Source organism: Gobio gobio (genome assembly GCF_949357685.1).
Source record: "Gobio gobio genome assembly, chromosome: 21".
Taxonomy (NCBI): domain Eukaryota; kingdom Metazoa; phylum Chordata; class Actinopteri; order Cypriniformes; family Gobionidae; genus Gobio; species Gobio gobio.
Window position 1 is genome coordinate 15,224,725 of NC_137117.1, and position 72,089 is coordinate 15,296,813.

The following is a 72,089-nucleotide window of genomic DNA, read 5'->3' on the forward strand; positions in this document are numbered from 1 at the left end:
AATTTACACATTTACATTCATTGCATGCAATACGCTGTGACAAAAGGTTCAAGAATTGAGTTGCATTTTAATTTTTTAATTAATTAAATGGATTAAATGGCAAAAATCCATGTTTGAGTGTCCCTCCATCCGGCTCCAAGGATCTGACATGTCAGCCTGTGGGAGACATCCGACTAAAGTGACACTTGAAAGGTCAACAGATTTATTCAGAGGACACATGCAACAGCCACAGGAGGAAAGTTTGGCAACAGAAAAGAGATGTGACTATTTTATAACCTGGCTAATGAAGGATGAATGTAGCTGTGAGCGGTTCCAATGAGAATATTACATATTCCGGTGTCTTAATAAATTCAGTTGCATTATGAAACACCTCTCTGAGTAGAGCTGAAGGACAGAATATCATGAAATAATAAAAGGTTTTTACCGCCTCATTAACCCAATCAGCTCATCCGTATGGGAGAGAGCTCACTGTGCTGTTGAATCTGTAAAGGATAATTATTGAGTTTTTATCTGTTTATTTATGTGCCAAGAAAAACCTGAGCATTTTATCAGAGCGTGGAGGTTGAATAAAGATCGAGAGGTTACGTTTGATTTCATGTGAAATGGACTGTCACCTGTGAAAAAAAGCTTTGATGCAACCTGGTGACAACTGCATGAACTTGAAAGTCAGGCAAAGTTACAGCCTTAGTTAACAGGAAAAGTTGCCAAAGAGAATACATAGAGACAAGGCTAAACACCAGGGATGCACCGAATGTTCAGCAACCAAAATTATTCGGATGACAATAGCAAAAATTGCACTTTTGGCGTTTGGCCGTATAAGTGAAAGACCGAATACATTTTACAGAACAATAATGTTTTTGATGACGCGATCAAATATAGCAACCAGCACGTGTGAGAGAGAGGCGCGCACGCTTCTAAATGCAGCAAACATGTTGGAAGTGTGGAAGCATTAAAGTGTCTGAGATAGATGCAAAAATAGCCGTTTGCAGACACTGACACCCTCAAATGCAAGCAAGAGCACCCTCAGTTGATAGGCTACAGTAATAATATATTGGCAAATGCTCCAGTGCATATTTGTGTCTGTTGAACGTCAAATGTATCTATAAAAAAAAAAAAAAAGAATTTACTGTATAATGCGGATAATGCTGTATAATATCACGGAATTTGTCAAATTTTTGATTAGAGCAGGTCAGTATATTTAAATCAAATTTATATATACACACACACACACACACACACACACACACACACACACACACACACACACACACACACACACACACACACACACACTCACCTAAAGGATTATTAGGAACACCTGTTCAATTTCTCATTAATGCAATTATCTAATCAACCAATCACATGGCAGTTGCTTCAATGCATTTAGGGGTGTGGTCCTGGTCAAGACAATCTCCTGAACTCCAAACTGAATGTCAGAATGGGAAAGAAAGGTGATTTAAGCAATTTTGAGCGTGGCATGGTTGTTGGTGCCAGACGGGCCGGTCTGATTATTTCACAATCTGCTCAGTTACTGGGATTTTCACGCACAACAAAGAATGATGTGAAAAGGGAAAAACATCCAGTATGCGGCAGTCCTGCAGGCGAAAATGCCTTGTTGAGGCTAGAGGTCAGAGGAGAATGGGGCGACTGATTCAAGCTGATAGAAGAGCAACTTTGACTGAAATAACCACTCGTTACAACCGAGGTATGCAGCAAAGCATTTGTGAAGCCACAACACGCACAACCTTGAGGCGGATGGGCTACAACAGCAGAAGACCCCACCGGGTACCACTCATCTCCACTACAAATAGGAAAAAGAGGCTACAATTTACACGAGCTCACCAAAATTGGACAGTTGAAGACTGGGAAAATGTTGCCTGGTCTGATGAGTCTCGATTTCTGTTGAGACATTCAGATGGTAGAGTCAGAATTTGGCGTAAACAGAATGAGAACATGGATCCATCATGCCTTGTTACCACTGTGCAGGCTGGTGGTGGTGGTGTAATGGTGTGGGGGATGTTTTCTTGGCACACTTTAGGCCCCTTAGTGCCAATTGGGCATTGTTTAAATGCCACGGCCTACCTGAGCATTGTTTCTGACCATGTCCATCCCTTTATGACCACCATGTACCCATCCTCTGATGGCTTCTTCCAGCAGGATAATGCACCATGTCACAAAGCTCGAATAATTTCAAATTGGTTTCTTGAACATGACAATGAGTTCACTGGACTAAAATGGCCCCCACAGTCACCAGATCTCAACCCAATAGAGCATATTTGGGATGTGGTGGAATGGGAGCTTCGTGCCCTGGATGTGCATCCCACAAATCTCCATCAACTGCAAGATGCTATCCTATCAATATGGGCCAACATTTCTAAAGAATGCTTTCAGCACCTTGTTGAATCAATGCCACGTAGAATTAAGGCAGTTCTGAAGGCAAAAGGGGGTCAAACACAGTATTAGTATGGTGTTCCTATTAATCCTTTAGGTGAGTGTATATATATACTACACACACACACACACACACACACACACACACACACACACACGTGTCTGTGAATATTAAACCGCAAAAAGACTATTTAAATATGAATCCTGCATGTTCTGCGTGTCTCTGTGTGAATGAATGGTTTCATTTACCACACACACACACGCACACTGAAGCACGTGTAATACTCACAGAGTTTTCTGCCGCCTCACTATACGAGGACATGAATGCATGAACTTCATATCCAGAGCCGCTCTGAGAGTCACTTCACAAGCATTTTAACTTTTCATTTGAGATCATCATATCATAAACACAGAAACTCAAAAGGTCTTCACTGCAACCCGTTAAAATAAAAGTTTGGTTTAACTTTAAGAAATTGTGACAATAAATATAAAACTGTTGTATTGTAGATTTTAGCTACATCTTAATGTAATAATAATAAATGATGATTAAAACTTTATTTAATAATTAATCACAATTTTTCTCCCCCATTTTTAATTTTAACAGTAAAGCTCTGTTTTGCAGCACTTTGGCAAAAAAGTTTAATTTCATATGATTCAAAGATAAATTAAAATAATGTTTTATGCCTTTATTTGATTGCCAGAAATTTGAGAAAAAAATTTAACTTATTTCATAGAGCCCTAAACATGTCATTTTTTATAAACTTTTAATAAATTGTTGTTAAATTGTATAAGTTTCATGATTTCAATTAAGTAGAATGGAGTCTAACAAAAATAAAATGGAAAAAAACATCATCCAGAATAATTTAAAAGGAAAAAACGGAATTTGGGAAAAAATCTACTGGAATTTGGGAAAAAATAAAGCTGATTTCATAGGATCCTAAATTTGACAAATTTAGCTAGAGTAATAAAATAAATGCATCCCTTGTGAAATTAGACATTTGCATATGCATTACGGATTGGTCAGGAGGCTCTGCTAGTCATCCAACAACACATTAGTTGATAATTAGCATATCCAGATTTGCCTTTAACATTATATTAAATCACTTTAAATGAGATCCTTTACAGATGCAAAGTCCTGGGGAGAGTTTTAGCATGTTGACTGCATTAGCATGCTAAATGTAACTTACACCGTGTCATGCATGGAAAGTAAACAGCGCAGTGTGTCATGACTAATTTAAATAGTGTTCCTGCGCTTGTAGTATAGATAGGGTGTGAGACTCTCAGAATGCTAAAATGCTTTCAGAGAAGTTGTCACTAAATTTAACCATTTAAATCATAGAGCAGTGCTCAAATATTGCTATCATAAAGTCGTTCGAGACAACCCACTGACTTGAAAAGCAGTTTTGCACATGCCTAGTTTGGATAAGCATGCCTGTTTGTTAATTAGTGCCTGTATTAAATGAATATCCTCCTGACGTGTCATTTCTCCGCCTCTGAGGGGGATTGCAACCTTTTGGCTCTGGGTTTCATTGCTGCTTTGCTGCCAGTGAGATCAACCCAGAGGCAGCTTTTTGATAAAGGTTGTTTGCCTGCATTTCAAAGTCATCCCAATTGTTCTCTCAGAAACACATAAAGGGTTTAGGAGCTGCATGTCTCAAAGCAGCAATCAGAGAAATGTCTGAAAGCTATTGCCAGAGGTAGAAAATGTTCTGCAAAGATCTTATTGGAAAAGGACTGTGTGTTATTGCATCAGCAGAGGTACTGGTTTTCACCCAGAGGAGGGACATGTCATAAGGTCTAATCCAATATATTGTTTTTTTTTTTTTCACAGGAAAGTCATAAAAACAAACCCAGCAATGAGAGGGGGGATTGCATAATAATAAAATACACATAATTTACTATTTAGGATCTTTTCCTCAATGTTTATTGATGGATGCATGTCTGATGCATGATCCTGTTATTGTCTGCCAAGCAATCATACGTCTGAATAATAGCGCATTCACATCTCTTCAACAAACTGCATGAAAAAGTAAACAGATGCACTTACATTTAATACTTAGGATTAGGGATTTACACAAACTCCGTCCGCACCCAAAGTTTGAGCAATAGTATTAGTGATGTTTGCCTTAGCAAGTATCACTAATTATAAATCAATGTGGCGGGTTTGATTGGAGGATGGTTGTTGGTAGGGTCTGTGAGGTCATTATGACTCAGTGATGAATCATTTTTTGGCTCTTTGCTAGGAGTGCTGACATTTAAAAGGCGACATCAGTGTCACTAATGTTAGCAGGATAATTAAGGATATTAGCACAACAGGGGCTAGTTTAGAGTAGGCCCTCTGTTTCACACTACCAAGCTCATAATTATCTCTCTAATGCTGAAATTTACGTCAGTAGATTCACAGGCCAGCTGGCGATCATAGACTGTCACATTTTGAATGACCGCATTGGTGGAAAGTCTTGTCCAGAGATAGAGCATTGGCACCTGGGAATGCTTAACGAAAACACCCTAGATTAAACTATTACTATTATAAAATAAGTAATTGAAATACAGTCAAACCAAAAATTATTCAGACACCAGATATAATTGTTTTACTAGTGGGTGCAGGACACTATAGTTCATTTATGTAAGCGGGTATAGCAAAATAAAGTAAACCGTGACATTATACCCCAAAATTCTTCATGAACTACCAGTAAAATTGATTATTCAGACACTTTGATCTGACCATGTTTTGCTTAAGGGTTTTTTCTTTAACTGCTACATTTACATTTTGTAATTTAGTGGACGCTTTTATCCAAAGCGACTTACAAATGAGAGCAATAGAAGCAACTAAATATGCTAATGCGATCTTTTACACCCCAGACTGAAGAAAATTAAGCATTGCTTGATAATTGGTTGACCTAAATTGGTATTATCTAATTGAGTACTTAAATTTAAAGGGTTAGTTCACCCAAAAATGAAAATTCTGTCATTAATTCCTCACCCTCATGTCGTTCAACACTCGTAAGACCTCCGTTCATCTTCGGAACACAAATGAAGATATTATAGTTGAAATCCGATGGCTCAGAAAGGCCCCCATTGGCACAATGTACATTATAGGGATGCACCGATACCATTTTTTCAGAACCTATCCGATATTTAAAATTCGGAGTATCGGCCGATACCGATACCAATCGATACCAATGCAGTTTTGTTTAAAGGGTAACTAAACCCCTGCTCAGAGCTTAACTCCACCCACTGGCAATTTTTGAAAAATGCTGGAAAAGTGGGCAGAGCCCAGCGGAGACAGAGGGGACGAATCTAGGGCGGAGCTGAGCGGAGGGTGTGCACCTGAGACCAGCAGTGACGGATTGATTGACAGCTGTCTGACTCGCGGGTCGCAAGGATGGAGAATGACTGGAGTGACGCCAGCTTTGCAACAGAGCGGTCATTATCCTCCCTTCACATGAAGTGGAGGAGGGTGAAAGGTCTGTAGACACAAACCCGGAGCCTTATCAATGCGAGCCGCTGGCTCCAACTGCGTTAACTCCCGATGCAGACGATGCCAGTGAAGCAGCAGTGCAAGAGAACTGACCTAATCTATGAACAGTCAAATCCTTTCACTGAATGCCACTAAAAATAGATCAGATATCTGATATACATACGATGTATTTTCATTCAAATTAACTGAATCAATAAGTTCAGACCTAAAAGCCTATTATAGACGGATTTCCTCAAATAAGTTAGACTATATACGCCAGTACCGGTATTGTTGTTCGTTACCGAGGCAACCACTTGCGTGTCAGGGTTTGAAAGCACGTCTCATGTATGAAAATTATCTGTACATGACGGGCGGCAATAATATCGCAAGAAAAGCCTGACGTGTACTGACAACTGCATTATTTAACCGTATTTTCTTCATCACAATGTTAAAGCAAGTGTCAAGTGAGTTTCATTCATTATGTTTCTACTTCATGTAACATGACAGTTCATACTGGAGTGAAGCCGTTCTCATCATGTGATTGGGGAAAACATTTCTGAGGGCGTGGTGAGCTCGTGTTAGGGGCGCGGATAGTGAGCCGTTGGAAGTGCCATCCTACGTCACGATGTACCACAACGTCCAATAGGAAAATTCAACTGCAGTAGCCACCGTTCAACCTTAAGAGGGTTTTACACCATATTTTATAGAATTAAAACACTTTATAATCAAATGTCAACATTTACTTGAATCAATGAACAGCATTAATAAAGCCCCAGTAAAAGTAAAAGTTGGTTTAGGGTTTAGCTACCCTTTAAATCTATGTAGAATTTCTATACCTCAGTGTGTTGAACTGATAATCACTCTTTTGTGAGTTAAACACAAATCTACAACAAATCACAACTTCATTATAAAGAAAAACAACAAATTATAAAAATAAATCACAATCTATGACAAAAATACTACTATAAACTAGATGGTGGATAAACTAGATTAGTGAATAAAAAGCACAAAATGTTACTCTATAGAAAAATCACAAGTGCACAATAATTGTATAAAATCTAAACATTTAGTGGGGGGGGGGCATAAAAGTGAATAAGTGTAGCTCTATATCTGGTAAAATACATTCATGAAAAACAAGTAAATATATTTATAGATATAGGGCCTACACTAAGAAATTAAAAGACATTTATTTTAAATGTATAACGCAGCTTTTTAATGAGGCAGCAACATATTATAGATGGGGCAGAACAATAAAGACTATTACCGGTAATAATCTTTCATAGCGTAAAGGTATTATAATACCAACGGCTCCAATAGAGAGCGGCACATATCTGTTATATACAGATAAAGCGTAATAACAGGAACACTGAATCATCTTGGAGAGAGTTTCATCGTGTTGACAGTCGTAACCGAACGCGACACAGTTTAAAGCTGAATGGAGTCTGACAGACGCAGCGGAGGGAAGCATTCACGTGAACTTGAATTTAATGATTAAATATTAATCTGTAGGCCTACCTCACATTAAACTATGGAATGGCTTCAGAACACTTTATATGTTGCACGAAGAAGAGTTGATGATGCTTTATAATGTTTTTGTGTCTTTTGTGGGGCACTGGGGCTTAACAATAACACAGAATATTATACGCACAGTATCGGATTTGGATCGGTCCTGTCTGAATAATAATAATGTCAGAATCGGAGCCGATACCGATACTGAGTATCGGATCGGTGCATCCCTAGTACATTACACTCTCAAGACCCATAAAAGGTACTAAAGACGTCGTTACAAAATCCATCTCACTACATTGGTTCTACAATAACTTTATGAAGCGACGAGAATCGTTTTTGTGCGCATCATGAAGCTTCAAAGCGCTATGAATCAGTGAGTCGATTCAGCGGTTTGGATCGCCAAAGTCACGTGATTTCAGCAGTTTGGCGGTTTGACACACGATCTGAATCATGATTCGACTCGCTGATTCATAACGCTTGGAAGCTTCATGATGGTGTGTTTTGAAATCAGTCATCACTATATAAGTCGTTATTTAGTTTTTTTTTTTGTGCACAAAAACTATTCTCATAAAGTTATTGTAGAACCACTGTAGTGAGATGGACTTTGTAACGACGTCTTTAGTACCTTTTATGGGTCTTGAGAGTGTAAAGTGCATTGTGCCAATGGAGGCCTTTCTGAGCCATTGGATTTCAACTAAAATATCTTCATTTGTGTTCCGAAGATGAACGGACGTCTTATGGGTGTTGAACGACATGAGGGTGAGTAATTAATGACAGAATTTTTATTTTTGGGTGAACTAACCCTTTAACAGCTGATTGGTTGATTGTAATCCATACCTTTCAAACAAAGCCTTCTCATCCAACATCAGTGCCTGACCTCACAAATGCGCTTCTAGAAGAATGGTCAAAAATTCCCATAAACACACTCTTAAACCTTGTCGAAAGCCTTCCCAGAAGAGATGAGGCTGTTATAGCTGCAAAGGGTGGGCCAACTCCATATTAAACCCTACAGATTAAGAATTTTTACATTTATATAGCGCTTTTCTGGGTACTCAAAGCGCTTTACATATAGAAAAGGGAAATCTCCTCAACCACCACCAATGTGCGTCATACACCTGGATGATGTGACGGCAGCCATATTGCGCCAGAAAGCCCACCACACCCCAGTTTATTGGTGGAGAGGAGACAGTGATGAAGCCAATCGGTATATGGGGATGAATAGGAGGCCATGATGGACAGAGGCCAATGGGCAAATTTGGCCAGGACGCCAGGGTTACACCCCATTAAAGTTCATGTGCATGTAAAGGCAGGCGTCCCAAAACTTTTGGCAAGTTCAATTTACGTCATTACATCAGCAGGCAAGTCATTTATTAACTAATTAATAAATGTTCATTAATGAATGGGTCAATTTTAATTTCGACTTCATTTGTTTTCTTTAAAATGGTACTAGTCTCAAACATCTGATACTTAACAGGCAAATGAACCTGCCTTATACTCTTTATTTTTCTGCGAGTTAAATTTTGATGTTGATGCTAAAACAAGCGATGCATCAACATCAAAGCTCTTGCTTCTATCTTTGAAGTATCCTCTCCCCATTAAAGTTTCTCCTCATCTTGTTCTATGTGCAAAGAGTTGCAGAGAAATATGAGTCCAGAAAACACACAAGCAAAGAGAATATTTTGTGGGAAAACACTGAAATATTCAAGTCACAGTTTCTATAGCTATAGATAGCAGCTCGGTCTTAACAGGAGGACTGTCAGAGAATAATATCTTTTATCCACCATGAATATATATATGGGTCGTAACGGTGTGCAAGCACTGTTTTTGAATGGTCATGCAAAATTCAGTGTCAGTTCAGGTCCCAGGTCCTTTGTGGGTGGCTGGTGTTTGAAGTATAATGCTCGGTAGTGCTAATAACAGTTAAGCTGTTTTAGCTTGGACTCTATGGATCAGCGTGGACAAGTTTTTTGGCCTGATTTATGATAGCGTTGCATAACAGTTATCCTGCAGGCAATCTGATTTCATGCAGCCGTTTGTGTGTTAGAATTACATTGTGTTCCTATCTGTTATTAGCATTGATTAGCATAGAGGAGAACTGAGCCTGATTTCTCCCAAGGTTTTTTCTCCATTCTGTCTCCTGATGGAGTTTGGGTTCTTGCCACCGTCTCCTCTGACTTGCATAGTGTTGGGAACACTTAATATTCAACAATATTATTGATCTGACTGTACTGACGCTGTTGTATGAGTACTGAACTGCAGGGGTCCTGGGCCCTGTCCTGATGGGTTGTCTCAGTTCGTTTTTAGCAATAACGATCGCAGAGATATTCAAGCAGTTTAAAGAATTAGTTCACTTCAAAATAAAAATTTCCTGATAATTTAATCACCCCCTTCTAATCCAAGATGTCCATGTCTTTCTTTCTTCAGTCGAAAAGAAATACAAAATTTTGAGGAAAACATTCCAGGATTTTTCTCCACATAATAGATTTCAATGGTAACCAAGATGTTGAAGGTCCAAATCAATGCAGTTTCAAAGGAAGGGCTTCAGAGGCTCTGCACGATCCCAGATGAGGAATAGGGTCTTATCTAGCCAAACCATCTGCCATTTTCTACAAACATTTATATACTTTTTAACCTCAAATGTGCGACTTCTGTGTTGTTCTTCACTACGTATGACATCAAGGTCACGCAGTAGCTTACGTGGAAGTACCATCCCAATGTTTAAACGAACGTGCAAAGACTAAATAAAACGGCCTTTACAAAAATAAAGGTAAAACAATGATGTCGGGCAATTTTAAAGTTGGAAGAGAACATGAGATGGACGTGATGGCGTCATACGTCGTGAAGAAGAACAACACAGAAGTTGTGCATTTAAAATATTAAGTTGCAAAAACTGTTATAAACATTGATACTAATAATAATAATAATAATAATAATAATAATAATAGTTTCTTGAGCACCAATCAGAATATTATAATTATTTCTGTAGGGTGATTGTAGAAATTGTAATAATACTTCACATAATTACTATGTTTTTGATCAAATTATTGATGGACATATACTTCTATCAAAATTCAAAAACTTAAAAAACAATCTTGCCGACCCCAAACTTTTGAACGGTACAAGCCAACAATATCACACCATTTATTCATCTCACCCAAATTGTCATGAGTGTGAATTACTTGGAAGCTTTTCTTAGCAAATATTGATATGCAATTAACTAACCGTCACATGTAATTCAACTTATTTAATTTTCTTGATGACATTAAAATAATGCATACAAAACGGTTCCTACTAAACCACCTTCAGTTCTGCAGTCTCTTGGCAGATCTGTTCAGGAAATCAATCAGGTTTGTCTTATTCTGCCTTTTATTTGTTTTAGAGATTTAAATAAAACCATCTTTATTTAGAGGTTAAACACTGTCAAAACTTTGCTCAACTAAATTTGAATAGAGCATATTTGCTCAACAACTGCATCTGCAAATATTTCTCAAGGAATTAACTATTTATGATTGAGCCTTCAGGGAATTTGATCTGGCACAGTGTGTGTTTAGAAGTAATAATGCAGAATCCAGCGCTGTTGTTCAAGTAAAGAGAATACTTCTGCTGAGGAATACAAATGCAAGGCTCTCTTTATCTCTTGTTTTTAAACACACACACACACACACACACACACACCTGAAACAGGGCTGTCATCCTTTTTATCGCTCTCCCTCTCCCTGTATGCCTGAAAGATGGCTCATTGATCCTGTATGTCCCGGCCCAGCACACCTTGTTCCCCTCTGTGCCTCCAAAGGAGGCTATTCACACTTTCATTGAGGCTTACAGGAGAGAAATAACACCCTTCACTCCCATTATTCTGTCACTCACACACTCAAACTCGCACTCACATTTCTAACAGTTGGAGAGTTAGGAGGTGAGATTACACTTACAGAATCTCATCCCAGGGACAAAATGGTGTCCAACACAGTCGCTAAATGCAGGATGTCAATCGGTCATATACCTTTACACATAAATACTAATGTTCAACATTTTGAGGTCAGGATTTTTTCAATGTATTTGAACAAAGTGCCCTCTCTCTCATGCTCTCTCATGCCCAAGAAATATCATTAAGACATCAAATTTTTAAAATTGAAATCATACTGTCATGGTCCTTCAGAAATCACTCTAATATGCTGATTTGCTGCTCAAGAAACATTTATTATGTATCAATGTTGAAAACAGTTGTGCTGCTTAATACTTTTGTGGAAACTGAGATACATTTTTTTTAGGTTTCTTTGATGAATAGAAAGTTCAAAAGAACAGAACTTATTTGAAATAGAAGTATTTAATAACAGTAATAATAGTACTCGATAAAGCGTAAATATCAACGTTATAAAATTAAGTCAAATCTACTCAACTGTCTGATACTGGTGTTCCCATCATGCACTGGGGCTTGAATAATTAATAAGGATGATCTTTTGCTGTTTTCCAGCTGTATTTACACTGCTTTATCAATGCTTTTGTTGTTAGGTTTAGTAACTTTATCTTTTGTGACATCTGGAGTTAATTTTCTACTCAAAATTATGCTCAAATATTATAATGCATTATACCTACAATCGTTTATGAAAAGATATAACATACATTATGAATAATGCATTATACATAAGGGCTTTAAGTAAAGTGTTAGCGTTTTTTTTCTCTCTTCTTTTTCTGTGGTACACAACATTTTGAAGAATTTTTACACAGCAGTTTTTTTATCCAACAACACATTTTTACATAACAACAGTTAATAATGGCCACGTTTGTCGAGCTCTAAAATGCTTATAAAAGCAGTCAGTATGAGTTGTGTGCACTAAGGCCTGGTTTCACAGAGAGGGTTTAGATTAAACCAGGATTAGGCCTTATAATTCAATTAGGGCATTTCAGTAGCTTTAATAAACGTGCCTTAGAAAAAAACATTACTGCATCTTGAGACAAAACAATGGCACCGACATAATTTAAGATATTCCAGTGCAAGTTGCTTTCAGCTAAAATAGCTTAACATGCATTTTAGTCTGGGACTGCCTTAAGCCTTGTCTGTGAAACCGGGGGTTTAAGTCATATATTAACTCCCTTTGTGTTAAAAAAACCCCCAAAGGATTAAAGCACGAAACGCATTTCACAACATCAGGGAAAGCAAAAGACAGAATTTAATTTTGGGTAAATAAATCTTTTAGACAGAAAGCCAATTCAAAACGGTTTGCATTTGGAGCAATCCAGATGTAGTTTACAGTATGGACATTGTGAAAACACGTGCTTCACAACAATGTAAAATGTGTTCCTCTCATAATGCACCTTTCTGCTACCATCTGGACGTCATTTGCTGACTGTATTTGTTGTTCGACTCTCTCTCTCTCTCTCTCTCCCTCGTTAATGCCGTTAACAAAAAAATAAATAAATAAATAAAAAAATTCACATATTTCCGTCAGAACGGAACACAAGACCTCTACAAAATTTGAGACCAAAAATGGATTACCATTTGTATTGATTTATTTACTTCTGTCCACTCAGTCATATTCATATTGTAAACAAAATATAGGTTATTAAACCACAAAACAAACTCCATTTGTACATTTAAGTAGGAAGTGGCGCCATAATAGGTTTTGTATATGATTTCCAGGTTTTGCTATGCCGTTTTTTAAGGTGTTCTGGTTGGTTACTACCAGGTGGTTTCTTATTCAAGAATCCACCTCGTGACCCTCAAGTCTCTAGATATGGCTTGGGTCCCTCTTTCAACATAACTCTGTTGGACTTTGAAAATTACAGGTATAATCACTTACAAAAATATAAAAACCAAGAGCACAAATCTCCTCATAAGTCACAAGATTTGAGGAATAAATCATCCCCATGTCACATTTGTGTGGGATGAGTTTATCAATTGCCTAACCCAAGTATGAGCAATTGCCCTCAAATGCACTTCAGAAAGCAAATCTTGTTATGGTGAATTTGATGCAGATCTTACGGAATTGTGTGTATTTATGTGCTTGTCTTTTTGTCTGCTGTAATCAACTATGCGCTGAGAGGCTGTTGAGGCTCTTCTGGCTGATTTCATGTCAAGCTGAAAGCTCTGCACTGCCTGCCCAGGTGTTTTATGCTCAGATTCTGTACATTTCAATCGGCTGATTAATTGCCTTGCATTGAGGGAAAAGCGAAATGCCCCTCAGCAACAGACGAATTCAGTTCCTTCCACTGCCCACTCACAGGATGTCAATGGACATTTTTTTTCCTTTTCTTTGAATTAAATATTTATTTAAGCTGGAAGTCATCTTTTAAAACACAGCCAGAAAATCAGCAGTTTGCATTTCAAATCCTTCAAATAAACTCAATCCCATCATCCCGAGATGAAATAAATGGAAAGCTGGGGCTCTAAAAATTCTTAATTAATATAAGTAAACATTTTATAATGCAACATTTGGCAATTTTTCACACTGACAGTGTCCCATTGTGCAGAAAAAGATGGGAGTGGTAGAAAAATGTTCACTGTTTTCCCCAATCAGTTTCCAGATGATTAATACGATGCACTGAAATAACGAAACACATGCCAGCATTGACAGATGGAAGCTACGACCTTCATGTGAACGGCATAAAAATGAGTTTTTATGACTACCACATTACACCAACACAAATTCAGCATAAATTACAATTGCTCATTTGTATAAACACAAGATATGGTGCTGCCATTGGTCCCAGACAAATCACAGTGTAAAATTGATACAGCTGGAAAGCATTTTAAAAGGCCCATCTCGAACATCACAGGTGATGCCTCCACTTGTTATGCATCACTGATTAGCAGAGCTATGACGAATGGTAGCAGTAAACATGTCAAGTCAAAGGCTCGATTCCTAAGTTATGGTTTAATTCATTAGTGCTGCTCCCAGTGCCAATAAACCAGCTTTAACCGCATCCCATTGAAGCTGAGCCTGTTGAGAGAGGTCACCAGGGGACAGTTACGATCATCAAAAGACGGACTGACCGTACACAAAGAGTCACATTTTAAGGTTCCTTCTTATAGTCCATCAGTCTAAAGCATTTGGCATGTACTCAAAAAAAAAAATACTCACTGGCGTGAGTACGAGATGAATGCTTTATTGTCTTTGGGTGTACAGTTTAAACATGATGTCGGGGGTAGATAAAGGCTTTTTCGGTGTAAGCTCTCGACCAACTCCGAGGGATTGGTGTACCTGTGGTCCTCCTTGTTTTGTGCTTGTACTGGCTCTCCCTCCATGCATCTCGTGGAACGCTTCCTCTGCAGGCAACATCGTGGGTGCCAAAGGTCCTTACCCCGAGTTTCGGACGGGCTGTTTCACGGTGCATCAACGGACGTACCAGATAGAGTGGGTTGGCAGGAAAGGCGACAGGACAGAGGCTCAGTGGTGAGGATGCTAAACTGTATCCATGTGACCTCAAACCAGAGTGCTGATAGTCATCTGTGCTTCATCCCAGCTGGTAATCGAAACCTCGTCCAGTCTATTTACGATCTTCCTCAGATCTTTCTCCGGCGGGGGACTGGAACTGCCGGCGTTGGTGGTGGTTTGCTCATCCTCCTGTCGGTCCTCCTCCTCCTCTTCCTCAGTAATCGAAGAAAGCCGTTTGGCACTTCCAGGCTTTTCTGTAGGTGGCTGGTAGTGACATTGGCCATTTAGGAGTCTCCGAAGAGGCATAAGAGGCACAATGTCTTCGCCCAACAGCTGCTGCTGGCAATGGCGGAAGTCAGATTGGCGCTTCAGCCGCTTGAACTCCGTGAATGCGGACATTGAGTTTTGGTACAGGCTGAGCGCTAACGCTCTGGCCTTTTCCGCCTTCGGCAACAGGACGGCATGGCAGCGTAGCACCACAGCTTTATTCTTCACTTGATGTCTGTAAATCCAAGCAAAAATCTTGGGCCGAAAGGGGTCAGCTGTGCAGTATGTGATCCGGTTGAGGGAATAGAGGTGGACGGGCTTCTTTTTGCCACCTCTATCCGCCCCCATGCGGATGCCATGGGGCCCGACGGTGAGCTTCATCTTGGCGCACTGTTCGCCATAGTTGCTGCGAGTCCAAATCTTGGCCACCGCCTCCTGCGTGCAGTCCTCACCTTTAGCCATGATGGTGACCGCGCTGCCCAGGTAACGCACTTTGTAGGTGGGTTCCTCTTTATTGAGCTCCACTTTCTGCCTTTTGCTGTGGAAGACGCTCCCCAGCCATTGGAACGGGTAGTCAGGAACGAGGTCCGGACAGGAGTGGAGCAAAGTCGACAGCAGGGAATGATAGGTCAGCCCGGCTCCAAGACTTTTCGGCTTGCTTTTGGACTCATTCTCCACTAGCACAAACTTACTCCTTTTCCAGGGCAGCATGATCCAGGCGGAGAGAGAAAAAGATTCAGCACTCTCCCCCAAAAAGCAATGAAGAGCGCTCTGGTGTGTGTGTGTTTCTCAGAGAAGCACAGCAAAGGAAACCGCTCTGGCACACGCTGACGAGAGACTGAAAGCAGAAAGGCTCAGCTGCTCTGTTCGCTCCTCCTTCCTCTTCCTCCTCCTCCTGCATCACTGAGTGCTGATCAGCGCTGGGCTTGAAGCCTCAACGATCCTCGTTTAACTCCTTCAAACCCCTTACCGTCTTCTCACCTGGCGGTTTCTGTGCAGAATCTGCCCACCGACTCCGAGGCAGAAGGAGAGAGTTCATCCTTGTGTCAGAGTGTCCTACAGGAATACTTTGACCTGATGGGAGTCATTTCTACCATCGGTATATAACATCACACCGCCCAGCCCTAATTTAATTATTTCGGCTTCTGGAAAAATCCAGGAAATGACTTGACGTAATGACTGCAAAAGAAAAAGGTGCTTGAACAAACACGTTAACGTGGTTATTAAATGCCCAGTGGATCAACTGCGTAGGCTGCAGAACCTGAAACAACTGGAGAGACATATACTTATTGACATTTGAACATGTTCACAATTTTGCCTGAAAGGATGAATCACTTTCTTTTCAACTATAATTTCACTGCAATTCAAGCAGAAGAATAAGAGCTATTTGTCACAATTCTGCTCTAGGCTTCACATTTTTCATCACTATTCAAGTTAATTTTATATATACTTTCACATTTTTGCATTTAGCAGACACTTTTATACAAAGCAACTTACAAAAGAGGAACAAAAGCAATTCATTCAGGAGCCAACAATATTTGTAATATACAATGCCAGGTTTATTGAACAACACGATTAGGAAAATTCATCTTTGATTAAACATTAAGACTTTTAATAATAGCTTTAACAATTTTCTTAAATGATTAGTTCATCCAAAAATGAAAATGGTTTTTACTCACAACAATCATGTTGTTTCCCCAAACCTACAGTATATGACTTTCTTCTATTGGGAACAAAAAAAGGAATTTTCTCCTTTTTTCATGCACAATGAACTGGAGCTTCAAAAAGGATGTAAAACAACTTAAAAGTAATATAAAAGTAGTAAATGTAACATTGTGCACCAGTTCTTTGATGCCATGTGAAAATTTAAGATGTGATTCACTGAAAATATGCTTTTGTTCTCTTTGGCATGCTGATGAGAGTTGAGCCATGAATTGATCCACATTACAAAAACTCTGAATGGTTCGTTCACAAAATAAGTCTTTTCGAGTCCTTTCTTACTCAATTGCCTGGTCACGGTGGTTAAGAGCTCAGTGGAAGGAAAGATTATCAGTGAACAGCAAATTTCCCACAGTTTCTCACACAAAGCTAATATGGCTTTGGAAGACTTGAAATATGGCATACAAATTGTATGGACCGCTTTCCTTTCTAAAGCTTGAAAGTACCAGTCCTTATTCGTTTATAATTGCATGGAAAAGCGCAACCAGTATTTATTAATCTCTCCTTTTGTGTTCCATGGAAGAAGAAGAAAAAAACATACGGATTTGGAACGACATGATTAATTCAATAATGACACAACTGTAATTTTTGGGTGAACTAATCCTATAACAAATGTGCTTTAAAAGAAATGTATGTTCCTTTCCCACTGAAACCAGATTACAATGTCGCTTTTATGCAATTATGTGTTCGACGGTTTGCAGCTGATGATCCTTTTCAATGTTCCCCCACAGTGTCTTAGTCTCAGGATCTCATTGGGCTGAAGTGTATTGGACGAGCCGTTCTGCCGGGGCAGGTCAGCAGTTATGCATTACATCGAGAAGCATTTCCATCAATCCGATAGACTGCGCAGAGGAGTGGAACTGCTCCTGTCACTCTGAGATTACTTCTCCGTTTGATGGATTGGTCCCTATTCCCAATCAGTCATTTCAGAACTGTTATAACACGCAGGGGAATTTTTGTGTTGATTTTTGTGTTAGTCATTCACAGAACAAAGGGTGGAACATATAAAGAGCATGTTGAAGCGGTTAACTGCTTAGCTGCTAACTATTTTTAAGTATTAAACCACTCGTGCTTCACCACAGAATGTTTAATCCTGGGTCAAGCCTATTTTAGCCCTTAAAGGAATAGTACGTTTTTTTATGTCGTTCAAAACCTGTATGAAATGTCAATGTATGAGTTTTGTTTTATCCATACATTACATCTAAAGTCAATGTTGGCTCCAATGTTGTTTGGTTTGGTTGTTTGGTTCCCAGAGTTCCAAAATATCTTCTTTTGGGTTTTGTGTGCATGCAGTTTTGCAACAACATGAGGGTAAATGACAATTTTCATTTTTGGCTGAACTATCCTTTTAAGCAATGTTTCACACTTGTAATTTTATCATTTTATAATCTCATGAAAAGTATATAGAACATATTCAGGACATTTCAAAAATGAAGACCATAAATTAAGACCAGTACAACAAATACTGCCATTATGTATAAATGCTCAAATACTTAAATATATATAGCATTTCAAGTAATATTATTTTTTTTGCATTATGGAAATGTGAATTTTGGGGGACAATGTAACAATTTAAAAAACGTAATGGTCCTAAAAATCAAGCTTAATTTTCTTTAAATTAAATTAAATGTATTTCTTACCTTTGATTTTGTAGTGAAATTCAATCTGGCCATTTAGTGAGATTCACCACAGTGCTGGAATGTAACAGACAACCAATCAAACTGCCTTAGTGCTAGCCTCATTAAATATCAATGTGCTTTGTACAGTTGCAGAAACTTTTAGGTGTTGTTTTGAGTTTAATTCAGAGAAATATCAGAAGACTTAAGATTTACATGGGAACATTCACACAGATAGACAAAATGAAAACTGGCCCTAATGCTCAAAATAATTAACTGGTACACCTAAATTAAAGTTCGATCAAATTAACTTTTATGAGTATTTTAGAACTTTATTTTTTCTTTTGAGTTCACAAAACTAGGGCTGCAACTAACAATTATTTTAATAATCGATTAATCTGTCGATTATTTCTTCGATTAATCGAATAATCGGGTAAACAAATAATTTCCCATCCTTTATTCAAGAAAAGAACTGATTGTGCAAATTCACAGTGCAAAAAATCTTCAGAAAGTGCACAGGTTGCTACAATAAATCTATAAATCTTTTTTTTTTTTATAAAGAAAAATACTAATCAGAAAACTTAACTGGATGTTAGAACTTGTTTTCTACACTACACTCAGACGCACACACTCACAAACAAAATTAATGGGTTTAGTTAAATTGTAATGCATTAAGAATTTCTCTAAAATGTCCAAACCCATTATATACACCTGGAGAATACATCTACTGTATTAACCTATTAATATGAATGATATTAAATCCAGACACAGATTTAACTGCTGTGACATATTAAAAAATATTATGTGACAATAAAATAAAACTACTCCTCCTAAAGAAGAACACAATGTCTTATTTTCAATGAATGATATTGTAACACTCCAGCCCAGGAACAGTTCATCCCTCCACCAGAGGGAGCCATCACCTGAGTTTTAGTGACACTTCCTGTTTGTAGACTCACTTCCTGTTTGTAGCTTTATAAGCCATGTGCCTCTATGAACACATTGCAAAGTATTGCCAGTTTTCTGCCTTACCAAGCGTTTACTATTGCTATTGTCTTTGTTATGTTCTGACCCTCTTGCCTGTTTACCGGATCTTCTCTCTGCTTATCGTTAGGAATTTGTTTGCTGTCTGCCTGCCCAGTATTGTTGCTGAACCTTGCCTGGATTTTGACTACGCCTTTTGCCTGTTGTCTTGCACTGTTTGATCATTTGATTGTTCCTTCCCAATAAATTACCTCTGCAACATGGATTCTGATCCGACTCCAGCTATGGCTTCATTACAGAATACTTCGCCAGACCTGAATCCAGCAGAGGTTACCCAGCTCAGAGCCAGGATTGTTTATCAAGGTGATGTACTGCATGAGTTTCAAGAACAACTTGTGAATCTTCAAGCCACTAATGAACATCTGACACGTTATATCCAGTCCATGCCTTCTCCACGCCCTGACACGGTAAGACTGGCACTGCCAGAAAAGTTTGATGGATCTGCAGACAAATGCAAAGGGTTTCTGAGGCAGTGTTCCATATATTTCACTCACCAATCCGACTCCTTTAACCAAGAAACAACTAAATGTGCCTTCATGATGAGTTTACTGACTGGCAAGGCGTTGGAGTGGGCCACAGCAGTTTGGGATAATGATGAACAACTTCGCAATTCCTTCACGTATTTCTCCCAACAGATTAGGGAAGTTTTTGAATACCCTGCAGGGGGTAGAGACATTTCTGTGTAGTTGTTACATTTACGCCAGGGGAAATTATGTGCAGCTGATTATGCAGTACAATTTCGCACCTTAGCTGCACAAAGCGGGTGGAATGATGTTGCTCTCAAGTCAGTTTTCCGTGAAGGTTTGAATTCCACACTACAAGCTGAGCTGGCATGCAAGGATGACTCGTTAACCTTGTCTGAGTACATTACACTGACCATAAAAATAGACAATCTCATGCGCAATCGGCCTCGGCCCAGTGCGTTCATGCATTTCTCTACTACTGCCTCATCTCCTGTTACTTCATTAGCTGAACCGGTAGAACCCATGCAAATCGGACGTGCAAGGGTGCCTGAGGAGGAACGCCAACGCAGACGAGATGAGGGGTTATGTTTCTATTGTGGCCAACCCGGACATCTTTGTAACGCATGCCCAAGTAGGACCAGAGTCCCGGCGGGATCCTCTCAAGGGGTGAGCATCACTTTTGATTCAGTTTCTAGTAAAAATTTTGCTCTTCCAGTGACAATTTTTACGAAAGATAACCAATCATGTGTTCCAGCGTTAGTGGATTCAGGAGCGGCATTGAACCTCATTCATCATCAGACAGTCACCAGATTTAATATCCCTACAATACCATGCAATCCACCCATCCGTATCACAGCAGTAGATAATGCACCCATAGGCACCGGGCAGATTACCCATAAAACAATTCCTATCCAGATCCAAGTAGGACTTTTCCATGTTGAAACCATAACCCTCTATGTCATCATGTCTCCTCGTCACCCCATTATAGGGCTCGGGCGCTGCGTTGCATTCTGGGACGTGGCGGCCATGTTGATGGCCTCGCGAATGTAAACATACAGCAAATCAAACGAGGAGAAGCAGAGTTGGGAGAAAGAAAAACTATGTTAAAATCCCGAAAAGGATGTGGAATTTACCGGGATACGTTAAATAGGGAAGGCAGGGACCGGTATATGGACAAAATTGGAACTATTAACGGTTTGGATTCATATGAAATTTGCAGTTCACAAATGGATGGGTTCAGGAGCTGCAGATCATGAAGCCTATGTAACGTTAACCTTTTACCTTGAAGCATTCCAACTGCACTGCACCGTTCTGTGTTCTCGGGTTGCACTACTTGCAAATAAACACTGAAAAATATCTGATTGTGTGACACTTCTTGCTTTTGCACATTATATTGATTTAAGTATATTTATTTTGAAGATTGTGGGTATGGATGCAACAGACACTTATGGCTGTATTTAATGCACATTTATTTTATTTCAACGCTAGGGCTCATGTTTGTCAGAGCACAACATGCATACACAATCTTATAGAGGAATGTCATGTATTCGTCCTTGCTTGGCAACACCATGTGAATCGGTACTTTATCTGACAAAATAGTGTACTTGTTGCGGACGGTTACAATCACCCTTTCCACGTGAATTCGGAGGTGGGCATTTTTTTCTTGTGCTCCCCACATCTCTTGCATCCAGCTGACAGCGTTCTTTTGTGAAAGCGGGGATCTTTACCTCGGCACACATAAGTCCCACACTGTCCTTTATGTCAAAGCCGCGATCAGCCAACACCATATCCCCAGGTAACAGTTTGTCTTACAAGCGCGATCCAAGCGAGCTGACGACTCTTTGTTACCTCGGATGGTTGCGTCTCCAAGCAGGAAAGAGGTGGAAAGTTAATCCATTTTCGAACTTTTTCCCATGGCGATTGTGATCTAGTGTTACACCCCACAATGCAGCAACGGTTTACCATGGTTTCCAATAATAACGCCAAATTAAGACACACGACTGAGAGGGAGCACGTCTATAAACAGTGCGCAGTAGTCCGAGTAGCAGCAAATGAGGCCATCAACATGGCCGCCACGCAAAGTAATGACGTCATACGCCCGAGCCCTATACTAGGTTACCCATGGTTGGTACTCCATGACCCACTGATCTCGTGGAAAGAAGGGGAATTGCTACGGTGGTCACCATTCTGTCAAGAGCATTGTCTATCCACCAGGTCCGTAGTACCATGCCTGACCACAAGTGTGGAGAGCCCCCAGACTAACATTCATACTCACATCCCCAGGGAGTATTCTGAACTCATGGAGGTATTTAGTAAAGAAAAGGCCACCCAATTACCACCCCACCGACCGTGGGACTGTGCCATAGACCTGCTACCAAATTCATCCCCCCCCAGAAGCAAGGCTTACCCTCTATCTCTTCCTGAGACACAGGCTATGGAGGATTACATCGAGGAGGCACTAGCATCGGGTTTCATCCGCCCCTCTACATCACCTGCTGCAGCTGGATTTTTCTTTGTTGAAAAGAAAGATGGTGGACTCCGGCCATGTATAGACTACAGGGGTCTGAATGCAGTCACAGTTAAGTACCGGTATCCCCTGCCATTAGTCCCATCTGCCTTAGAACAACTACGAGAAGCCAAGATTTTTACTAAGTTAGATCTCAGAAGTGCCTACAACCTGGTCCGTATCAAGGAAGGGGATGAGTGGAAGACTGCATTTATCACCACTAGGGGGCACTATGAGTACTTGGTCATGCCCTATGGCCTGGCCAACTCTTTTTCAGTCACTTGTCAATTAAATTTTCAGAGACCTTCTCAACAGCTGTGTGATCGTCTACATTGATGATATCCTTATTTACTCGAAGACCAGGGATGAACACATTCAACAAGTCAAGACAGTGCTCAAACGTCTCCTCCACCATCAACTATATGTGAAGGCGGAAAAGTGTGAGTTTCATACCACCACAATAACCTTCTTAGGCTATAACATCAGCCCCAAGGGAGTAGAGATGGATGAGTCCAAGATCAAGGCAGTCACTGAGTGGCCAGCTCCTACAACCATCAAGGAGCTACAAAGATTTCTTGGGTTTGCAAACTTTTATAGACTATTTATAAGGAACTACAGCACTGTTGCAGCCCCTCTCACTACATTACTCAGAGGAAGACCTAAGAAGTTGACATGGCCAGAGAATGCACAGAATGCTTTTAACAAACTCAAGTCCTGCTTCACCACTGCTCCCATCTTAAAACTTCCAGATCCAGGCCTCCCCTTCATAGTAGAAGTGGATGCTTCTGACAGCGGCATCGGAGCTGTACTTTCCAAGCGTCATGGTTCTCCAGGTAAACTCCACCCATGTGCCTTTTTCTCTAGAAAGCTCACCCCTGCAGAAATTAATTACGATGTGGGAAACAAGGAATTGCTGTCCATCAAGTCTGCTCTAGAGGTGTGGAGACACTGGTTGGAGGGATCCAGGTACCCATTTCAAGTCATCACGGACCACAAGAACTTGGAATATATCAAGAATGCCAAGAGAATGAATCCACGACAGGCCAGGTGGGCGCTTTTCTTTACCAGATTCAATTTCACAGTTACTTATCGTCCAGGCAGCAAGAATAGCAAAGCAGATGCCCTTTCTCGAAGACATGACACAGCGCGTTCAACAACTCACCCCGAGTCCATTCTGCCACAGTCTGTCATCCTTGCACCCATTCGTTGGGACCTTATGGAAGAGATCCATCGTGGACAACAAGATGAACCATCACCATCAGAATGTCCCTCTAATAGGCAGTATGTACCCCAAAATCTTAGACAGAGGGTCTTGCAGTGGGTGCACACTTCTCTAGGTTCTGGTCACCCAGGAATTCAAAGAACTACAACGCTGGTACGTAACTCTTTCTGGTGGCCCACTCTTCACCATGATGTGACTGAATATGTCAATGCCTGCCATGTCTGTGCACAAGTTAGAACTCCGCGGCAACTCCCTGCAGGGCTGTTGGAACCTCTGCCTATCCCTCAACGACCATGGTCCAACTTGGCAGTAGACTTCATCACTGATCTCCCCAATTCCAATGGTTTCACTACCATCTGTGTCATAGTTGATCGTTTTTCCAAGTCATGTCGTTTGATCCCCAGGAAAGGTCTACCCACAGCCATGGAAATGGCAGAGGCTCTGTTCAACCAGGTTTTCAGGGTGTATGGACTCCCTGATGACATTGTCACTGACCGGGGACCACAGTTCACCTCACGGGTATGGAAGGCCTTTTGTCGTCAGTTAAATATCAATGTCAGTTTAACCTCTGGCTATCACCCTCAGGCCAATGGTCAAGTGGAAAGAGTGAACCAGGAGATTGGACGCTACTTGCGCACCTACTGTAGTCGTGAACAGCATCAGTGGAGCACTTTCCTGCCATGGGTTGAGTCTGCCCAAAACTCCCTCACACATTCATCCACAGGACTAACCCCCTTTCAGTGTGTTCTGGGTTATCAACCGCCACTGTTCCCTTGGTCGGGAGAACCGTCAGAGGTGCCGGCGGTGGATGACTGGATTAGGAGGAGTGAAGGGGTGTGGGACAGCGCACATGTCCGGCTTCAACTAGCTATCAGGAGACAGAAAATTACGGCCGACCGTAGGAGGCGTCCCCACCCCGATTACCAGCCTGGCCAGATGGTATGGCTTTCTACGAGGGATCTGCGGCTACCTAGCAGGAAGCTCAGTCCAAGGTACGTGGGTCCCTTTAAGATACTAAGACAAATCAACCCCGTTACCTATAGACTAGAGCTTCCTGCTGATTATCGCATCTCCCCTTCCTTCCATGTGTCCCTCCTGAAACCTGCACCTTCTGAAACTATAACTACTGAATCTACACCCCCCCCACCATTGGAGATCGAGGGATCCCCTGCCTATCTCGTCCGGGAGATCCTAGATTCCAGAAGGAGGGCTAATCGGTTACATTACCTTGTGGACTGGGAGGGATATGGCCCTGAGGAGAGATCCTGGGTAACAGCCTCAGACATTCTGGATCCCTCACTCGTCAGTGACTTCCATCGTAATCACCCAGACCGACCAGCACCCAGACCTAGGGGACGGCCCAGGAAAAGAACACCGGGAGGTGTTCCTAGAGGGGGGAAATCTGTAACACTCCAGCCCAGGAACAGTTCATCCCTCCACCAGAGGGAGCCATCACCTGAGTTTTAGTGACACTTCCTGTTTGTAGCTTTATAAGCCATGTGCCTCTATGAACACATTGCGAAGTATTGCCAGTTTTCTGCCTTACCAAGCGTTTACTATTGCTATTGTCTTTATGTTCTGACCCTCTTGCCTGTTTACCGGATCTTCTCTCTGCTTATCGTTAGGAATTTGTTTGCTGTCTGCCTGCCCAGTATTGTTGCTGAACCTTGCCTGGATTTTGACTACGCCTTTTGCCTGTTGTCTTGCACTGTTTGATCATTTGATTGTTCCTTCCCAATAAATTACCTCTGCAACATGGATTCTGATCCGACTCCAGCTATGGCTTCATTACAGATATGCATTCTTTATAACAACTTGCATACAACATTCCTTATAGATTAAAATATGGATTAAATAATTAATGTATAATAAATATAATAAATCCCTATTAAAACTAAAGAGGTGATTTTCTCTGTCTTTTGTTGTTTGATTAATATTAAGAGCACAAATGGAAGCAGGTTAATGGACTGCTGTCACTTTAAGACCGAATGCTGACCGAAAATGACTATAGATATTAGTCATAGTTTTTGTCATTCAAAGCTGGTTTTGATTTTAGTCTCGTTTTTGTCTGTGAAAAATGTTGTTGATTAAAATACTGACAAATTATTTGTCAACGAAATTAACATAGCTATAACATAGGGCCAAAAAAGGCAAGTGAATAAAATGTGTCTTTAGTCTTGCAAACTATACCACCCCTGCTTTACTGCTGTTATTAACAAGCTAACGCTAACCTGTCATGCTGGATAACGAGTAAACAAGCAGCAGAAGAGCTACTGGAGGGACGTCACGCTCCTCACTTCCAAACGGAACAAAAGTGGGATTTTGTAGTGACTTAACGTTCCCCTGCTGTTGAACTCGCTTCCTCCTCATCAAGGACTCAGATGTTTTGGTTTTAAGTGCTGAATCTCCACCGTGGTGCTCCCATGCCATGTCGCGTCGCTTTTGCTGCAATTAACATGCTTTTTTCGATTTATTAAATGGTGCTTTTCGACTGGTACGCTCGGCGCTTCCACTATGCTTTGCGCTCATCCGTGCTTTTTTTATACTCAAACATCTCCGCGTCTTATTGACGGGCATAACAGTCGCGTGACACAACGAATCGATAATGAAATTCGTTGCCAACTCTTTTAATAATCGATTTTTATCGATTTTATCGATTGTTGCAGCCCTACACAAAACTGACATTAAGTAATCTGAATTGTTTCATTGTTTTGAATTTTATGAACTTTTCATTTAGACAAACTTAAAATTAACTGAAACTGGGCTGGGATTTCTATTTCCCAGCATGCTTTGCCATGACACTCGAAATGGAGAGTAAATGCTCAAATTAAGTGTTATTTAATGATTTTTGTGTAATGTTAAGTGGGAGATTTAGTAGTATTTAATGTTTTGCTATGCTAATTTAGAAGAGTTTCGGTTATGTGGGTTTTTGTAGGGTTACCATCATGATGACAAGTGGAGCATGAGCTTGGTTTGAGAACAGATGTAGATATAGATATATAGATAGAGATATATATTTTATGCTCACTCAAATATTTCAAGTTTCAAGTATAAAATAAAAATCTTAAACTTAGAATTTCTTAACTTAAAAATGTTGATGTAACTGATTACCAAATTTTTTGTTTTTGTTTTGCCAACTTATTCAGGTTTACAGCAATGTTATTGAACTTCTAATATGCAAATAATGGTGTGGCAGTCTCTGCAAACAAATGAACAGAAGACACTGGAAAAGTTAATTGAGACACATCCTAGGATAACAATAACATTGAGTTATAAATGACACTTGGTTAACAATTAATTAAACCCCGATTAAGTAATGCCCGAGCCCTCACATGCACTTGCCACAAATGGCAAAGTTTCCCCTCCTCACGTTTTCCCCCCAAAGTCTGACCCTGAAACCACACAGCTCCATAATACAACGGTGAAACTGCACAAGCAACAACCAACTTTTATCTATTTTTATCCTTTGAAGGGAGATTTTTTTCAGTGTTAGGGTAGTTTTTGTTTTACCCAGATCCTGGGTCAGACGTAACAACCCAGTGTTTGGGTAGTTTTTGTGTTACCAGATCCTGGGTAAAACGCAACAACCCAGTGTTTGGGTAGTTTTTGTGTTACCCAGATCCTGGGTCAGACGCAACAACCCAGTGTTAGGGTAGTTTTTGTGTTACCAGATCCTGGGTAAAACGCAACAACCCAGTGTTAGGGTAGTTTTTGTTTTACCCAGATCCTGGGTCAGACGTAACAACCCAGTGTTTGGGTAGTTTTTGTGTTATCAGATCCTGGGTAAAACGCAACAACCCAGTGTTTGGGTAGTTTTTGTGTTACCCAGATCCTGGGTCAGACGCAACAACCCAGTGTTAGGGTAGTTTTTGTGTTACCAGATCCTGGGTAAAACGCAACAACCCAGTGTTAGGGTAGTTTTTGTTTTACCCAGATCCTGGGTCAGACGTAACAACCCAGTGTTTGGGTAGTTTTTGTGTTACCAGATCCTGGGTAAGACGCAACAACCCAGTGTTTGGGTAGTTTTTGTATAACCCAGATCCTGGGTCAGACGTAACAACCCAGTGTTTGGGTAGTTGTGTAAACCAGATCCTGGGTCAGATGCAACAACCCAGTGTTTAGGTAGTTGTTTAAATCAGATCCTGGGTCAGATACAACAACCCAGTGTTTGGGTAGTTTTTGTGTAAACCAGATCCTGGGTCAGATACAACAACCCAGTGTTTGGGTAGTTTTTGTTACCCAGATCCTGAGCCAGACGTAACAACCCAGTGTTTGGGTAGTTTTTGTGTTACCAGATCCTGAGCCAGATGTAACAACCCAGTGTTTGGATTGTTTTTGTGTTACCCAGATCCTGGGTCAAACATAATAACCCAGGGTTGAGTTATTTATCGCAGGCTTTTTGCAACCTCTTCAGGAGAGAGCAGCGCAGCGCCATTAAATTGGTGCATGCCACCTGATGCCTTGCATAAAATTATGATTTTATTCAAAAACATACCGAATATAAATTCTTCATGTTGAAAATGTTCTCAGAACTGTACACTGATTGTTTATGGACATGTTTTGGAGCCAGTCACCGCATATTTCGGCTACGAGTGAAATGCAGAACGGCGGTCTGAAGTTCCCCCGCTGATGTTTAATTCTAAATGTTTCATTTTTACTTCTAATATTTGTTAAAACAAGCTTAAATGTAGGCCATATGTATTAAAAAAACGATATAAATATAAAATACGATGGAAAATAAAGGAATTATCATGCAAACCAGTGATTGTGAGGAGTATTTTAAAAAAGTTTAGAGGATTTAAGTTAATCCGAAAATATTAATTAATATATGAAGTAAAAAAAAAAAAAAAAAAGAATCAGCTAGTATTATAGTAAAACTTTAATCAACACATTATGCTAGGTTAAATAAACAAACCAATTTGCTGGGTAAAATTACCCCAACATGTCCGTCCTATATTTACCCAGCCCTTGGGTTGAAAACAACTCAAATTGGGTTGTTTTTAATCCAGTGTTTTTTAGAGTGCATCTGCCATGGGCATTGGCACTGTGCAAGCACCCAACTGATGAATAAAAAAACATCTGCAGAAGAATCGACTAAATTCAATATTAGTCACAAATTTAGCCGATTCGCAAATAGTTTTCTGTTCAGAGTTTAGGAAAGGAAGAGCATTTGTGCAAGCTGTCACGGATCGCACATTCTGTCCAGTAACAGAAAATGGGACACCAGCTCCCCAATCCAAGTGAATTAAAGCCTTCTGTGTGGCAGAATAGCATCTCATCTGCATATGAAAGACGAGGGGGTGTGTGAATTAATTAACTGTGACTTTTACTAACGAGGAAAGAGGAGATCTGGATGAAATTAAGACTTTGGCCGTGATTTACAACAGAGGGCTGTAATTTAACATGCTTATGTAACTCGAAGACTTCTGGACAGACAGACTTGTGTGTGTTCAGAAACAAATTTCAACTTTGAAAAAAGTCAAGACTACGTGCAGTAGAGCTGTGAGAATATTTGTTATAAGATCACAATCTCGATTCAAACACCCACACAATCTTATTCCTAAATGACAACAATTCGGCTATGAAAACCTTTTGACAAGTACAACCACAGCGAACATTCAAATCTGCGTTGGCGCTGAGCCAGAGAGAGCAGTCGTCATGTATAGGTATGTCTGTTTCAATAATTCAAATTATCTCAGAAGTACTGGGATAAAAAGGTATAGATCGGATTTAAACACTGATGCCTACGGTAGTGATCAAAATAGAGCAAATCACATTTTGAAAGCAACGATGCTTTAAATAAAGATTGTATCAATTACACTGTTGAACCAGTAGGTGGCGACAAGTAGGATTGGGTACCGAACTCGGTACTTTTAAGGGCACCGACCGAATTACGTCGGCACTACAGAGTACCGATTCACATTAAATCAATCGGTATCAAATGTCGGTACCTGAGAACGCATCTGGTGATATAGACTAGTGTCTGTGAATATTAAAGCGCAAAAAGACTATTTATTTTAATCATGTGTGTCTCTGTGCGAATGAATGCGTAGATGCACGGTTTACAGTCTATGGGTTTACCTCACACACTCACTCAGAATTGCACTGTGACAGTCGCATGTTTCCATCTCTGCCTCTCATATGAGGACATGAACGCACAAACGTCATCTCCAGAGCTACTGAGAGTCACTTTATGAGCATTTTACCATTTAATTTGAGAAAAACTACCGTCATATCAGAAACACAGAAACTCAAAGCTCTTCACGGCAACCCGTCAAAATAAAAGTTCGGCTAACTTGACAAATAAATTACTGTTGTACAGTAGAATTTAGATACTCTCAATGTAATAATAATACTAATATTAAATCAATTATCAAAATGTTATTTTTTTAAGTAATTTTTTGTCATGTTTGAATTTGAACCATATAAAGCTCAGTTGTGCAGCACTTTGTTTGACAAAAAAAGTTTAATTAAATCAAAAGGTAAATTACATTAATGTCTTATGTCTTCATTTGATTACCAGAAAATCCATAACACAATTTGTGGGAAATTTTTCATAGAAATGAAATTAAAAAGAAAAAAAAAAAAGAAAAATCCTACTATTTACTAGTAAATATTACAGTATACAAACATCACAGACAATGGCAGACAGCGACCAGGGCAGCTCTGGCATAATGTCAATAACACTTCTATTAATGACTTACAGGTTCTTTACAGTTATTTATGTAAACATCCCTAAAGTACAGAAAAAAGGTACCGGTACCAAATTTCAGGTACCGGTACCGATACCGATATCGGTTAAAATGTGAACAGTACCCAACCCTAGCGACAAGTGACTGTTTAAAAATGTATTTGTTATTGAATCATTCATTCAAGAGATTCGTTCAAAAAAATCTGCTTTAGACATAAATAGACTTGTTTTATTACTAAGCAAGTCATTGAATCATTCATTCATTCATTAAAAAAAAAAAAATATATATATATATATATATATATATATATATATATATATATATATATATATATATATATATATATATAAAACAACATATTTATAAAATAGATTATAAGTTAACAATTAGTCAGAACTTCTAGTAAATTACATGTTGTTATTTATAGTTGCCTAATTGTGGGAGAATCATGATCTATATTTGAAACAAAACAAAAAAATCTTGATTCTAAATGTATCCAGAATCGTGCATCTCTAATGTGCAGGGTCATATTTCACCTCAAAAATCAAAAGAAAGAAATTATTAAATTATTTATTATTAAAAACTTATTTAGATGTTATATTTTGCATATTAAAAATACAATACATTTTAAATTGTGAAGCCTAATTCCCAAGATGAATGACTCTCATGAGCTGGTTATTGGACATTTCAAACATACAAGTTACTGGTTTAAATCAGTCTGAAACACTGTATTCAAATCATGTACATTATTAGCAAAGAGATAATTTCTTATATGTAAAAAAATTTACATAAGTGAAATATGCCCAAATGAAGGGGGGGGGGGGTGTAAAAATTATCAGACCCATAAATTATTCACCAATAAATAAAAGAGCAGAGCAATAATATTTTCAGAGTGATAAACCATTGCAGGTTTCCTTCAAAGTACAGTAGGGTTAAACACAACTTATCTTGTTTAATTTCATTGGAGAATTGGGACTGCTTGTACTGTGCCTGACAATTAACAGTTATACAGGCATCCATTTCGCAGAGAAATGAGGAGGAACATTTGTCTCCTGTGCTCATTATTAGACTTCTTCATCAGAGCCAACAGAGGAAAATCGCACACAGGCATTATTGCGCCGTTGCCCTCGTGATTGGAGCCGAGAGAAAAGCTGCTCACAGTGCTGAATGCACCACCGTATTATTCTGTGAGCACTGAAAATCTAACTTCTTTTTGGCTCCTTTGCAGGACATCGTTTATCAAGACCCATTTCCTCACAGGTCCTCTCCACACAGTGTTACAGAACAAGAAAAAAAGAAAAAATCAATCCAGTCATCTTTGTTTTAATAGTGCTTTCTAAGGCAAGCATCATTTTCACCATTGCTCATATATGGTTTGGGGATTGTTCAAATTTCTAACCACAAGTATTAAACGTGTAACTCATCCAACAATGATCATGGTGCGCACGTGAATGATACCTCAAACCATGCAACCGGTTTTTGCTTGCATACTTAAAAAAACATTCACCTCCGCAATAGGGATTGCAGTGAAATTAATATTCTAACCAATATGATAATTTTCATGCTATAACTGATAACTCCAATATTTAGATTTCACAAGCTAACATGCTAAAAGTGAAAAGAAATGGTCTTAGCAATAGAGCTGCACTAATATTAAAATTCTGGCATTTAAAATTAATTCGTTTAGCAATTAGAAAGTCTTTAGCAATTATGAAATACCAATAATTTAAATTGTATTAATTTTAAATTTCATTCGAACGAATGAATATATTCATTAAATTAATTCTATGTGAGCGTTAGATCAAAATTAGAATGCAATATAGACTGATACTGAAATTAAAACCATCTTTACTATCAGTTGATAACTAATATGGCACCAATATTTTGTGCATCCCTACTCATAAACACCCTAGCAAGCACTCAGAACACCTTAGCAGCTGCATAGCAATGCCCTGCAAGACCATTGCTGTGTCCCAAATCGCATAGGCCTACTATCTGTATAGTATTCAAAATGAGAAATGTGTCCCAAATCATAGTATGTTGACATGAGTATTCCAAAGATGCACTATATTGCCAAAAGTATTGGGACACCCCTCCAAATCATTGAATTCAGGTGTTCAGATCACTTCCATGGCCACAGGTGTATAAAATCAAGCACAGAGGCATGCAGACGCTTCTACAAACATTTGTGAAAGAATGGGTCGCTCTCAGGAGCTCAGTGAACTCAAGCGTGGTACCGTGATAGGTTACCACCTGCAATAAGTCCATTCGTGAAATTTCCTCACTATTAAATATTCAACGGTCAACTGTCAGTGGTATTATAACAAAGTGGAAGCAATTGGGAACAACAGCAACTCAGCCACGAAGTGGTAGGCCACGTAAAATCACAGAGCGGGGTCAGCGCATTCTGAGGGACACAGTGTGCAGCAGTCGCCAACTTTCAGCAAAGTCAATAGCTACAGGTTGCCAGGAGAACGGTACTTGCCTGACTGCATTGTGTCAAGTGTAAAGTGTGGTGGAGGGGGGATTATGGGCATCCCAAAATGTTTGGCAAAGTACCTGGATGGTCTTCTTTATCTGGTTAGAATCTGAAGTGCATATCCGTGCACACTGTAACGGCTAATATTTAGGATTAGATTAGAACTACAACCATAAATAAAAAGTGTTTTTTAAAAAAAAACATGGCAGATGTGCAAGTCCAACGGTTATGTAGAGAGTAATTATTGGTCATTAACTTTTAAATGCATAATTATATTTAAATTGCAAACACATGAGGAGAATCTCCGCATGAAAGACCCACTACTTGCATATCGGCGTGCTACTACATTTCTCTCTGTTAAGGTCCTTTCACACTTGACGCGATTTTGACGTGCAAATAATTCGCGCAATGGATTTATTTTTTGATCAGCTGTTTGTGTAATGAGTGCTTCCACACCGAACTCGAATGTGCTGTGGCAAAAAAACGATGTTTATTTTTTTGTTTTGATGCCGATTTTTTTTTTTAACACTCGCAATGACAGAAAAGGCTTAAACCAATCACATACAAGGAAACAAAGGTCACGAAATGTCCAGTTGATGTCATTAGCTATTCAATCAACATTAACCTTTGCCAGGCATCGCATTCTCATGAGATTACAGCTGTAGTTGTAGTTACAGCTGTGTTTGCCCTCTGTAGACTACAGACAACGATATCATAACCTTTTGAGTTAAGTGTCCGTAACTATGGAAATGAATGTGTTTCCGTCAGTACGACTGTGGCACTTAAAGGGTTAGTTCACCCAAAAATGAAAATTCTGTCATAAATTACTCACCCTCATGTCGTTCGACACCCGTAAGACCTCCGTTCATCTTCGGAACACAAATGAAGATATTTTAGTTGAAATCCGATGGCTCAGAAAGGCCTCCATTGGCACAATGCACTTTACACTCTCAAGACCCTTAAAAGGTACTAAAGACATCGTTACAAAGTCCATCTCACTACAGTGGTTCTACAATAACTTTATGAAGCGACGAGAATAGTTTTCGTGTGCAAAAAAAAAAACCTAAATAACAACTTATATAGTGATGACCGATTTCAAAACACAGCATCATGAAGCTTCGAAGCGTTATGAATCAGTGAGTCGATTCAGCGGTTTGGATCGCCAAAGTCACGTGATTTCAGCAGTTTGACACGCGATCCGAATCATGATTTGACTCGCTGATTCATAACGCTTCGAAGCTTCATGATGCTGTGTTTTGAAATCGGTCATCACTATACAAGTCGTTATTTAGGTTTTTTTTTTGCAACTGTCACCGCAAATGTTTTGGAATGTTGGAGCTCTGAAACGTCACAGACATCGCAAATTCGCGTCGCGGCTGATGTGAAGGGTTTTGACGCAAACGATTCACTCATGAAATATTCGCTTTTCCGATTCGCTTTTTCGTTACGCGTCCGGCGTGAAAGGGCCTTTACGGTAGGAAATTTAATTTAATTGAATGTGGAAGATTTTAAAATGTGACATGTGGATGCACGTAATTAAGCGGCAGCGCCATCTGTTAAAGACGTAGTTATGACGAAGTAGTTTGTCCCAAAGCTTGCCTACTTTAGGGCCCTATGATTTCCGCAAAGCGTAAAACAGACAGAAACGCGGAATCCAGTCATAAAAACAGAATTTACTGTATGATGTGGAATTTGTCAAATCTTGGAAGAATAAATCAAAAGTAGGTCAGTACACTTGAATCAAATCGCGATTTAGTATAGTGTCTGTGAATATGAAACTGCAAAACGACTATTTAAATATGAATCTAAGGTCTTCACAGCAACCTGTCAAAATAAAAGTTTGGTTTAACCTGAAGAAATTATGACAGCTAATTTATTATTATTTATGTCTCAATGTAATAATAATATTAACACTAATAATAATAATATTATTAATTAATGACCAAAAAAATTAATATGATTAAAAGATAAATTAAATTAATGGTTTGTGTCTTCATTTGATTGCCATACATTTAAATACACAGAATTTATGAAAAAGATTTTATTTTATAGAATTAATTCTTAAATCATTGATTGAATAAAATGTAATAAAACTGTTGAATAAAATGGAATTGGAATCAAATGTATTTCATAGGGTCCTAAATTGTGCAAGTGTCATGATTTCAAATAATTAGACATGCTTTTTGATTACTACTTCATTTATTTAATTCTAATTTAATTTAATCAATAAATGGGAGTCCCAAAAAACGTGTCCAAAATCGCATACAGTACATTTGAATTCACTTCGCAAACTTTAAAAAAGTACAGACATACTACATCCACCATGTTGTTACTGTCACGTGACCTACCAGCGTCAGTTGCGTCACTTCACTTCTATTCATAAATCTGCCATTAGATAGTAAAGTGTCTATTGAATACGCACTTAAGGATCTTGGCAGAAGTAGCCGGTCATCCGGAAACTTTTCGCACACCGTTTTACCAGTACTATATTCTGACACACGAATACAAACATACTACTGGAATATAGTGGGAAGTATTAAATTTAGGACGGAGCACATATCATCATGGCTGCATGAACAAACACGCCTTTGTTTCTACAGAACACTAAACTGTCAGGCTGTTTTTGTTATATTGCTCCCCACAGACAGCAGCCTTCTAATCAAATCAGCGTCTGCTGTCCTTAATAAGCCAATACAGCGTCATGTACCAAAGGGTTTAAGCAGAACGAAAGGAAGAGGGTCGATCTCATAGATGTGTAATTTATGGCCAAACGCAAGGTCTGTGGACTGCTCGCTGTAAAGAATGAGCTGGCCTGAACACTCTCCTCTAGAAGCTGGAGTCAGTGCCAAGAGCAGAGCAATACCTGCTACTAAACACAGACGTAAACAACGAATATAAAGCAGCCGCAGAGGGTTGTATCATTTACTTTTAAAAGAGATGATTCACTTGTTCTTTTCTCCTCTAGGTATTGCCCTTGCATTATGAAAAGTCTAAGAGGTGTTATGTAAGAGATATTATATATACTTATTACATGGCTACTTTGTGAATAAATACAAATATAAATGCACATGCGTTTTTTATGATAAAATAGACTTGGTTGAGCAGCCCAAACTAAGTGGCCTTAGTTTTAATTCATTATTTTTTTTTACTGCTATGTTCTAATGGAGACCTTAGGCTTTATCAATGCAATGTTTGACAATTCAGCTGTTTTTTGTTGTTGATGATGCATAATTTCTGTCCCCATACTTCCTCTCTATCTGCAGAACATTGGAAATTAAATGAAAAACAAACATTAGCATCGCGTATTATGACACAAAATGTCCAAGTAGCTGGCCTGATTCATCCTTTTTTGCATATTCATAATGTAAGGCTACGAATGCAAATGAGGCTCTCTGCTGAAGTTTGTGGAAAGCGGAAATTAGCATCACTGTGATGCAGGCCGGTGCCAAAACGAATCATTATTTTTCCTTTGAGGAGCCTCTCCAATCGCATTATGGCTCACGATGAATGGCAAAACTTTAAGTACAGATTATGGATATTGGTCATCCATCAGTTTCTGGGTGGAAATGCAAGACAAAGAATGCATAAAGCATAAAATGCATAAAGAACACACTAACATTCTCTCTTGTGTATACTACTCACTATCTAAGTTAATTATGTCCGATTTCTAAGAAACTTGGTCATGATGCATTACAGTCCTGAAGTTTTTCATTCTTTAGTGTGGGATTTTGCAACAAAGGGCAAAATGGTATTATGATAAATAGCACAAAATCTATACTCTACTAATAATTGGCTTTGGTTTTTTGTAATGCACCTCAGTCTGAAATCTGCACTTCTCTTCAAAAGTTTGGGGTTGGTAAGATGCTTTTTAAATAAGTATCTTATACTAACCAAGGCTGCATTTATGTGATGAAAAATACAGTAAAACAGTAATGTTGTGAAAATATTATCACTATTTAAAAAAAAACTGTTTTATATTTCTTGAATATATTTTAAAATGTAAATTAATTTCATATTTTTGTGGAAACCGTGATATATTTTTTCAGGATTTTTTCAAAAGAGCATCATTTATTTGAAATCCGAATAATTATCTGAATAAAATTATTAATTTCTTTCAAAGAAAGTCTTATTTCTTTAAAAAAAATTATGAAAAAACACAATGGTAATGTAAAAAATATATAAGAAGGGAAAAAAATTAAATGCGTTCTCTCGCATATGTTTTGCAAAGCATAGAAATTTAGTTTTTTCCTCCCACCTCCCATATTTTTCCCATCACCATGTCCCTTTAGGGGCTGCGCACAAACGTCCTGTTTAGACTGCATCATGTAAATACAATCCATCTGGAAACATGCCGTAATTTTAGTTTAAAGCACGTGTGTGTGAGGCGTACGGTACATCAGCATCCCCGCACACCTTCATCGATGCGCTGTGCAGCACTAATGCAGACACATCTGGTATCCAGCACTTCCTGTTTGTTGCCCGCCCACCCATCTGTCTACACCTTTTTTTCCAATCCATGCTTGACTGGGCACTGTGTTTCTTGTCTGAGTCTCTTCAGGGGTAAGGAACAGCGCACTACACACACAGTTTGCTCGTTCCTTCAACAAGGTGAGTAATGTTAAAGCTGAGGCCTGAGGCGGGAGCTCTGGTGAGTCAGCTGTTGATGTGGAAAGGACATTTCTCACATGTTTCTGCTTGATGTTCGCATTAGTCAGCCATAATTGAGCAACACATCACTTTCTGTCAGGTGAACAACCCATCTTGATTAATTGATGGAGTTTTTGAGGAACTTATTAAAGGTCTCTAAATGGCCTGACAAACTCACTGCACTGTATTCTAGACCTCTACTCTCACATGCTATATTTATAATTTATAATTTCTTGCACAACTTATATCCCTTAGACATTCTTTGTTGTTTGTTCAAAACCCATCAAACTACTGCAATAATTCAAATCAAACCATTTAACATACAGACTCCATTCACACTGTGTTGAAGATAATTGACTGTAAATTAGAGATTGACTTATACTGCTTTTTTGACACAATAACTAAATGATTATTTGACTACAACAATAATAACAATCTGCATTATATTATTTATTATTATTATTAATACTACTGTTATTTGGTATGTTATTATCATTTTGTATATATACAGATTGTGAAAAAGAGTCAGGATAGGGCTCGGGCAGAAATCGTGTTATGGATGCGATTATTAACATTACTGTAGAATGAAGCAGAGCAGGACCGAGTGTTGTGGAGCTGAGCAAGGCCGCTGGAGCGATTGTTAATAAGATGAACGGAACACACGCCTCGCAAGCAGCGGGACTTTTATAGTGCCACAGACTTTTATTATTCGCCAGCACCATTTACGCTTTTCCGGTCATGAGTATGAGGTAACGCAGCTCTGTTTATCATATTAGATACATCTGAGTGTGTTGAAAATGATGTTATGACGTTACTCTGTGCGTTCGCTTGGCGGCTGCTATGACACTTGTTGCACACTGCAGTCAGAGTAAAGCGTTTCTGCAGAATAAAACCGGAAACTGAGGGGAAAGCAGATATGATGCAATCGACAGGCGACGCCCTCACATGTCCCGGTTCCCTGGTTAAAATAGCAATTTTCTCACGATTTACAAATAGTTGGAAACATTTGTGATATTGTAAGTACTTAACTGAACACAATATATAACACTGGCCTAGTGGTTTTGGGACATTTTACTGCAAAAATGTTACATAGGGCACCTTTAATAATAACAATAGTAGTAAAATAATAAACTTTACATGCAATCTAAATGATCAAAAAAAAATTACTTTCATCTTTGTTTTGGGCTGTGTCTAACAGTTATGCTACACATTTAGCACTTCAAAATGAATGGCCATTATTTGTGTAAACATCCAAACAACATGTTAAAAAAATTAATTTACCTGTAATATTAGAGTTGGGTGCTTTTCCCTAAAGCCTCATTAGAGTTGGATGCTTTTCCCTAAAGCCTCTCCAAATGGTGCCAATGGTTCAACTGATATTCAATCACCAGCAGCGGATTGAGATGAAAAGTGTAGATATCTGAAAAATAAATAAAATATTAGTAAATCTCTAATGTAAATCTTATACTTGCAAATTTATGACAAGATGAGATAACTTCCCCTCCTTCAAATAATTCAATTAAACTAATCATTATATATATATAATGTGACGAGTCTCTCTGGGCATATCAGTGTCGCCCTGGCAACCAACGCACGGCACCTGCACGACCTCATCACGGGCTGATCGGTCACAGCTGCACCCGATCAGCGAGAGGGTGTAAAAGCCGCTGCCGCTCTCACTTGAGCAGACACCCGTCTCATGCTGAACGTGCTGGAACTAACCCTTTCTCTCTTACCTCACAGAAGGCAGCGAGTGACCGACAGCCCGACTGAGCACGCCTGGACACCCACCTTCACGAGCACGAGGACTTCACAGGGACACCAGCCACGACGACAGCACGCACCTTTGTTTCACCGTTTGCACCTATTCCCCAAAGTGTTCACATTAAATCCACCCTCCGGGGTTCACTTTCACGAGCTACCTTGTTGTGTGATTTCTCACCCGTGACATCTGGTGGAGAATACGGGCAACTGCATGAGAAATCACACACAAGTGTTTGCAGTTTTCACCGCACTCAAATATATTTTTTGTTCTCTTTCTGTTCACCACCCCAGCACTGATCGGCGCTCTCTCTTCCGTTGGAGATGGAGGAAATACTGAAGCGCCTCACCGAAGTCAGCATCCGCCAGCAGCAGATCGTGGAACATCTGGCCACTCGGCAGGGCCAAGCTGAAGAAGATATCGCCGCCCTTCATGCCCAGGCGGCCCAGCCAGTTCCACTACCTGACCCCCGCATACGAGCGACTCGGCTGCTGCCTAAAATGACGGATCACGACGATGTTGAAGCATATCTCCAAATTTTTGAAACAACGGCCAATCGGGAAAGATGGCCCATCGAAGACTGGGCTTCCGCGCTGGCTCCCCTCCTAACCGGTGAAGCCCAGCGAGCTTATTTTTCCCTTCCTCCCGCGATCACGAACGACTACAGGGAAGTGAAACGAGAGGTCCTCGCCCGGTTGGGGCTTTCTCCCGTCTGCGCAGCGCAACAGTTCCATGAGTGGGAGTTTAAAGGTCGGATGCCAGCGCGGGCCCAGGCCGCTGATCTCGTCCGGTTGGCTCAACATTGGCTACTGGACGGGGAGCCCACCGCCGGTCAGGTAGTGGAACGAGTGGTCATCGATCGCCTCCTCCGCGCCCTGCCTCGGTCCCATCGTCAGGCGGTGGGTATGAGGAACCCCGCCACTGTCCTCGATCTGGTGGAGGCGATCGAGCTGGCGGATGCAGTCCACCAGCGGGAGGCCGGAGAGAGAGCGCAGCCATTTCCCCGGAGGGTGGTCCAGGAGCGACGCACGCCGGAGGGCACCTCTCGCGCAGTTGGCAGACCGGCAGTTCCGTTTCCGGTGGACGAGCCCATGCCCACCGCAGAACCAACGACGCCCCCGCGGGCTTGGCTGGCGGGCTGCATCGTACATCAGCACGTCCCACCTGCGGCTCCAGAGGCGGACGTCCAGCTGAACGGTAAGCCCATCCGGGCGCTTCTGGACTCGGGCAGCGCAGTCACCCTCATCCGGGCTCGTCTGTGTCCGCCTCACCCTGGCCAAAAGAGTTACCTCCCGATCACGTGTGTGCATGGAGACACCCAACAAGTACCCGCTCGCCGTGTGAACATCGCTGCCGCCCATGGCACCTGGTCCGTCGAAGCAGGATTGGTAAAGAAACTACCGGTCCCACTGGTGCTTGGAAGAGATTGGCCAGGGTTTGGCCACCTGCTCACCGCCGTTGCTCAGCCCGCCAGCTCGGAACGGAACTGCCGCCGTCGTCGCCGGCCACGAAGATGCCGTCGCCGGCCGGCGCTGCTAGCTTCGGACAGCAGGAGAGATGGTGAGTCCCCCTCGTTAAACTCTAACCTATTCTATGATGTGTTCCAGCAGGCCAGCGAGGGGGGCTCTTTTGCCAAGGAACAGCGGGAGGACGATCGCCTAAAGCACTGCTGGGGTCAAGTTAGGACTGTGGATGGAAAAGACGTCCTCCCACGGCCCCATCCTCTCCCGCACTTTGTGGTCCGAAGCGGTCTGCTATAATGCGTGGCTCAGCGTCGGGGGGAAGGGGAAGGAGCTTCTGGTCGTTCCACGAACGAAGATGGAAGCCATCCTCGAACTGGCCCATTCCCATCCGATGGCAGGTCACCTAGGAGCGGCTAACACCATCCAGCGGATCCGGGACCGCTTTCACTGGCCGGGTCTGGACGCGGAGGTGAAGGGGTTCTGTAAGGCCTGTCCGACCTGCCAACGCACGGCGCCCAGGACTCCTCCCCCCAGCCCGCTGATTCCCTTACCCATCATCGAGGTGCCCTTTGAGCGCATCGGGATGGATCTGGTGGGGCCGTTGCCTAAGTCTGCCCGAGGGCATGAACACATCCTCGTCATCGTGGACTACGCCACCCGGTATCCAGAAGCAGTCCCCCTGCGGAAAGCCACAGCGAAAGCCATCGCCCAGGAGCTGTTTCTGTTGGCCAGCCGGGTCGGCCTCCCGACCGAGATACTGTCTGACCAGGGAACACCGCTCATGTCCCGGCTAATGGCAGACCTCTGCAGGCTGCTGGGGGTGAAACAGTTGAGGACCACTGTGTACCACCCGCAAACCGACGGACTCGTGGAACGCTTCAATCAGACTCTCAAACAGATGCTTCGAAGGGTAGCGGCGGAGGACAAGCGGGACTGGGACCTGATGATCCCCTACGTCCTCTTCGGCATCCGTGAGGTCCCACAAGCCTCAACTGGTTTCACCCCCTTCGAGCTCCTGTTCGGCCGCCAGCCTCGGGGCCTGCTGGATGTCGCTCGGGAGGCCTGGGAACAGCAGCCTGCCCCTCATCGCACGGTCATCGAACACGTCACCCAGATGAGGGAGAGGATCGACCGTGTCATGCCATTAGTCCGGGAGCATCTCAGCAAGGCACAACAGGCCCAACAACGCCATTACAACCGGGCAGCCCAACCACGGGAGTTCCAGCCGGGAGACAGAGTAATGGTCTTGGTCCCTACGTCCGCCTGCAAGTTCCTGGCGTCGTGGCAAGGGCCGTACACCGTGGTGGAGAAGGTTGGTCCCGTGACGTACCGGGTACGCCAACCAGGAAGAAGGCGAACGGAGCAGTTATACCACGTCAACCTACTGAAGAAGTGGCAAGGGACCCGAGACCAGCTCGCCGCCCTGAGTCTCACCGATCCCGTGGTTGTGGACATGGACCCCCACCTGTCGGCTGCCCAGAAGACCGAGCTGCAGAACCTGGTCAGACATTTCACGGATGTGTTCTCCTCTAGGCCCGGGCAGACCAACGTCATCCACCATGACATCAGGACCGCCCCTGGAGTCATCGTCAGGCAACGGCCCTACCGAGTCCCAGAAGCTCGTCGGCAGGCTATTGAGGAGGAAATCCAGGAAATGCTGAAGTTGGGGGTGATAGAACCATCTCGCAGCCCATGGTCCAGCCCCATTGTGATGGTACCCAAGCCGGATGGCACCCTCCGCTTCTGCAATGACTTCCGCCGGCTCAACGAAGTCTCCGAGTTCGACGGCTATCCCATGCCTCGGGTTGACGAGCTGCTAGACCGCCTGGGGAGGGCCCGGTACATCACGACCCTGGACCTCACCAAGGGATACTGGCAGGTACCACTCACTCCCTCCGCTAAATCAAAGACTGCTTTTTCTACCCCTAGTGGACACTGGCAGTACCGGACCCTCCCCTTCGGCCTGCACGGGGCCCCTGCGACGTTCCAACGAATGATGGACATCATCCTACGGCCCCACCAAGCGTACGCGGCCGCGTATTTGGATGACGTTGTGGTGCACTCCGAGGCATGGGAGGAACACCTGGAACGTCTGCGGAGGGTGCTCTCGGAGCTCCGGCGGGCTGGACTGACCGCCAACCCCCGCAAATGCCACCTCGCGCTCTCGGAGGCGAAGTACCTGGGGTTCCAGGTTGGCCGGGGCCTCATCAGGCCCCAGGAGAAGAAGGTGGAAGCCATCCGCAACGCACCCAAACCCCAAACAAAATCCCAGGTACGCGCCTTCTTGGGGTTGGCGGGGTACTATCGCTGTTTCATCCCCAACTTCTCCTCTATAGCCGCCCCCCTGACAGACCTGACCAGGAAGGGGCAGCCCGAGAAGACCTGTTGGACGTCGGCCGCCGAAGAGGCCTTCGCCCAACTCAAGACGGCCCTGACAGCGTCTCCGGTACTCCGCGCCCCTGACTTCGGCTGCCCCTTCCTGCTGCAAACGGATGCTTCCGACACCGGACTGGGAGCCGTCCTATCCCAAGTCCAGGAGGGTGAGGAACATCCCATACTGTACATCAGCAGAAAGCTGTCCCCGGCAGAGAAGAACTACGCCGCCGTCGAGAAGGAGGCCCTGGCCATCAAGTGGGCAGTCCTGGAGCTGCGGTACTACCTCCTCGGCCGTAAGTTCACCCTGCTGACCGACCATGCTCCTCTCCAGTGGATGGCCCGGGCGAAGGATACCAACGCCAGGGTGACCCGCTGGTTCCTCGCGCTCCAGGACTTCCACTTCGAAGTACGACATCGGGCCGGGGCCGCCAACGCCAACGCTGATGGACTCTCACGGATGTGGGCAGCTTTTTCAGGTCTGTCAGGGGTCATTCCCCACCCACCCCTTGTTTCACCCCTACTGTCTCCTCTCGTTCCCAGGGCCAGAACGACGCTTAGGGGGGGGGAATGTGACGAGTCTCTCTGGGCATATCAGCGTCGCCCTGGCAACCAACACACGGCACCTGCACGACCTCATCACGGGCTGATCGGTCACCGCTGCACCCGATCAGCGAGAGGGTGTAAAAGCCGCTGCCGCTCTCACTTGAGCAGACACCCGTCTCATGCTGAACGTGCTGGAACTAACCCTTTCTCTCTTACCTCACAGAAGGCAGCGAGTGACCGACAGCCCGACTGAGCACGCCTGGACACCCACCTTCACGAGCACGAGGACTTCACAGGGACACCAGCCACGACGACAGCACGCACCTTTGTTTCACCGTTTGCACCTATTCCCCAAAGTGTTCACATTAAATCCACCCTCCGGGGTTCACTTTCACGAGCTACCTTGTTGTGTGATTTCTCACCCGTGACAATATATATATATATATATATATGTATGGATATTTCTGTGTGAGAAATCAAATTGGATAAGTCCAGTTTACTTTACACCTATTTTTTACAATGGTTAAGTGTTTTCTTGTATGTAAAATACAGTTGTATGTATTTTACATACCAGAAAACTCTCAACCATTGTAAAATCACTGCAGCATGAGGTCTCAACATGCTTTGTTTTAGCATATCCTTTATAATTTGATACTTTGTAAAAATAAAAATAAAAAAATAAAAAATAAACAGTTTTCCTGTTCCTGTTATCAAATTCTGCAGGTGATCTGTTACACATAAATCATCACATCAGCATGCTATATTTTTTCACGGTGAGCAGTTGCAAACATTCTGGACCAAAACAAATGTGCACCGCTTTTAACTGTCATTATAAATCATCTCTCTTAAGTTAAATGATCCTAGAGCCTGTGGGATGACGTTATAAACTTCCTGGGTGAAAAGCTTATTAATACTCAAATAGGCTTTTCATTAGAAATGAAAGAAATGCTGGGTTTTTCTCATGAATTAGTGTGAATAAGAGCGAACTGTGCATTTGTGGGGCTGAAGAGGAGACAGAGTTCTTTATGAATGGATCAACTCAGATGAATAGTTATGTACCGAATCTCTGTGGCTGTCAGTTTGTCATGCAAATTCACATAGAGCTTCATGCTGTTGGCAAAGGTCTTGCAGTTTATTAATGATTCAGTCGTGCTGTTTCTTTCAGAAGACTGAATTACACGTTTGTAATAACTCAATGGTCAATTGTTGATTGGGAGAATATGAATATTGGTTATTTAAGCATGACTCAACACTGCCATCTGCAGTAATACAGACAGGTTTGCAGCGTCATCAAAAGGCAAGCGGAATGGGACAGTTCACCCAGAAATGATAATTCTGTCATCATTTACTCCAAGCCTGTATGGGTTTCTTTTTTCTGCTGAACATAGAAAAATATATTAAGAAGAATATGGGTAACCAAACAGTTGATGGGCCCCATTGACTTCCATAGTATGGAGAAAAATAATAATAATATGCAAGTCAATTGACTGTTTGGTCACCGACATTCTTCAAAATATCTTCTTTTGTGTTCAGCAGAAAAAAGAAACTCATACAGGTTTGGAACAACTTAAGGGTGAGTAAATGATGTACATGACAAGTAAGCAAGAGTAAATGACAACACTTTCATTTTTGGGTGTACTATCCCTTTAATATATATATATATATATATATATATATATATATATATATATATATATATATATATATATATATATATATATATATATATATATATATATATATATATATATAAACTAACCAACCAATACTGATGACTAGGGGGAAAAAACATTCATAATCATATCAAACAATCATAAATAATAAACTACTACCAAACTTCAACAACAAAAATGTCAATACACAGTTAAAATCTGATCTGATTTATACCACTGTTCAGAAGTTTGGGGTCAGTAAGATTTTCTTTGAAATTATAAATTTTATTCAGCAAGAGATGCATTACATTGATCAGAAGTGACAGTTAAGACATTTATAATGTTACTAAATATTTTTATTTGAATTATATGCTGTTCCTTGGTCATTTGACGAGACTTTTTTTTGGAATAACATTTTTTAATATCCTACGGCTCTGATATTTATGACAATTCCGATAGCAGGTAAGGCAGCATAAATTCCCTGACCCTGATCTTACAAACATTTATTGTATAAGTTTACACACTATATTATCAAGTCTAGTCTGGAATGGCTTCACATAACTGAGCATACAAAACATTTGAGCTATTAAAACATACATTTAATGTCCCTTTATATTTACAGTTTGAGGTAGGATGGCGGAGGCTCTAGATCACATGGTCGAAGCATGTAAAAAAAATCAAACTTATTTTCGCGCCTTTACCCAATTACCTGTAAAGGAGGCGGAGCTGGGAAAGTTCCTAATTGATTTTTCGACTTAAGGGAATCGACTCCAAGGAAGGGATTTAGCGGAGATGTGACGCAAACTTTTGATTCATCCCAGTGTATCGAATCTTTTGAATCTATACAAACAGTCGTTCAAAACCCCTGAGCAGTTCACGACCCATTAACAACATAACTGGCACTAGTTTTAAAATATTAATGTTTTAAATTATCATAAACCAGCAATAAGTGATAGTTTGCAGAAGACTGGAATCAGAGTCGGAGTCGAATCCAAAAATTCTCCAGACTGTTTAAACCAGATTTGCCTTAACAAAATGTCACTATTATTTTTTATTTTAAAAAATCCATTTTAAAAACAGATAATAACATTCCAAGGGGTAATTAGAAAGAAAAAAAAATATATATATATATATTTATATTAATGTTGTATTTTAAAAGTCAACGTAAACTTATCAGAAAAAGGCTTTTATTTTGAAGGGGATTGGGCTGACAGAGAGTTGTACACCAGCACAGCTTCAGTGAAGGTAGTCAAATAACCTTTTCTTTCTGCATGATTGTTCTGTTGAAAACCAAACTTGAACGGTGCCCCTGTCAGATACCAATGTCTTCAGTTTATAAAATTATAAAATAAAATAAATATTGCGTTTTGAGAGTGCATATTTTAGTTTGTTGTTATCGGAAGGTAACGTTATGGCTAGCAGTTCAGGCTAACTGATAGCTGTTTTGTTTTTATAATAGTTACTTACAATATCTGTGTAGAAAATACTGTAATGTAAGACTTGATAATGTTTATTTCATTTTTTTATGATTAAATAAATATTTTACAATGTAAATAAAAAGCTTCTCCTCTTAAAGAATCCCTATAGTTCATAAGCTAGGAATGGGTTGACTTACATAAAGTTTGTCTTGTCCATTGCAGTTTAATCGTCGATGTTTAGTATGTAGACTAGAGCTGTATTATTGTGAGCTGTATTTTTTATACTCAGCTGGTCTGTAGATTGAAGGATGGAGGCCAGTGGCAGACCCTCCACTGCACAGATTGTGTTGCTGGCCACTAGTTCGGCTCTGACTGCTGTTTTATACACCATATACAAGAAGAAATCCAGCCATGTGGCCAGATTAAGGGTAAGAAAACATGTGTATCTTTTAATGACACCACCACTTGAAGAATTAGATCATAGTTAAACCTGACCTGTGTAACAGGAGGCCAAGAAGATGTCATTAAATCCAGACCTGAAAACTATCCTCAATGAAGCTCCAGGAAAATGTGTTCCTTATGCAGTTATTGAAGGTATGGCTTCTGAGATTAATCTAGTGTTGCATTTGGTCAAACCTGCTAATGTCGATACAATAACTATTCACTCACTATAATAAAGACATGACGCAAGCAAAACAGCATAGCATTAGTGGTTGGTAATGTTGTAATATTTGTATTCATACTGTGTTTAGGTGTTGTGCGCTCAGTGAAGGAGACCTTGAACAGCCAGTTTGTAGACAACTGTAAAGGGGTCATCGAGAGGTTGACCCTAAAGGAGAAGAAGATGGTGTGGAATCGCACAACACATCTATGGTACTGTCCATTAATACTATATAATATATACACTATGATATATTGTCAATTGCAATATCAGCGATTTGTGTTTTATCATTTTAGTTCTCTAAAGAAATGTATACATGGACACAATTTGTATTTGTCCGCAACTAAGATCAAACGGTTTTAAGATCATGTGAATACGATTATTATAGATACATTTATTTTAAAATATTTCTACTTTAAATAATTATTATTTATTGTTTTAATATAAAATATGTATAATGATATTGTTTTTAATAATTATACTTTAAGTATACTTTAAACATTTAATTATACCTACATATTTTTTATATTTAGATAATAATTTAAATATTATTTGTTTTAATATTAATAATATATATTATTTAGTAGCTTTTCAATTACACATTATTTCAATAGTTATACTTAATATTTAAATATGTATTGTTTTAACATGAAAATATTTGTTTTTTTAATAATAAACTATATCATACTTTATTTAAATCTCTAAATATGCCTACGTATTTTTATAATAATTTGATAATGCTTTAAATATGTATTATTTATTGTTTTTTAATATAAAAATTATCTTTATAATAATAATGTACTATAATTATAATACTTTTATATTTTAATCATTATAATTATATTTAACTTTGATAGATAGATAATTATTTTAATTAAATATAATATTTTTTAATTAAACTGAAATTTGGATTTAATTAAACTATATCATACTTTATTTAAATCTCTAAATATACCTTTATATTTATTTTTAATATAAAAGTAATATTTATAATAATTGTACTATAATTATAATTATTTTAATCATTATAAATATTTAACTTTAATATATATTATATTTATATATATATATATATATATATATATATATATATATATGTGTGTGTAATTTTTTTTTTAATTAAATTTTTGTTTTTATTATTAAACTTACATTTTTGTTTTATCTTAAATTATATCCTATTTAATTCACTGTGCTAATACATCTTTCTTTTAGGAATGATTGTGAAAAAATCATCCACCAACGCACCAACACCGTGCCCTTTGACCTGGCCCCACATGATGACACTCTTCCCACAACAGTGCGAGTGGTCCGTCCACTTGATGCAGCTGAATTGGATCTGGAGACCACTTATGAGAACTTTCACCCCTCCCAGCAGTCTCTGACCAACGTCATCGGTCACTTCATCAGCGGCGAGCGGCCGCAGGGCATCCAGGAGACGGAAGAAATGCTCCGTCTGGGTGCCAGCATGACTGGCGTAGGGGAGCTGGTACTGGAGAACAACGTGGTTCGTCTTCAACCCCCTAAACAGGGCCTGCGTTACTTCCTCAGCCGCCTGGACTATGACATGCTCCTGAGCAAGCAAGAGGGTCACCTGCGGCTCTGGAGGGTCTTGACTGTGCTGTTTGGCTTGACTGCCTGTGCCACGCTATTCTACCTGCTGTGGCGACAGTACGTGCTGCGTAAGGAGCGGAGGAAAGAGCGCAGCCTACTGGATGAGTACAGGAAGGGGCAGAGCAGACGTTTGAAAGAGCTCAACCTGGCAGAGGGGGATATATCTCCTACTACATGCACAATATGCCTGAGCCACGAGCGTTCCTGTGTGTTTCTAGAGTGCGGTCATGTGTGTACCTGTGAAGAGTGCTATAGGGCCCTGCCCGAACCTAAGAAGTGCCCCATATGCAGGGCTAAAATAGACAGGATTGTCCCTTTGTATAACAGTTAGAGGCTTTATTATGAATATGTATGCTCTTTAAAATGAGGCACTTTGAGAGCAGGTTTTTGGATGTGAGCAAAGCATTTCTTGCCATGTAATATTAGCCATAATCCAAATACTCTGCAGTAAAAAATATTCTTCCAGATTGAGTTGGGTTTTGTATTCTGTTAATCACTTGTGCCTGTGTGAACTGAAATTCAGTGCTGTTTGTTATATTTCAACCAAAATCAAAACAAAAGAAAAATTATAAAGATGGTTTCTTCCATTTAAAAAAAGATCAAATTTTAGGACTATTAGGATTGTTTTGCCTTGTGAATATTTTCCATGGTGGTTCACATTAGTTTCTGACTACTGTATTTTTTGATTGCAGTTAAAAAAATTTAACCGTTATGAAACAGTTCAACATTTGTTTTGTTTTACTTAACACTTATACTTTGCAAGTATACAAGGTTTGTGCTTAGTCATCATGAAAATATTACAATATGTTCCTAAAAATAGGTTTTATTTTCTTTATGCAAAATAATATTTTTATTTTGGGGTTAAATATTGACATGCTCACTTTAAGACATGTTAATTGGATATCTGTTTTTGTGGTGCCCTGTCATTGTTTGTTTTGTTTTTTGTAAGAATAGTTCCTGTTTGAAAGGGCGGCAGGAGATTTTAATCTGAATTATTAAAGGGAAATCTATTAAAACCAAATAAGTTTGTTCTTCAGTATGGTTTGATATGTATAATTTGACTTGGGGAAAAAAATAAAGAATGTTTTTCTGTAGTGGATCAGTCCGTGTGATCAGAATTTCCATGTATTAGTTGTGTATGTGTGAGAGCCACATTACTTCACACCACAGGAGATACATATTGTATATACTAGTTTAATTTGAGATGGCCACAATGAAGTACTAAAGGTCTACACGACAGTTCGCAAAGACCCGCCCCCTTTAGTTACTGTTGCTATGTCCGACAAGCCATGGCACTCTCACGCCTCACACGTTCTCACGTAGAGAAAATACATCGCGGAGCAAAGAGGACACTTGACAACACGCCGACAGACAGGACAGAGCAAGTAACTTTTGATATGAAACACAGTCTAAACTTTGAAATTGTCATTTTTAAAAGAAATTTAAACAAAAAATAGCGTTTTGTGGCTCTTTAATGTGTCGTGATCGCTGTAGCGCCTCAGTTAAAGCTGCTTGTGAACCGATTATCTCTTTCTTGTAGTTCATTGATAAGCATGAAATAAACATGAATGAACACTAAAATAAATGTTGATTAAACCAAGGAAAGACGTCAGCACACCGTTTTTCCAAATTCAAGTCCGCCAACGTTAATCTACGAACTCCCCTGACTGCTTTGTCGGACAAAACGGCAGATTCGGCGATGTGATTGGTCAGATCGCCTGTCAATCAAACTTAAGGCGAAGGGTGAATTGAACTGGAAAGGGCACAATAAAGGTTTTTTTATGTTCAGACCTACAACCTTTAAGTTACATGCCCCCCAGGCATTTAACCACTAATCTACATTTGCAAAGGGTAGGAGCAGCCGCTTGCAGGTGATATTCATCTGACTGACGTCTACCTGGTCTCTGAAGTAACTGTAATTTGCATCCTTTTGTATATCAGTTTTTCCAAATATCTCCATCCTGCTTTTAAATTACACCACCTTGTTGTTTTCTGCTACATGTCTGAGGTGTTACCTTACAAAGAAGACATCAGTAATTTTAGCCAACACAAGGAGCTGATACGCCTCACCAGATGCCGTCTCAACAACTTCTGCACGTTTCCTTGAGATTTGTACTTGTACAGTCTCCGTGTGTTTTTCAGAAAGTCAAAGACACCTTGAACAGCCTTTTTGTCGACAACTGCAAAAGGGTCCTGACAGAGAAGAAGGTGCTAAATCACGCAACAGACGTCAGGTAAATGTTCTACATTTGTATATTAAAATTTAAAGTTAAAATTATTAATATTATGAGTAGCCTATTCGGCACCTGGAAGGGTGGATTGAGTTAAACTAATACGTGTGTGTGTGTGTGTGTGTGTGTGTGTGTGTGTGTGTGTGTGTGTGTGTGTGTGAACCTGTTGCCAATTGTGTGTGTATATATATTTATATAGGCCTATACAGTATATATTTAATTGGCAACAGGTTTTCACACTCAAGCTGTTCATATCAAGCGAGATGCAAAAGAAAAATTGTACAAAAAGTGCCAGTTTATATAACGCAAATCTGACTTTATAACTGACAAAATCAGAATTGGGAGATTATATTAGAGTATATTAAGATAAAAAGTCACAATTATCTTTTATATTGTTTTAAATTGTAAACAAGGTACCATACTCGTCTGCACTTTGTCCAGAAGATGTGAAAGCTGTTTTAACAAAAGATAATTGACCTATTAAATAATTCTAATAAACTTTTTCACTTTGTGTGAATGGATCTATCCACAGTTAAGTTTTTCAGCCTTATTATTATTTGCAATACATATATTTGTTATCCACCAATCACAATAAAGGAAGTCAATGACTTCCTTTATGCAAAGCATAAACCATCACTAAAATGTAACAGTTATGTTTTCACTCTCATGTAATGTATACGAAAGATACAAGATTTGAAAGTATAATGATAATAATAGTGGTTTATAGTTTATTATGAAAATACTAATAGGGACAGTATTGTTCAAAAGTTTGGGTTCAGTAAGATTTTTTGGAAAGAAATTATTAATTAATTACCATTAAAGAAAATGCCTTTTTAATACCATTCAAACGTTTGAGGTCTTTAAAAAAATAAAAAATATATAATTCAGAAAGGATCAAAAGTGACAGTAAAGACATTTATACTAAAGTTTAAAAGATTTCTGTTTCAAATAAATGCCTAAAAATGCATCACGGTTTCCACAAAAATATTAATTAGTCAGTAGTACAAAGCAAATCCATCATATTAGAATGATTTCTGAAGGATCATGTGACACTGAAGACTGGAGTAATGATGCTGAAAATTCAGCTTTGAAATAAATGACATTTGAAAATATATTCAAATAGAAAACATTTAGTTTACATTCTAATAATATTTCCCAATATTACTGTTTTAACTTTATATATTTATTTTATTTGTATCAAACAAATGCAGCCTTTGTGAGCATAAGAGACTAAAAAAAACCTTGTACCATTCCCAAACTTTAGAAAAGTAGTGTAAATATAAAAAATGTTTTTTTTTTTAATATTTCACAGGTGTGTGTTTGTAGAGTAATTTAGAGTGGTTTAGAACGAGGCTCGACCAATCAGAATCAAGGACGGGAACTACCCATTCTATAATCACATTTTTTAAATGTTCCAACTTTTTGCTCTGCCTATTTGTTGCCGCTATGGCTTTTGACAGCTTGAATATCTAAAAAACATTTTTTTAAACAAAACGATGCATTTTGACAGCTTGACTGGTGTTGTGTGCAAGATGGTGCAAGACAGCAACCTGGTTTGTGTTCCACCTCTGGACCTACATCCCGTCCTCACTCTTCACTCCCTTCTAAAGAAGAGAAACCTGTGGCTCTTGAAGGTGATGTTTTGCCTGACCTCGTGCGCCATCTTCCTCTACGTGCTGCGCAGGAAACCGAGGAGAAGAGTTAGGAAGTTCAGACATATACAGAAGCTCTTTAGAATAATGCAATACATCAGAGAAGATATAAATGAAGATACAAATTAGATTTTAGATGCTCCTGGTTTCGAAGGGCTGTGTTATTGTTTGTTTCATTGCTTTCATCTTAATCATTAAATGAGACTATCTATATTGCGATTCTGAAAAAACTGTATTGGTTATGCATATTTTACAAACAATATTATAAAAATGTAAATGATTAAAGAGCATGGAGAATTCTTTAATTTGCATTAATTACATGTACGCAGAGAGTATTATTGTGTCTGACCAGTAGATGGAGGTAAATACCTGTCTAGCTTTACCATCACAGCTCAATTTAGGAAGATATGGGTTGCCTACTGAGAGACCAGCTAATTGTGTAAATTACATAATTATGACACTTACAGAGCCAGATACCATGCGGAAACATCAACATAATGCCTTTAAACCATTAAAACCACCAGAAATCTTCACAATGTTGAGTAATAAATACAGATTAAATCACATAAACCACAAATAAACCAATAATTTGTGCCCAGATTGTAATCTATAGTGAGTATATTGTTAAAGTATAGGCATATTGAATAAAAGATGATATTCTGTTTAGCATTATATAATGGTAGTTGATGCTCTTAATGAAAGTGTTACAGAAGAAATCTAGCTTAACATTAGCCTTACAGGAAAAAAAACTGTATAACTGTAATTACCTATCTGTACATAATCTGTAATTTTACTGTAAAATACACCTATCAGGCATAACATTATGACCGGTGAAGTGAATAACACTGATTATCTCTTCATCGCGGCACCTGTTAGTGGGTGGGATATATTAGGCAGCAAGTGAACATTTTGTCCTCAAAGTTGATGTGTTCGAAGCAGGAAAAATGGGCAAGCGTAAGGATTTAAGCGAGTCTGACAAGGGCCAAATTGTGATGGCTAGACGACTGGGTCAGAGCATCTCCAAAACTGCAGCTCTTGTGGGGTGTTCCCGGTCTGCAGTGGTCAGTCTCTATCAAAAGTGACAGGGTCATGGGCGGCCAAAGCTTATTGATGCACATGGGAGCGAAGGCTGGCCCGTGTGGTCTGATCAAACAAACGAGCTACTGTAGCTCAAATTGCTCAAGAAGTTAATGCTGGTTCTGACAGAAAGGTGTCAGAATACACAGTGCATCGCAGTTTGTTGCGTATGGGGCTGCATAGCCACAGACCAGTCAGGATGCCCATGCTGACCCCTGTCCACCGCCGAAAGCGCCAACATTGGGCACGTGAGCATCAGAACTGGACCACGGAGCAATGAAAGAAGGTGGCCTGGTCTGATGAATCACGTTTTCTTTTACATCACGTGGATGGCCGGGTGCGTGTGTGTCGATTACCTGGGGAACACATGGCACCAGGATGCACTATGGGAAGAAAGCAAGCTGGCGGAGGCAGTGTGATGCTTTGGGCAATGTTCTGCTGGGAAACCTTGTGGATGTTACTTTGACACGTAGCTACCACCTGCCTAAGCATTGTTGCAGACCATGTACACACTTTCATGGAAACGGTATTCCCTGGTGGCTGTGGCTCTTTCAGCAGATAATGTGCCCTGCCACAAAGCAAAAATGGTCCAGGAATGGTTTGAGGAGCACAACAACGAGTTTGATGTATCGACTTGGCCACCAAATTCCCCAGATCCCAATCCAATCGAGCATCTGTGGGATGTGCTGATGTGTTTTGGCAGCAAAAGGGGGGACAACACAACATTCATAATGTTATGCCTGATCGGTGTGTGTGTGTGTGTGTATATATATATATATATATATATATATATATATATATATATATATATATATATATATATATATATATATATATATATATATATATATATATATATATATATATATTAGCTTTTTGGGTGACTTCTTAACATTCTGTCAAGGGTCTACATTTGAAAAATCCAATTTCTAATTCTGGCACATTTACAGGCATGTTCAATAACGTGCACTGCCCTTGTAAATAAATACATTTGCAAAGTGATTTGGGTAGGGAAGCTTTCAGGAAGGCTTACTCAAAAACAACATGATGATACAGCATGAATAAACCCCATATATGTATTAAAAAATCCATATCTTTTACCACTAAGCCATATTACCCATGTGCAAAGACAAGAAGGCTGCAAGCTTCTGGGTGGCAACGATGTTCAACCCTAGTGGGATTCAAACCCACATCCTTTTGGACACCTTTAACCACTACACCACGGCACCCAAATGCTGCAGGCATCAGTGTGAGGGTGGGTGGAGGAGGGAGGGGGATGGAGGAGCTTCTGCGTGCAGCTGGAGCATTGAGTCCGAGTCTGAGTGACGTCTCTCTGCTCTCTGAGGATCCGTGTGTTTTTGCATCGCGCTCCTGTTTTGCATCTACATCAGTTTTTCCTAATGACTACAGCTCGTCGCCTGTAAGTAACGAGAGGAAAAGTGAAAGTTAAAATAAAAGCTGCATCGTATCGTGACCGCTGAGATTCGCGCGCGCCGTTTGCTTACAGAGCCCTCTCGTTAGTTACCGACTGTCTTAATATCCTGATCGATTATCGTGAACGGGATCATGTCAGAAGTGCTGCCTTACGAAGAGAACATCTCTCCTTACGGTGATGATGGAGACGAAGAGCAGATATCCCTCACCTGTCGCCTGCAGAACAACAGCAGCAACTTCTTCAGTTCTGCGCAGAACAAACGAGCTCCGAAACTCGGACAGATCGGACGCAGCAAGAGAGGTGAGACAACCATTTACCTAGTGTCGTAGGTGAAATGAAAATAAAAGTGCCTTTTGTAGTCTTACAGTATATATTAATGTTGTGATATCCAACAAAGTACACAAATAGCCAATTAATGTGTCGAACCATTGCCTCGTTTCCACTATTACCTAGGATACCGATGACTTAAATATGCAAATGTGAGGGATCACGTGATGATGTCAGCGTGATGCGTTTGTATTTACCTGCCTGTCTGTTCATAATGAGATTTCATCTCACGGCATATTGTTTTGACGACGAATATAAACTCTCTCTCTCTCTCTCTCTCTCTCTCTCTCCTCTCTCTCTCTCTCTCTCTCTCTCTCTCTCTCTCTCTCTCTCTCTCTCTCTCTCTCTATATATATATATATATATATATATATATATATATATATATATATATATATATATGATAGCTTTGTAAAAGGGTCTGAAATATTCACTGATAATGTTCTTGAAGCTGTGAAATCCCAGACTTCAGAAGAAAAAAATATATATATATTTAAAAAAATGTCAGGCCTTTTTTTGTTTGAAAAAAACTCTGCATATTGTTTGACGAATATAAACTCTCTCTCTCTCTCTCTCTCTCTCTCTCTCTCTCTCTCTCTCTCTCTCTCTCTCTCTCTCTCTCTCTCTCTCTCTCTCTCTCTCTATATATATATATATATATATATATATATATATATATATATATATATATATATATATATATATATATATATAATATTATTATTATTATTATTATGATAGTATTATATTATTATTGAGGAATAGTCCAGATTGTAGCTATCAAATTCCCAAAAGAAGGGTAAAAAACACATCTCCCAGACAATCACAGCTATCAAAAAGATACATTTTAGATACACACTATTTTCTTCCGCAGATAATACAGCGATTTTTCACCATTTTTAATAATCTTTTTGCAGTTCAGTTCATTAGTCCTGCAGTGTGACAAAGTACAAATATTAATCTATCCAGTATTATCAGGTCATACAAAATGGCACGCATAAATATTATACTAAAAACAATGTTAATAGTTTGAAATGAATTTTAGCGTGCCATTCTATTGTATTTTATTTCTCAGCAGTCTGCAAAGCCTATTCTTGTTTTCAATAAAACTAAAGTCTTGTCCTTTCTCCAAGGGCAGCATGTTTGACCCCCTGTGCCTCATGTGATTACTCTTTCAGTTGTCATAGAAGATGACAGAATTGATGAAGTTCTGAACAACACAGCAGAGAAGTCATCGGCGGGAGTGTAACGCTCAAGGACGACGCTAAAGCGGCAGGAAACCGTGGGTTACGTGCATTCTGCATCAAAGGCACTTTGCAGTCCCTCTTAGTATGGGTTGAATTTCACTGTGCGGCAGCAGGCGAGGAGCGAGTCCCTGCTGCGGGCATCCGAACGGAGGAAGCGGGGCTCTATCTGCTTTCTCTCTTTAAGGGCATGTTTCATATCCCTTCTTATAAAGTGACATCTTACACTGGACATACAAGTCCTACGTTGTTTAAAATACATGTGGAGTTGGTCTGTAGTGGTCCAGATTCAGTTTATATTGTGAGAGGAATGCATTGATATAAATCACAAGCACAAGTCTGACAACTTTCGTTCATTATTTTGCCGTGAGACTGAGCACTTGGTTTCTCCGTATCTTTTTGTGCACAATGAAAGTGTTTTTCACTTTAAATATCCTAATTATGAGCTCTTGGATACATTTTGTGTTCTTTGGCAGAGATGACGGACTGAGCAAATGTTTTTTTAATAGGATGAGAAAGGAAAGACTACTTTTTCAAAGCAAATTTTCATGTTGCATATTGTTTTTGTTTTGTTTTTGATGTGGCTGCCTGCTTAGCCTGAGTTCAAAAGCTTATTTTTATATCGAGGAGCTATTTCCGAAGAGGACAAAAAATGCTTATTTGGGTAATAGTCGTAGCACTTTCAAACGTGGTTGTCAGCTAAATGGATTTTGATCACTTTTGTGCCACAATTTTGCGAAATATGCCAGTCGACTTGTGTTTCCGTTCACCCGAGTAATGTGAAGTTTTCCAGGCCTGCCTCTCATATATGTTTCAGGGCTTTTCTAAAGGCTTTTTTTGCATGAGACTGGCACAAACGCCTCCTTCTGTGGCAGTGAATTACTACTATATTTACAGTAATGTTACTTTGAATGAGGAAATCAGACTCTTGAATATTGTGTATGTTGCACTTCTCTATACTGTTCAACAGGGCTATATTTGCAACGAAATGTATGACCAATAAAATGTCATTACATAACAGAACTCTACCACCCTCACTGTACGTTATGTGAAATGTCTTCTCTTTGTTGTTTTATCAATTGTAAGGTGGCACTTTTCTAAAACAAATGCTTTCCAATTAAAACAGGCATGTTTGGAAATAACAATCAGAGTTGTTCTTGATCACAAGAGCTGTCGGGTCGATAATGAGGAATGCATTTGAGGTGTTTAAAGCGCAGCATTATTCAATGTGTTGACGTAATTTCTACTGAGACAGGGCGGGGCATATCGAACAGCTCCTCCCCTTTTTAAAAATAGTTTTAAAATACAGCAATCTGTGCAGAATTCAAATGGGTCCGATATGTTTTCTGGTACATGTCGACTTGCGCATATGATCCGCTCTGTGCTATCGTGTCTTAGGACCGGAGCAGACTGTGTGTGCGCGCTACGGCGGTGCGCGTGACGCTAATGTGAAACCAGACTTCATTCGCCACAATGGAAAGCATATTTACACTGAATCGTTCCCTATCCCCTATATATGTGCCATTCACCATGTAGAAAATAGTTAATGTGTGAACAAGTAACCGATTTTAGCCGCAGCTTCAGCGTCTATTTATAGTGAAGGGGGCGGGACGTTTTAGATTCTAGAGAGCATTTGATTGGACAGAAAATCTGATGAGAAGCTGAAGTGCAGCGTGATGTCATCAAAATCATTGATGCAAATTGGTGGAACAGACTGTAAGTTTTGAATGCTTATATCTTCTAAATGTGAATTCTGTCATTGTTTTGGCTCACACTACACTGAAAAAAATGTATATGGCCCGATTAAATTAAGCATAATTAATTTGTGCTCGTTTAAATAATTAAAATTGCGTTTTTTGTTTTTAATTTAAAAAAATTTATTTTGATGACATGGTGAATTCCCAGGGAAAGCAAGAACTGACAAAATTTAAAATGTGTGCCTTGAATGCAATGTAAGTCGCTTTGGATAAAAGCGTCTGCCAAATGCATAAATGTAAATGTAATGTAAATGTAAAAACGAATTGGTTTTATGGGAATTGCTTGTGTTTTTGTTTAAATTGAGATAAAATAAATTGATTGCGACCACTTACGATAATTTTTTTTAGTAAATTCAACTAATCATTTTTTTCAGTCTAGCTTATAGAGAACAGTAAGGGTGCGTTCAAACTTGAAATGTTTGTTTCGATTAAAACGAACCGTGGTGCGATTGCTCGGTTAGTGCGGTTCATTTGAACATATGTGAACGGTGCCATCCTAACCCTGGTTCGCACCAAACAAGCGGACCGAGAACGCTAAAAAGATGGGTCTCGGTCCGCTTCCAAACGAACTCTGGTGCGGTTCGATTGATATATGAACGCAACACGGACCAAAGACATGTAAACGAACCAAAAACAGGACGTGATGTCACAAGATGTGACGCTACAAGTCAGCTGATTTGACGACGCGGAAAGATTGTTGTATCCAAAATGAGTAGAGGGCAAACGTGGAGCAACGAGGAGGTAAAGTGCCTCATCAATATATGCAGATCTTCGTTTCTGCATACAACGGAGGAAATCCTGCTGCTGTTTTGAATGTTTTGAACTTGATAAAAATGTTTCTCAGCTGGTAAAAATAAAACCAAATGTACACGCATAAAATGATCGCGTTTAATCCAGCACACAGCATTGTTTTGAATGTTCGTAAGCAAGCTCCGTCGCAAAATATGCGTCATAAAAGCCGACCAATCAGGTTGTGACCGTATCCCTATGCCTTTGGTTCGGTAACTTTAGGTTCCCTGTTAAAAATGCCAGTGTTAAGCAAACCAGGACTATACGTTTTGTTTTTTGGTCCGGACCAAACGAACCGAACTGCAAGGACCGCACCCTAAGGCTCACATATTCATACTAAAAGCCAAAGAACTTCAACAAACGACTTTAACCAAAAGGATGTGCTAAAAATTGCTCTTAAAAGATTCTATTTCCAATACCTGTTAAAAAGCTGTTGGTAGCCACAGAAAATAGCAATATAGAAAATATCTCACTCCTTGAATGTTTTTACAGCAAATGTATATAAAGCAAGGCATTGCACTTGAAGGGATGTTAAAATACACACTTTTTCTAAATATAGCATCAAGATTTAAACATTAGAATGAGACTAGTGATGAGACTTGTCTGGGCAAAGCTTTCAACTACTATCACGACATTATAAAGCAAGAGTAAACTGCATGGTGCATGTTGAAGCTCAAACCGGTGTGCAACGTTTTGCTACGATATCCGGGGTGAACAACATGTTTAACTGAAACGGTGTGCAACCGGGTTTGAGATGTTTGTTGGGTGTGTCAAAAATGTCAGCCCAATCAGCAGCAACATGTATATAAACTACGTGGTATTAAAGAGACAGCTCGCACAATGGGTCCAAGTAAAGTCATTTACAAATGTGTCCGCTGCAGCTCGGTATACGCAACAGTTGAAGATATTAGAAGACATGATTGTCTTTTCATCCTGAAATGCGAGGCAAATGTTGGCTCACAATAATTAGGAACCACAGTTTCCACAAATCCCTTCACTCGATTGGGATGTTTTCTTTTATCCTGGACGGCAAGGGCAGTGACTGTAACATCGAGCATATTTTGCAGCATTAAACAAGTATTTATACCGATTTCATCGGGCTCTGAAAATTCTTCAAAGAAAACAAAGAATGGCCTTCTCAGCTGCCATAGTTGCAAGATTAGTTGCGTCATCAGAACAGGGTGTTCAACACAGTACCGTTTCCGTTTAAAAAACGCTTTGCTATGTTTTGTCGGGGCTGAACAGGGCTGCGTTCCACTCTGCTTCCCCTCGGGGGACTCCCTGCCACCATTTTGAAGTGTGTTCCACTTAATGAAGTGGACGAGGGAAGTTTATATGGACAGACCCTCGATTTTGACCAAGGGAGCGATGTAACCCCTCCTGTTCGAACCGCCTGCTCCAAGCGGGACTCGAACCCGGATCCGTCGGCATGAGAGTCGGACGCTCTAACAAGGAGGCTAAAGGCTGCAACCTCTAGTGTCAGTCGCTAGAGCATCTCTTGAGATCAGAGAAGTGAGGTTTACTCGCACAGCAACTACTAGCTGACCTCCATTACAGCGAGTCTACTTCATGTTAAAATGACCAACTTTACAGCAGAAAAACACATGTTTACAGCCTGGTACAAATTGTGGTTTTGGTCTATACGGCTAATTTTGCCCTTCATGACAACTGTGAGGGGGGTGAATTTTTTTTTAACTCATTCGTTTACATTATATAAAGCCTTAAAGTTCTGCATAATTAAGGGCGTGGCCACTTTAAGTGACAGGTGGATAGCCGTTTGTCTGCTGTTAGTGCATCGCGTCACCTCAGCTCCACCCACGTCCCGCCTCTTTGCCCATTTTCTGTTATCCAAGATGGCAACGGCCAGCTCGCCCCTACTTTACGCTTCAAAACCGCTCTTCAGAACCCTATGGGTGACATCACGGACACTACGTCCATATTATTTTACAGTCTACGGTTCGAACACGCCTCATAATATATTAAGTAGCAAAGCCATTTTCAAGATTGATTAGAATCATAAATGTTTCTTGAGCATCATGGTGAGCATAAGAATTCTTTCAAAAACATTAAAAAAAAAATTACCAACTTGAGTTTTAAACAGTAGTGTAATTGCTATAATAAAAATGTAAGCTTCACATTTTAAACCCGTATCCATTGAAAATGTGTTCAGATTGAACATTCAAATGTATCCTCATCGCAATGTCCAGATTCTGCTGAAAGCAACCTGATCATGCAAGAGGAAAGTTTGGGACGTCCCTTCCAGCTCATTAGGACCCCCTGGATGAGCAGGTAATCAGGTGAGAGAAACGATACCACACTTCAGTCTATCTTTACGCTTAAAAGCTTCATTGGCACCATTTGGACAACATGACAACTTGGTTAACTTATTCAACTATAACATTTCCACCCTATTTTGTCAAAGGAAATGAAGCGGAGCTGCTCAAATGAGCGGTTTATATAGAAAACATGAGGCTGCAGGGGAAACAGCGAAGAAATCTATGAAGAAAACTGTGTCTTTGTGCTGCTTTGAAAGGCAGTGCGGTACTATCTGCTCTCTCTCCCACATTACTGAACTCTCTCTACAGTCAGAAGTGAGTTGAATGCACTTAGAAAGCATTAGAATGACTTTACAAACTGAGTTCAGGTTTTATTTATTTTTATTTTTATTTTAAACTGCAGAGTGCATCAGGAGAAGGAATGTGCTGTTCTTTCTCGGAACATGCCTTCATAACACTTACACCACATGCTGATCCATTTCTTTGTTGGGAACGTTTCAATGGAGCCACACACAGAGGGGAATTAGAGCTTGTGGGTCACAATCAGCGGAAAGCATATACTTTCTATACTTTCTTTCAAAACAATCCCTAGAAGCTTGTGAGTGGCTGCGTACAAGTTCTGCTAATTCTCAAGCCGACAAACTTACCTTGCAAAGGCAATGTTAATTAATAAAGCAAATATAATACGAAAACTTACTCAGCAATGTGATATTTTATTGCGTGATAGGCAGTTGTTTATTCAGTGACATTATTAATAGATTTGCTATCCGGCGTCTTCACGTCACCCACGTCAACCTGCTTCCCTTAGTGTTTTTACTAGTTCTGTCAAATCGATTAATCGTGATTAATCACATCCAAAATAAAAGTTAGTGTTTACATAATATATGTGTGTGTGTACTGTGTATAATTATAATGTCTATATAACTACACACACATGCATGTATATATTTAAGATTTTTTTTTATTTTTTATATATAATATAAATATATACACAGTATATACATGCAAATATTTCTTAAATATATACAAGTATGTGTGTGTATTGAAATAAAAATATAATAATTATAAACAGTACACACACACATATATTATGTAACCACAAACTTTTATTTTGGATGTGATTAATCACGATTAATCTATTTGACAGCACTAACTTTGTACACATAGAAGAGGTGAAAACACATATTACATTTTCCAGTTTTCTCCCTGAACGATGATGTGAGTTACTATGGCAATTCTCGATGCAGCAGGAATGACTTATTAGGGAATAGGGAAATTTTTCCCAATCACAACAGAAAATCCAAACACTGCCTATAGCAAAAATACAGCGTCTAATATAGCGTCTAAATGAAACGGTTATCCAGAACATTGTCTCAGCCTCAGACGTCACGTCCACGGACCGCTGGCTGAACGTCTGATGCATATGGCACACTTAACTGGAAACACTTCAGGATTTTCGAAGTCGTCATCTGATTGGTTGAATTCTACAGGATGTCCGGGAGACGTGTGTCACGTCCGCCTGGAAACAAAGATGCCGTGATGCCAAATCCCCTCATGGAAAAAGAAGCTGTTGTGTTTACAACTGTGATGATGAGCGCTTACCAGGATCAATTAAATGCTGGATTTTCAATGTAAGTTGAAGTATGTTATGTTGCGACATAGACTCTTTAAAGGGGCTATATGCAACTTTTTCCCCAAAATAAACGTAACAATACCCTTTTTATTTGACCATTTATGACTCAAACATCTCCTGATGAGCATACTGACACCTTGTCCGCTCACAGTGGGTGCACCTATAAGCCTGTATCCTATTTTTCCTATTTTCTGGCGGGTCGTTTTTTTCCCGCGCTGTCTGCGGATGTGACGTCACCACCGCTGCGAGAGCGAGCAGAAAGTAAGAGCAGTTCTGTTTTTTAGCCACAGGTGTCAGTCGCGAGTTTAAATTTCAGAAAAACGCATATAGCCCCTTTAAAATACGTCCAAGAGTTTGTCTGTTATTGTAGGGACATCGACGTTACATTTTCACGCCCTGTAAGACCGCATGAATTCGCTCCAATGATCGGTAGCGAACCGCGGTGAAGGCCTTACGCGTTCAGTGTCTCAGCTGGAAGAATGGATTTGATTATAATATTCTTTATCTGACTCCATTTATCATAGTTGTCGCATTTAGAAGAGAATCCCAACCGGTTGTTTGGTCATCTATATTTGATAGTTAATCATACATCTGATCATTCCGTTTTAACCCTTTGTTGCAATTATAACGTTCCACATTGGAGATAGTTAATAATTACAGATTAATTCAGAAAGGATCAAAATGTAACAATTTATTAACAATCAAGTAAATGTAAAATGTCAATTACATCATAGACATAAATCTCTTCTAAAAGGAAACACAAATTCTGGTTATGGTTACACTTAAAATAGTTTCAAATAAATGTAAAACATAAACCCTTAATTATGCTCAGTAGGCCTCTGCCTAGAATGTTACCTGTGAGAGAGAGAGAGAAAGAGAGAGAGAGAGAGAGAGAGAGAGAGAGAGAGAGAGAGAGAGAAAGGGAGAGAGCTAAAGAACAGCTCTCTCCAGAGAAAGCCAGAGAAACCAAAGAGAACGAGCTACAGTTGAAATTCTCTTTTATCCTCTTTCCTGATGTCACCAAATTCAAACCTGACTCTTGTAAAACTGACCAATCAGACCAAACCGTGAGACATTTGAAAATAACCAATCAGACCAAACCTTCCCCCATTGTATCACAGGTGCGAAAACCTTTTGACCAGCCAGCCTTTTGTTCTTCAAACCCCAACTGGCCCCTCTGATGGCGTTAAGGGGGAGGGGGTTGAGTCAATTTCAATATCTTGATCACGACGATGGCAGTTAACAGCAAAGCAGATGATTTTGTCCTATTTCAAATATCTTTGATTATTTTCCACCTTACACCCCTAAACATGACACGGAACAAAACGAACTGTGATTGTTTGTTTTACATGTCAGTCAGATGGCCTCTGGGCGGTCCTTGGCCAATGAAAACTGCAATGGAGTCCAGACCTTCTGCCATCAGTCAGAAGGTCTGGCTACGCGAGACTATATAAAGAACATAGCAAGGCGTGATGTCAGTTTCACATGCAACGGTCTGGTTCCGGAAGTAAAAACTCCACTCATTTTAATAGGGGAAAATTTACACCAATCAGTGAGTTCGAAAATAGCTCTTTAGCTCCGCCCACTCCCTTTCTGTTCCATCATGACTGTGCACCAGTGCACAAAGCAAGGTCCATAAAGACATGGATCAGCAAGTTTGGTGTGGATGAACTTGACTGGCCTGAGTCCTGACCTCAACCCGATAGAACACCTTTGGGATGAATTAGAGTGGAGACTGCGAGCCAGGCCTTCTTGTCCAACATCAGTGCCTGACCTCACAAATGCGCTTCTAGAAGAATGGTCAAAAATTCCCATAAACACACTCCTAAACCTTGTGGAAAGCCTTCCCAGAAGAGTTGAAGTTGTTATAGCTGCAAAGGGTGGGCCAACTCCATATTAAACCCTACGGATTAAGAATGGGATGTCATTCAATTATATTTCTCCATTGTTAATTTGATGAAGTTTATTGCCATTTGCACAGGTACGTTACAGTACAGGTACATTGAAATTTATGGGAGAAATTAATGGAAAAAATACTTCCAAAACCAAGAGCCAAGACTTTGAACTTCCGTTTTTGCGCTAGCTCTGTATATTTCTATGGCACCACCATCGAAGAGTAATTAGCCGGTAAAGTGGATTTACTTATTGTAGAGTTAACATGTCATAACAAATGTCAGTAGAGGAAGATTTTAAAACGAGCGGTTCATTCATAAATCCGTAAGATCTTACCTTCGTGGAAGACTGGAAGACGGAACACGAATGCAGCGCTAAAAGAGGATGGGGCTACATATACAATGGCTGAGGGAGTGACTGAAAATGTGTTATATTTCGCTCTTCTGTCTCGATATTTTCCCTCTCTTTTGGAAAGTCATCAAAATGCTATCAGACTTTTTCAAATACAAAAAATATATTTACTGTAATCTCTCGTTCACCGCTTTAGTAGTTTACCCAACTATGACGACTTCTGCTGAGAACCCCAGAAATGTGAAAAGAGTCTATTATAACAATGCAGAGCATCTCACAGGCCTGAAGCATTACAGAAAATAAACACATTTGGGGACAAAAACAAGAAAACAAACGTGTTATGGTGTGTTGGCATCTCATTAGAGCACAAGCAGATGATGCTTAGCTGCTCAGTGGGTCTGAAGCGTGAACGGTGTGTGTGGCGGCCGGGCATCCACTTCTCCTTCATTATTTTGTCCACTCTGTAGACATAGAAGTGCTAACGGTACAGTTGGCTGCCATGGCAACAGATGCGCTCAGTGTTATCTTGGAGCAGCGATGTGAGCAAAAGCCCCAATTGGCACCTTTTCTCTATGCAAATAATGCAGCTTTGCATCAAAGCCATGTGTTTTAATTATTCTCCACTTAAGCTCACAACCTCACGAGCCTCAGCTTTGAATGATATTGCTCTCAAGAGCCACGTGGGTCGGATGAAATCTTTTGTTGTTGTGTTTTGCTAACTGAGTGTTACTATTGGATAAAGGACAACAGGAATGCAACTTTAAAGGAATAGTTCACCAAAAATGGAAAATAATTTACTCTACACTTAAATTGTTCCAAACCTGTTTTAATTTAGGTATTTGTATAATAATGTATAAATTGGGGACTGTTAAGGTCCGAAAAGGCAATAAAACACTAGAAAATACATACAAGTATCATGTGTGTCCAAATGACATAGAATTCAGAGCAACATTTAAGTCCGTTATTCACTGAAAATCATCCCTTGAGCTGCAGTGCAAATCAAATATGATGTGACAGGTTTATAAGATTTGATATCAGTTACGTTTGGGCACAAGACATGCAAACTGATGACATGTTTACGTTACCTTGTGAGTACAAAAAAATAAAAAAAATACATATTTCACATTGACACACTTTATTTTCTCGATGAACTTGAATGTGCCAGTATTATAAAGACGTGTGGCAGAATAAGTCCTGCCTTCTAAATGAAAGAGCCAATTGCTGATTGGTAAAATAATTGCAGCTAAGGACTGCACATGCTCATTTGCTGTTCTAGTCTAAAAAAATGTAAAAACGTTTTTTTAACGCTATGTGAGCATAAGAAACAACATTGATGGGACAGGTTATGTAAGATTTTGTTTACTGCAACCTTTAGCACCAATCACTAGTGCACCTCTTGAGACTTACATTCACCTCCCTAAACCTCACTCCCGTCCAGGTCACGGCACCAATGCAACCCCTTTGGTTCTATTCACTTGGCTCCGAGCGGGATTCAAACCAACGTTTCCGACATGGGAGGCGGGCATGCTAACAAGGACGCTAAAGTGAGGCCAGGGGAGTGAGGTTTTACGCACAGCTCTTAGTAGCTAGCCTCCGTTACACATGCCTATAAAATAACAGTCAAAGGAATAGAAGTCCTATACAGCTTTTTTAACGCTATGTGAGCATAAGAAACAACATTTATGGGACAGTTTATGTAAGATTTTGTTTATCGCAGCCTTTAGCATCAATTACTTGTGCACCTCTTGAGACTAGATGAGTGATGTTTACCTGCACAGTTCTTTACTAGCTGGCCTCCGTTACATTCACATCCCTAAACCTCACTCCCGTCCGGGTCACGGCACCAATACAACCCCTTTGGTTCTTCTCACACCGCTCCGAGCGGGATTTTAACCGGTATGGGAGGCTTGCGCTAAAAAAGACGCTAAAGACTGCAGCCTAGTCGCTAGTGTGCCTCTTGAGGTTAGATGAGTGATTTTTACCTGCACAGTTCTAGCTGGCCTCCGTTACATTCACCTCTCTAAACCTCACTCCCGTCCGGGTCACGGCACCAATGCAACCCCTTTGGCTCTACTCGCACTGCTCCGAGCGGGATTTGAACCTATATGGGAGGCTTGCGCTAAAAAAGACGCTAAAGACTGCAGCCTAGTCGCTAGTGTGCCTCTTGAGGCTAGATGAGTGATTTTTCCTCGCCTCCCTAAACCTCACTCCCGTCTGGGTCACGGCACCAAGGCAACCCCTGTGGTTCTACTCACACCGCTCCAAGCGGGATTTTAACCAGTATGGGAGGCTTGCGCTTAAAAAGACGCTAAAGACTGCAGTCTAGTCACTAGTGTGCCTCTTGAGGCTAGATGAGTGATGTTTACTTGCACAATTCTTTACTAGCTGGCCTCCGTTACATTCACATCCCTAAACCTAACTCCCGTTTGGGTCACGGCACCAATGCAACCACTTTGGTTCTACTCACACCGCTCCGAGCGGGATTTTAACCAGTATGGGAGGCTTGTGCTAAAAAAGACTCTAAAGACTGCAGCCTAGTAGCTAGTGTGCCTCTTGAGGCTAGATGAGTGATGTTTACTCGCCTGCCTAAATCTCACTCCCGTCCGTGTCACGGCACCAATGCAACCCCTTTGGTTCTACTCACACCATGCTAACAAGGTTTTACGCACCATGAGGTTTTACGCACAGCTCTTACTAGCTGGCCTCCGTTACACATGCCTATAAAATAACAGTCAAATAACTACTAGGAGATTAAAATATACATAATGGAGGTAGGCCTATTTATGAATTTATGTTTCACTTATTTTACGTATTTTAGTGTTAATACAACCAAACAACTTGACAATGAATGTTTCTTAAATAAAATGAATCAGTTTAATGAAGAACCAGACGTGAAACCAGCGGCTGTAACAGACCACAGCAGTGGTCAACACAATGGCCAGGATATTCTTTAAATTCACCTTCTACAGAATCATATGGGTTTAGAACAACATGAGGCTGAGTAAATTGTTTCTTGACTTGAACTTAAAATGAGTGTACATACTGTACATATGTGCTCCCTGGAGAAACTATAATAGAGTACACTTGCTATTTACTTAATTGCCATATATCTTTCTCTGTCAAATACTGATGTAAAGGTTCAATTCTGCTTTGTTGCAAGGCATCATGCCACTAATTGAAGTAAAAGACCGATTTTGCTTTGGGACCATGTTTATCCGAAAGTTCCACAATGGTTGCTATGGAAATGTGTGCTGGGAAGGGAAGTTGTCCTAGTTAGTGCCCCGTTGTCGACAGTGATCCGTAGGAGGCATGAGAACGATGCTCCTGTCTTATCATTAATTCTCCTTGATGCCTTTCCAACAACAGCACAGGTCATCACACAATAACTAGAGTTCTATTGTGATAAAATTCATAATTTTCCTATTTGCTTCTGAGAGGGTTGCGCAGTTAAACGCTCTCCACCCACTCTAAAGATTGTTCGCTCAACTCTTTCCTCTTTCAAAAAGGTAAAAATATCAATGATCCTAAAATAATGTCAGATATTTGTAAATGAGCCTGTCTGATCTAACTAGGCATTACGTGACACCAGACTGCAGGAGACTGTGTGCCTGATGACAGCATAAAAACTTGGCAGAAAATAATAGGAAAAACTCTCTCAGAGTTGGTATTTTCACCAATATACATAAAAAAAACAGATAAAACTCTGGTTTTGAGATTAGTTGATTTCTCTGGTTGCTCTAGTGCACTAAAGCCAAGATGACCACGCTGTATTACACACTATTAGATTTCATGCGTCATTGCCCTATGGCAATAAAACTGAATGGGGACTCAGAATGATTTCCGCCTTTAAGGTAGCATCACATTTAATTGGTTTCTTGAAACAAGTTGATTAATATCTTAAATTCTAATCACCACCTTGAATTTTACATTTCCTGAGGTAATGATGTGTCTGTGATATTTTTTTGTGCTGTGTCTCAATGTAAGTGAATGCTAAAGTATCTGTAATAGTCTGATTGCTTTAGGGGCCATTTACACGACTAAAAACTGAAAACTTCTGTGTTTTGGACGTTCATTTACACCAAAACTGCACTATGGGGGCCTGAAAATGCAAACTTTTGAAAACGGGTTTCAAAGTGGACGTTTTTTTGTAAACGTAAATTTGTGACATGATTTGTGACGTGACGTGATAAATTTGTGTGTAATTTCATGACTGTGACGTCATGCGCATGTGTATTACATGTTCAGTCTATAGGCACGTAGCGTTTCTTTACAAAGAGACATCGCCAACTACTGGCCTGGCATGAATAATACAGCAGATCTTTATGAGCGGGGATTGTTTTGACAACGTTTTCATCTGCACACGGAAAACTCAAAGAAAAAAACGTTTCGGTTTTTAGTACATCGTTGTAGTGTAAACGTATAGAAATGTAACACACCATTCATGTCTTTAGCAAAAACGTTGTGGGATGAGTTAGGCCCTACACTAGGGGTCTCCAAACTCGGTCCTGGAGGGCCACTGTCCTGCAGAGTTTAGCTCCAACCCCCAATTAAACGCACTTGAACCAGTTAATTAGAGTTTTACTAGGGCCTTGTTAGACACTGATTAGCTGGTCCAGGTGTGTTTATTTGGGGTTGGAGCTAAACTCTGCAGGACAGTGGCCCTCCAGGACCAAGTTTGGAGACCCCTGCCCTACACACTAAAATGTAATGCTAAATATGTGCATGTGATGCAAGAATACTAATTACGTTCACAATATAAATTCAGGGTTTATACATTTTGTTTGGATCTTTGAGCAACTAAAGTAATTTGAGCCCATCTAATCTACTACAACAGACACGTTTAACACTGACTTAAATTATTAATTTCTGTACGTAGCACAAGATATTACAATGTGCTAAATCCCATTTAAAACGGTTATTGACCTTAATATAAAGTACTATGGAATTAAAAATGTACACAACAATTTTTAGCACCATTGAGTCATTGAGTTCAGCTGTGTCTGGTTAATCGTGTGTGTGTGTGTGTGTCTGTGTGTGTGTGTGTGTGTGTGTGTGTGTGTGTGTGTGTGTGTGTGTGTGTGTGTGTGTGTGTGTGTGTGTGTGTGTGTGTGTGTGTGTGTGTGTGTGTGTGTGTGTGTGTGTGTGTGTGTGTGTGTGTGTGTGTGTGTGGACTGGTAATCCCTACGTTATGGGGACCCCACAAAGATGGCAATATCCGAAATCCTCATCCTTGTGGGGACATTTTTTGGTCCCCATGAGGAAAACATCTTATAAATCAAAGTGATGTTTTTTGAAAATGTAAAAATGCAGAATGTCTCCTGTGATGGGTAGGTTTAGGGGCAGGGGCAGTGTAGGGGGATAGATTATACGGTTTATACAGTATAAAAACCATTACGCCTATGGAAAGTCCCCATAAAACATGAAAACCCAACATGTGTGTGTGTGTGTGTGTGTGTGTGTGTGTGTGTGTGTGTGTGTGTGTGTGTGTGTGTGTGTGTGTGTGTGTGTGTGTGTGTGTGTGTGTGTGTGTGTGTGTGTGTGTGTGTGTGTGTGTGTGTGTGTGTGTGTGTGTGTGTGTGTGTGTGTGTGTGTGTGTGTGTGTGTGTGTGTGTGTGTGTGTGTGTGTGTGTGTGTGTGTGTGTGTGTGTTCCTTCTCCTGGGGGGTATTCCAGAAAGCAGGTTATGTGACATACCCGTGTATGTTTAAGAGTAAGTTAGCGGATAACCTCAACTTTCCGTTCCAAAAACGGAGGTAACTTTCAGGGTACGTAAGTAACCATGGCAACTCACTCTCTGAACATAACCTGCTCCAGAGCAGCATGATCCAGGGTTAGTTTTCCTAAGAGGTATTCAGATGTGTTTTATATAATTAATATAGTTATTAATATAACAAAATTTGTATTAGAATTAGAATTAAAAAAAGTTTAAATGTTAATTCAATTAAAATATATTTATTATTTATTTTATTTTCATCTCACACATGGATCTGCATTCAATTAAAGGGTTAGTTCACACAAAAATGAAAATTAGCCCATGATTTACTCACCCTCAAGTCATCCGAGGTGTATATGACATTCTTCATATATTATATTAAAATATTAGTTTTAATTTTAATAGTTATATTAAAAATGTTCTGGCTAATCCAAAGCTTTATAATAGCAGTAATAGTTGCTCTGTTTTTGAAGTCCATAAAAAATGCATCTGTTCATCAAATAACGTGCTCCACGCGGCTCTGGGGTGTTAATAAAGGCCTTCTGAAGCAAATCGATGCGTTTGTGTAAGAAAAATATCCATATTTAAAAATGTACTTCATTTTTTTCTATGGCTCTGCATCAGCCGTCTCCGTGCCATCACTTCTGGCGAATAAGGTCAAAATACATGCAAAATACCGGCGCAATCATAGATTTATACATAGATTCCTCATTAGTGCCTGCGCGGATCGGTCGAATAAGGAATCTACGAATATATATCTTTGATCGCGCTAGTATTTTGACCTTATTCGCCGGAAGTTATGGCGCTGGGAATACTAGATGACATTCGTCTGATAAG

At 40.1% G+C, this 72,089-nt stretch overlaps 3 protein-coding genes across 5 annotated transcripts; 2 read left to right on the plus strand and 1 right to left on the minus strand.

Annotated features, from left to right (window-relative positions):
- Window positions 1–13,615: 13,615 nt before the first annotated feature.
- fam43b (family with sequence similarity 43 member B) lies at window positions 13,616–15,834 on the minus strand. The gene has a single exon (XM_079802351.1). It carries the CDS (start codon window positions 15,709–15,711, stop codon window positions 14,782–14,784), a length of 930 nt encoding a protein of 309 aa, XP_079658477.1. The 5' UTR covers window positions 15,712–15,834; the 3' UTR covers window positions 13,616–14,781.
- A 30,540-nt stretch (window positions 15,835–46,374) lies between these two features.
- Window positions 46,375–49,973, plus strand: mul1 (mitochondrial E3 ubiquitin protein ligase 1). 3 transcript variants are annotated; one of them, XM_079802170.1, is made up of 5 exons: window positions 46,375–46,430; window positions 46,893–47,031; window positions 47,110–47,197; window positions 47,356–47,476; window positions 48,477–49,973. In XM_079802170.1, the coding sequence occupies exons 2-5, from the start codon at window positions 46,912–46,914 to the stop codon at window positions 49,204–49,206; spliced, it is 1,059 nt and encodes a 352-aa protein (XP_079658296.1). In that variant the 5' UTR covers window positions 46,375–46,430; window positions 46,893–46,911; the 3' UTR covers window positions 49,207–49,973. The 3 variants fall into 3 exon arrangements, with proteins under 3 accessions (XP_079658296.1, XP_079658297.1, XP_079658298.1); XM_079802171.1 differs by having other exon boundaries at window positions 46,380–46,430; window positions 46,904–47,031; XM_079802172.1 differs by lacking the exon at window positions 46,375–46,430 and having other exon boundaries at window positions 46,802–47,031.
- Window positions 49,974–55,081: 5,108 nt separating this feature from the next.
- camk2n1b (calcium/calmodulin-dependent protein kinase II inhibitor 1b) lies at window positions 55,082–57,977 on the plus strand. The gene is made up of 2 exons (XM_079803274.1): window positions 55,082–55,570; window positions 56,776–57,977. Exons 1-2 carry the CDS (start codon window positions 55,402–55,404, stop codon window positions 56,844–56,846), a joined length of 240 nt encoding a protein of 79 aa, XP_079659400.1. The 5' UTR covers window positions 55,082–55,401; the 3' UTR covers window positions 56,847–57,977.
- Window positions 57,978–72,089: the final 14,112 nt, after the last annotated feature.

Bases quoted from the DNA above. Each gene is read 5' to 3' on its own strand.
- camk2n1b (XM_079803274.1), top strand. From the start codon at position 55,402: ATGTCAGAAGTGCTGCCTTACGAAGAGAACATCTCTCCTTACGGTGAT. The intron at 55,571-56,775 runs GTGAGACAACCA...TTACTCTTTCAG, and splicing joins GATCGGACGCAGCAAGAGAG to TTGTCATAGAAGATGACAGA.
- fam43b (XM_079802351.1), bottom strand. From the start codon at position 15,711: ATGCTGCCCTGGAAAAGGAGTAAGTTTGTGCTAGTGGAGAATGAGTCC.
- mul1 (XM_079802170.1), top strand. From the start codon at position 46,912: ATGGAGGCCAGTGGCAGACCCTCCACTGCACAGATTGTGTTGCTGGCC. The intron at 47,032-47,109 runs GTAAGAAAACAT...CCTGTGTAACAG, and splicing joins GCCATGTGGCCAGATTAAGG to GAGGCCAAGAAGATGTCATT. The intron at 47,477-48,476 runs GTACTGTCCATT...TCTTTCTTTTAG, and splicing joins AATCGCACAACACATCTATG to GAATGATTGTGAAAAAATCA.